The 60,500-nt window shown below is 32.3% G+C and overlaps 5 protein-coding genes across 13 annotated transcripts; 2 read left to right on the forward strand and 3 right to left on the reverse strand.

Annotated features, from left to right (window-relative positions):
• Positions 1-3,421: 3,421 nt before the first annotated feature.
• Positions 3,422-6,799, forward strand: Phax (phosphorylated adaptor for RNA export). 3 transcript variants are annotated; one of them, XM_089085264.1, is made up of 6 exons: positions 3,422-3,567; positions 3,749-4,181; positions 4,274-4,413; positions 5,063-5,678; positions 6,010-6,285; positions 6,384-6,799. In XM_089085264.1, exons 3-6 carry the CDS (start codon positions 4,363-4,365, stop codon positions 6,647-6,649), a joined length of 1,209 nt encoding a protein of 402 aa, XP_088941390.1. In that variant the 5' UTR covers positions 3,422-3,567; positions 3,749-4,181; positions 4,274-4,362; the 3' UTR covers positions 6,650-6,799. The 3 variants fall into 3 exon arrangements, with proteins under 3 accessions (XP_088941390.1, XP_088941389.1, XP_088941391.1); XM_089085263.1 differs by having other exon boundaries at positions 3,749-4,134; XM_089085265.1 differs by lacking the exon at positions 4,274-4,413 and having other exon boundaries at positions 3,749-4,134.
• Positions 6,800-11,018: 4,219 nt separating this feature from the next.
• LOC105434311 (solute carrier family 41 member 1) lies at positions 11,019-31,268 on the reverse strand. 5 transcript variants are annotated; one of them, XM_089085261.1, is made up of 9 exons: positions 30,995-31,268; positions 29,846-30,408; positions 19,396-19,807; positions 18,133-18,523; positions 17,820-17,999; positions 15,554-15,993; positions 14,503-14,723; positions 14,082-14,418; positions 11,019-13,797 (listed from the first exon to the last, which is right to left on the reverse strand). In XM_089085261.1, exons 3-8 carry the CDS (start codon positions 19,488-19,490, stop codon positions 14,087-14,089), a joined length of 1,659 nt encoding a protein of 552 aa, XP_088941387.1. In that variant the 5' UTR covers positions 19,491-19,807; positions 29,846-30,408; positions 30,995-31,268; the 3' UTR covers positions 11,019-13,797; positions 14,082-14,086. The 5 variants fall into 5 exon arrangements, with proteins under 5 accessions (XP_088941387.1, XP_088941386.1, XP_088941388.1 ...); XM_089085260.1 differs by having other exon boundaries at positions 30,708-31,268; XM_089085262.1 differs by lacking the exons at positions 29,846-30,408; positions 30,995-31,268 and adding an exon at positions 22,151-22,472.
• Positions 31,269-33,560: 2,292 nt separating this feature from the next.
• Positions 33,561-40,750, reverse strand: LOC105434312 (solute carrier family 41 member 1-like). 3 transcript variants are annotated; one of them, XM_011649999.3, is made up of 7 exons: positions 40,653-40,750; positions 35,539-35,968; positions 34,860-35,331; positions 34,630-34,777; positions 34,346-34,548; positions 34,120-34,268; positions 33,561-34,027 (listed from the first exon to the last, which is right to left on the reverse strand). In XM_011649999.3, the coding sequence occupies exons 2-7, from the start codon at positions 35,929-35,931 to the stop codon at positions 33,842-33,844; spliced, it is 1,551 nt and encodes a 516-aa protein (XP_011648301.2). In that variant the 5' UTR covers positions 35,932-35,968; positions 40,653-40,750; the 3' UTR covers positions 33,561-33,841. The 3 variants fall into 3 exon arrangements, 2 of the variants coding, with proteins under 2 accessions (XP_011648301.2, XP_011648300.2); XM_011649998.3 differs by lacking the exon at positions 40,653-40,750 and adding an exon at positions 37,828-38,049; XR_016141362.1 differs by lacking the exon at positions 40,653-40,750 and adding an exon at positions 37,828-38,052 and having other exon boundaries at positions 33,887-34,027; positions 34,120-34,284.
• Positions 40,751-40,788: 38 nt separating this feature from the next.
• On the forward strand, positions 40,789-43,497 carry LOC105434314 (uncharacterized). Its single transcript, XM_011650002.3, has 2 exons — positions 40,789-41,059; positions 41,696-43,497. Exon 2 carries the CDS (start codon positions 41,703-41,705, stop codon positions 43,203-43,205), a length of 1,503 nt encoding a protein of 500 aa, XP_011648304.2. The 5' UTR covers positions 40,789-41,059; positions 41,696-41,702; the 3' UTR covers positions 43,206-43,497.
• Positions 43,498-43,898: 401 nt separating this feature from the next.
• LOC105434315 (alkaline phosphatase 4) lies at positions 43,899-53,141 on the reverse strand. Its single transcript, XM_011650004.3, has 8 exons — positions 52,708-53,141; positions 50,331-50,430; positions 49,238-49,458; positions 48,585-48,777; positions 46,710-46,876; positions 46,074-46,385; positions 45,270-45,693; positions 43,899-45,049 (listed from the first exon to the last, which is right to left on the reverse strand). The coding sequence occupies exons 2-8, from the start codon at positions 50,413-50,415 to the stop codon at positions 44,811-44,813; spliced, it is 1,641 nt and encodes a 546-aa protein (XP_011648306.1). The 5' UTR covers positions 50,416-50,430; positions 52,708-53,141; the 3' UTR covers positions 43,899-44,810.
• Between the last annotated feature and the right edge of the window lie 7,359 nt (positions 53,142-60,500).

Genomic DNA, 60,500 nt, shown 5'->3' on the forward strand with positions numbered 1-60,500 from the left:
CTATGGTACATTTAGGCGGTGTCTACTATGAGACTTTAAGGCTGATTTTTCATGCTGACGCTCGACGCTTATTTTTAGCGTCAAACTAGATCACGTGATCAAAATTAAACAGAATAGTAAAATCTAAATGGTCATTTTTGACTACGTGATCTAGTTGACGCTAAAATGAGAGTCGATCGTCAGCATGAAAAATCAGCCTAAAACGTAAGACTTAAGCGGCGTCTACAACGAGATTTTAAGACGTAAGACTTAAGAAATTGGCCAGTCATAAGTGTCGGTCCACAATAAGTAATTTAAGCTTTAAGACGTAAGAAATTGACTAATTATAATCGAATATGAAAAGAATAATCGACTATGATTGGTCAATTTCTTACGGCTTAAAGATTAAATACTTATTGTGGACCGACACTAATCGATTTATAGAAGAATAATCGATTGTGGCCAATTTCTTAAGTCTTACGTCTTAAAGTCTCATTGTAGACGCCGCTTTAGTGTCGGTTCACAATAGATGATTTAAGAAGTAAGAAATTGACCCATCATAATCGAATATAAGAAAAATAATTGACCAGATTGTCATTGTCATCCTGTAATAATCTTCATCTTTCTGCGAATATTGGACGCATCCACATTCTATACAAGCTTTTTCCTGTTGTCGTTACCATCAGCTTCCATATTCCAAACAATTTTAAAATATTATATCGTCTAATTTTCTGTTGTTGAGATTGTTTCATCTTCTTCCACTTTTGCTTCATCGCTTCCATATTATTAATAATAATAAGGTCAAGGTCCATAATGACTTCTAAATACATTCTCGCAGATTAGGTTCACATCTATTTGACTTGTTCGTATACACACTTGTACATAAAGCCTCGGTTCCCTATGAAGCGTACTTTTCCAGATACGCAGATTACAAAAACCAATCACAAATTAATTTAGCATTTCTGTTAGAGAGTACAACAGAAATCCTAATCAGTAATTGGTTGTATTAATTACGCATTTCTCGAAATTCCGCGAAATACGCTCTATGTGAAAGAAGGCTTTCAGAATGTCCTAACGTGTTTTAATAAAATACTAGAATATACAAATTACGCTTACGCAAGTTACGGCATGTAGATGGCACCTCAGAGTGATCATGGACGCGTTTTAGCTGTACTCTTATCACATAAGTAAAGATGGGCAGTTGTGTCCATAGGATGACACCCGATTGGTCGATTAAATAAAAAAATTTTTGATAGGTGGAAAAATCCTTATCCTCATTAGAAAATTCCTAGGCATCGGCTGATGTGAGAAAAAATGACGGAATTAAAACGCTTCAAAATCGAGTTCCTGATAGCCAGACTCTTACTAAAGGATCTCTACTTGAGAGTGGTCATGGACGCGTTTTAGCTGTATCCTTATTTGCATAGGTAATGTGTATGTTTTGTGATTCTTTTCCGTGCTAGACGCAAGAGTGATAAAGAGGGGCGATATGGACACTGGCACGTCCCGTTTGACTACGTTGGACACAGTCACTTACAATGACCGATGTCTAGAGATTTTCTACTGGATCGACCAATCAAATAATTTTATTTTAAATTAACCAATCGGCAACGTGTCCGATTGGACTTCACCCGTATACTGTGACGTAAGATTGTTAAGGATAAGAAATAAAAATAATTTATTTAAGTAGGTTCTTATATGCCTTACAGCCAGGAGCGTCTCATTTGATCACGTTGCGATTGATCACAGCCACTCACAGCGGCCGGTTCTTAGAGGTTTTTCTCTGTTCAAACGTTATGAGTGGCTGGTGGTCAATTGTAACGTGGTCAAACGGGCCCCTTACAGCCGGATGGCGCCCGATTGCCCACGTTGCCGATTGGCCAATTTAAAATAAAATTATTTGATTGGTTGTAGAAAATCTCCAGATCACTGGGAGTGGCTGTGTCCAATTGCAATGTGATCAAACGGGACGCTTCCCTTATAGCCTTATATTATGTCATTGTAGACTAGACTTTATGAAATGAAGGAATATACATAATCTCAAAAAAATTTACGAAACATATATCGATTCGAATATTATTCAGATAGATTCTATTTTTCATAGATTGTGACACAATTCTTTTTCTTTAATAAAATCTTAATAAAATTATTTTTAAATTGTAACGTAGATTTGTAACGTATGTCTTTAAATCGAATGCTAAAAGATAGTGATTGATCACTCAACTTGAATATTAAAAGCAATATTATTTTGTGCTTTTAATATTCAAAATAAGTAATTTCTAGTATTATATTAGCCAGTAATTACATTTTTGTAACAATGATGTAACATATAATCAATAAGTGCAAAATGATATTTTTACTATTGGATGAACAAGGAGGAAAATTAAATAAATTAAATAAAGTTTAACAGTTTATTTTAATTTATTTTATTGCACTATACATTATCATTGACTTACTGTTATAATATTTATGTTTAATAATTCTTTTTTATTAGATATCCTTAATCCATAAACTGCAAATTTGTTTGCTATTTTTAAATATATTTAAATTATGACATTGCAAGATGTGACTATTACTTAAAATATTAAGAAACTTGTTAACTAAAAACTCATTATTGCGAATAGATTTTTGAATATTTTTTGAATATATATTTCAGTTTTTTAAATATTTTGAATGTTTGATTATTAACAAAAAATAAAGTGTTATCTTTGTAACTTCTTAATCGTATTAATTTTGCATGTCGTGAAAAATTTCGATTTGTAGAACCTACACTATTAATACATTGCTCACAAAGTTGTGTATTTTTTTTAACTTGTTATTATGTAACCAGCGATACTAATAACCAATAACTAAACTAAAGCGATATAAAACGCTATTTTCTATATAATTTCTATATAATTTAATTTTTTTACTTTTTGAGATACTTTATGACATATCAACATTTGACTGAGTAGGAAATTCCAAGAATAGTTTACATTCCTGAGAATGATTACAATGCTTTGATTTATTTCGGCAATTACATCCAAAAAACCTTGTAGAATATATAATTTCTCCTTGCTTTTTTCTTTTTATATATTATAATAAAAATAAAAGAAAAAAACGCCGAAAACAAACTCAACAATCGCTAGATTCTATGATCTATGTCACATGACATTAATACATTATTAGAGAAAAAATAGCGGACCAATCAAAACGTTTCAAAATTGAAATATTGAAAAGATATGTGATGGATTCTTATTAGTGTTGGTCCACAATAAGTGATTTAAGCTTTAAGAAGTAAGAAATTGACCAATTATAATCGAATATGAAAAGAATAATCGATTATGATTGGTCAATTTCTTACGACTTAAAGATTAAATACTTATTGTGGACCGACACTAAAGATCAGGCTTTTCTCTTCGCAATGCGAGATAAACTTAAAGATAGAGTGAATTCCCACTGTGCGCGTCACGCGTCGTGTCATCCATTGCGTTACAACGCGACGCGAGGTAAATTTAAAGATAGTGTCGTTCTTATTCACATTAAATGCGTCGCTGCCGCTGCATCGCCGCAAATCAACGTAACACATGAGCGAGCACTAATATCAAAGTAAAATCGTATATAAACATAACCTCTCTATCTCTGTATATATATATATTAATTTGTGCGAAATAAATATCTTAAGATTGGAAGCATCCTTAAAAATGTGTATATATATATATATATATATATTTACATATACAAATATATTATTTTAATTCAAGTGTATTTCTTTAATTTGTGTTTTTAGAATTATAAATGTGCGCGATTTGGGATCTATTTTCTCCTTCTTGTTGGGAATCTTTTTGTCTCTAAAATATCGAGCAACTCAGTGTCGTTCCACAATAGGTGATTTAAGCTTTAAGAAGTAAAAAATTGACCAATTATAATCGAATATGAAAAGAATACTCGCGCGGCAAATGATACAATAAAATGAGATGTTTTGATTGGTCAATTCGCGACGCGACGGATGACGCGCGCGTGACGCGCTCAGTGGGGATTCACTCTTATGTAGAAATATATGCTCCGGCCCTAATTTTGATCATTTGAGAGCTTGATTCAGTTTGGTTTTTGGCTTGGTCGAACTAACCAATAACCAAAAAAAGTTAATTATGCAGTTCATAAAAGGCAGACGGGGTAAGAAATGAAAATTTTGCATTGCCTCAGAAGAATTAAATAAAAATGTATGATTAAAACACTGTGTTAGACTAATCTATCGTCGCGAGAGAAAAGTTCTGAGGAAGCAATTTTGTTTTTTTTTTCATATTATTTAAAGCATAGATTCTTGGATTTTGTGCCCGCATACGACAAGACGGTTTTTCTTTATAAGAAAAAAAAAAGAAAGAAAAGTAAATATTCGGAAAAATGGAAGCTGAGCCATTAGAGCTGGAGGATGGCGAGATTGTCGACGATGAGGTTAGATACTGCGTATTTTATTTGTACTTCATATAAATCTATTAAATATAAACTTTTTTATTATATGTGTATAAATTGAATAAATTATATTATTTTTTAAATTGTCGATATGAAAATAATCAGGTTGCATTATTTATTTATTTTTGAGTAATCTTTTTCATCATGTGTAGGATCTGAATGTACTACATCTCGACACAAAATTTACTCAAATGTAAAACAATATAAAGAAAAGCCAGTTGCAATGTATTGACAAAATATTTGTAATTTTTATTCTTTCGTATTTATTTATATAATTTGAAATGTCCTATACAGTTTCTAACAATCTTATATGAGTAAAGGTGAAAAAAATTTTAATATTTACTAGCATATTTTTAATGTCTAAGTTAAACAGTAAAAAAGTAAATAAAATACTATATATTGTTCTAACTATAATGTAAATTACCAATGTCAACAAATTATGCTTATTATGAAGAGTGGAAAGGGAAGGGCTTAAGCTTTTTAAATTTTTATAGAGTCAGTTTTGGATAAAAGGGAAAATAAATATCTTTGATTATATGGCTCTTTAAGCTATATTTTTGTAAATTATTACATATAGCATATATTTTGGAATCAATATTTTTAATTTATTTTTATTTTATTTTTATTATAGCCCAGTGATATCTTTGGAACTTATAAAATTTTACAAAGACCTTATGTGAAGCAGACACCTGTTACAGACATATATACTAAAATGAGATATAGTGATGAATCTGATGAATCTGCAGATTCTGAAAGTGATTCTGACTCAGATTCTACACAGATTAATACTAAAAAACCTAAACTTAAGTTGAAAAAGAATAAACATCTCTGGAAAGACTTGAAAACCAAAAATGATAAGTACAAAGTATGGTGTACACAAATGCAGGAAGAATCTTTGACCGAAGACTTGACATCATGTGGTGTTACAAAAAAGTTGTATCAAGAACGTAGTGTTGAAAGTTATAATTTTACTTTACGATATACAGGGAATGGCAAGCAATCACATAATAATAATAGTTCTGACGAAGAAAAGGATGTTGAACATAGATTAACTAATAAAAGAACAAACTCGGATAGACGGGATGTGAAACTTAGATTAGGAAAAAGAAAAAATTTAATGGATTTGGACAATCAAAAAGGTTCCATTAGAATAATAGCAGATTTATCTACAACTGTGGATTCAACAGATGCTGACGTTGCCACCGACATAACGAATAAACTGAGTGAAAAAAAAGCACTTCTAATAAGTAAGAATATATATTTCAGAAAGTTTTTCAAATCATTATAAATTTTAATAAATATTTAGTAATTGAATATGGCTTTTTAAGTAGAACTATAGAATTACAGAAGAATTCTCTAGAGAAATGACAAATTTAACTTTTGTTAAAAGTATAAAAGATTCTTATTTTAATTTGATCATGACTATTATATAATGATAGATTAATTAATTGTATGTTTTAAATGATTAAAATATAAGAAATATTTTCTTTTCATTATTTTATCTTTGTATAAATGCTAATTATAAATTTCTATACATATAAATCCATGATTTATAACGTACTATTTTATATATTGTAGGGCGTGTAGTGGACATAATTGGCAAACAAAAAGCCATTGATTTTTTCCAAAAAACGAAAGAGATCGAAGAAGATGGTGGAATGTTAATTATGAATGGATCTCGTAGAAGAACTGCTGGTGGAGTATACTTTTGGTTGATAAAAAATGATGAACATATCCCTCAAGAAAAAATAAGGGAAATATTTTTTTACGATCAAAAAGAGAGCAGTGAACAGAGAAAAAAAGTTGGCAATTCAGAAAGACAAAAAACGCAAGAACTAAGGAGAAGCTTTGAAGGTAATTCATTCTTCATTATAACATTCAATTTAAGTAAGATATAAATTTTCTTTTGAAAGAAAATGTTTTGATGCAAATATCTTTTTAAAAAATTACAGATGGATCCGAAAAGGATTTACCAGCTTTATTAACAAGAGCGGAACTCTCGACAAGACAAATTGCAGAGGAGGCAAGATTGCGACGTGGCGAAGGCATGGATAGAATGCCAGTAGATTCTGATCGTACAGTATCAAATCCGCCACCTAGTCCTGTAACGGATGATCCTGATCATTCCGAACATCCACTGATACAGAGACATGTTCAAGATTATACTGATGATTTTCTTGATATCGGAGTAGATATAGATAGTATGGAAGTATTATAAAAGATTACATCTTTAATTTGCACATACCTCTATAATAACTTGTACAAATGCTTGTAATCAGTCGCACGAATAATACATATATATATAATTTGTATAAGTTGTATATTTATCATGTTCATAAATGACAAATAGACTGAAATTAGTGTTTAAGACGCGTTTGATTTTTATTTAATATTTTTATGTGTATATGCAACATTACATTTTTGTTCAGAGTAATTCATTTCTTCATATAGCTAGTTTATCCATCATCAATTAGCTTTAGCGGTTGATTAAATTTAGGAATTGTTAATTGCAAAACTTGAAATTAATCGTATTATTTTGTTTTTTAGCCTATCTTTCGCAATTGATAATTTTTGTGCGTGCGTGCGTGCGTGTTTGTAAATATGAATTATATATTAGGGAATTATATATTAGGATTTTATATTTGTTTTAATATCGTATAAAGATAATATTAAGACTTGATTCTCTCGCGACGCGACATGTGTTGTGTGACGTCAGAGTCAGGATTCTGTATCCACCGACAACTGTGGTGTCATTAATTAACGACAGCCAGTGGCAAGAACGATCTTGGAAAAAAGCGCGGCCCATCATTGGCTGTGTGGCGTTGGTGAGGAGCGTTGTCCACGATGTGTTGAATTTGATGACGGAAAAAGATGTTGGCCGCGGTGAGATTCGAACCTAGATCCTCAAGTGTCACTTGGCGCGCTACCACTGCGCTGAGCGGGGGACCGCCACAGCTGTCGTTAGTTAACAATATCAATAGTTGTCGGTAAGCAAGTGCAGAATCCCGGTCCAGAGACGAGAAATGACATGTAAAGTTTCTTGCGTCGTATAGCTTTATCTTGTACTTTTCCTTTAAAACATGATATTTTCGTATTCTTAAAACTTATGAAAAATACCAGAAAGTAAGATATCTGTCCAATAAATCACGTAAAAGTGTAAAATAATTTTTGAAATAATGATTATTGTTCAGCTATCAGAAATAACTAGATCTAGTAATCTGGTAATTTTATATATATATATATATATATATATATATATATATATGAAATATATAGACCAAGCTAGAGACACTATAATCAGAGATTGATCACGAAAAGGCAACTTTTGATTGGTCCGCTATCTTTTGGCTATTTCCACTTATTTTCAAACACACATTAACATTAACTACATTAATCTTAAATTGTAATATTATAATTTAAAATCATAAGCATTTTAAAGATAATACAATGTGTATATTTATAAAACTTTATTTTACATAATTATATTACCAATTTATTAATATATATATATATATATATATATATATATATATCCTTTAATTTTAACCATTTTAAACTTATTTATTTATTTTTTTTCGTTATTTATCTTTTTCAACACAAGAGTAAAAATTAATATAATACTATTATACTACTGTTACACTATAATATTTTTAACTTTTTGATACACAATTGTCAAAACGATCCTCTGTGAAATCAATGACAGCTATTTATAAAGTTAGCGCAACGAAAGAATCCATCGCGGAAAAGCGTCAACAATAAAGTTTGAGGAAATTTCGAGAGATGCAAGTCGATATCATGCCTTTTTTTAGAAAGTATTATTATACATATTTATTATTATTATAAACAAACTTTATTACAATATAAAATAAAATTTAAGTAAAAAATAAACATCTCTCATTTTTTATATTGATTTATCACAATTAATTAATTTATGACTATATTTTGCAATTTTAGTATCTCTATTATTTAATAATATATTATCACGCTTTCCACGTGCTTAATACACACATGCACAATATGCTATTGGTTAGAATGAGATGATATATATTTCTTTCTTTCTCGTAGGATTTAGCCAAAACATGGCGGATCAGAGTCTCTGATTGGCAGATCAGAGTCATGGCCAGTCTCTGATTATAGTGTCTCTAAACCGAGCAAAGCTGCCACTTTAGACAAAGGCGGTTCGATATATAGGGGGGCATTCCAGGGCACTCGTCTGACATTGATTCATTTCGGGTAGACTCGGTAACATTCAGTTTATTTATGTTTTGTGCTCCATTTGAGTAGTGGTAAATAAAAGTTTGAAGAAATTAGTTTGAAGTAAAAATGTATTAAAATAATAATGAGTTTTTGCGTTGTATATAATTGTAAAAATCGATAATAAAAAAATATGGAACAGCTAGAGATGAAAAATATTACAAATAAAAAAATCTCGTTTCATTTGTAAGTATTGGTATAGATAAATATAGGTTGTGTGGATTAAAAATCTGTAATATTTAAATTAATTTATTACTTGATATACATACACACACATATGTACATCAAGTAATAAATTAATTTAAATATTACAAATTTTTAATCCATATAACCTATATAATTATAATATTTATTTAGCTGTTCCATATTTTTTTATTATCGATTTATTATTTTTACAATTGTAACGCAAAAACTCATTACTATTTTAATATATTTTTACTTCAAACGATTATCTATATATATATATATATATATATATATATATATATATAAAATAAAGAGAAAAGATAAAACATATTCCCACTTTAAAAATTATCATTTTAGTTTATTTACTACTTAAATATTTAAATTTATAAATAAAGTTTGATTAAATTGCATTGCTGTATTTTAAGATGTGTCAAACATAAAAGGAATATGTAGAATATATTTCATTTTAAAATAATTATTTACAATAATCTAAATATCAAAGTGCACACTAGCGGAAGATTTAAATATAAATATAATATAAATGACAGGAACTCCTGTGATGATGGAAACAATTACAATTATAGAGACAATTATACTATTCGTTTAAATGTCAGAAGCATCTACTTTGACCAAATTTGTTATTAATCTTTTGCCCAATTACATCATTTTCAATGAACAATATAGAATGCAATAAAATTGTAGAATTTGTAATTAATAAGTTAAATATGTTGCGAATCAAAGTATTTTATAATTAAATATTTCTCGAAAAATTTGCAAAATCAAGAACAAAATGTATGAAAAAGTTTGCATTAAATAAAAGGGATATGCTCCAAAAAATAATTTTTAACAATGTAATTTATTTCAATAACAATATAAATATTCAATGTAAAATTATAAGTCTTCGGATATTTCATTATTTTTACACTTAGGCCTACCTGTATTTAAATGCCAAGGCCATCGAACTCTCAGAAATACTGCGTTTGACTTCCAATATGGACAGAATTCAAATGAAGATTGATCATTTAAATATTCAGTATAAAAATTATTTTATAAAATTTTGCATGTATTGTTTATGTTACAGTATCAATGTTGAACTTATTTAGATTTGAAGAATGTCAAACTATCGGAAATATATTGATTTTCGATGTGGACAGGATTTGAACGATAGATAATGGATTTTACACGATATCTCGCTCTTCTAAAAGATTTGATCATTTCTAGTATCTTTCCAAACGTGATGAAAGATTGCGATTTATATCTATATAATAAATTTTTCATGTAATATATTGAAACATTTTATAATAAATTAAATATTTCTAAAAAAAATTGCAAAATCGAAAGCAAAGTGCTTGCAGATTTCTGTGTTAAATCAATAAAATATATCCTGAAAATTATTTTTTAACAGTTTTTCTTATATTTCAACACCTATCTATTTTTTCGCGAGATAAACATCGCGCTCATATAAAAGTAAGGCAAGAGGGACATTTTTTGTGTACATTTTATTGTACATATTTTACAAAATAACAATTCGGTGAGATCTATGTCAAAAATATTTTTCTCGATTACTATACCGTTTGACCATTTCGTGTTTAACAGTTAATGATTTCAGATGGACATTGTAATTATCGCTCGCTTATCATTGTATTACGCTTCCTCGTCGTAGAATTCGTGTTTTATACCATGTAATTGACTATAGATATCGTTAAATATAATCTACGAAGTCGACCAGTAACAATGCATATATTTCTTTTTTATTTTAATATTTTAAAACATAGATTTAACGTATATATAGACAGGAACATTATCTCCGAAGTATACTGTTCGATTTCTCTGTACAAATATTCCTTAGTTATATTGTTCACCAAAAATACAATAGTATCTCATCGTATATAAAATATTTTTTTTCTTCTGCCGTTTGCAATTATTGTCTATATCTTCATCATTCTAACTAACGGAACAAATATTATGTAGGGCTCTGAATGAAGTTTAAACGACTATATTTCTTTAGTTTATATCATTCATATTATAGATGAAGGTTTGCAATTTGCAATCCGCGGCGGCAATCAAATGGCAACTTTTCCTTTGCGATATCGTTTTCTATAAAAGTTTTACAAGTAACGAGAGAATAAAATGGTTTAAAATATATATATCGTCTTTTGAACTTTTATTTGCAAAAATTGGTTTTGTACAGGGAATCTTATATATTCCAGCAACTTTTTTCATATAAAATATTTTACACATCCGTCCTCAGATTGTATATTTATTGTCTGTGTATTTATAGCACATTTTTTCATAATACAATTATTATTTATTGTTTGTGTGTCCGAACTAATAAAATAAAAAAAAGGGTATTCTGTTTTTTGTATAAAATAAAGTATAAATAACGTTCGCTATATGGCGCTACAAACAATGAAAGTTTTTGAAGTATTTGATTGCATAATAAAACGTGTCTCCCCAAGAAAGAATTTATATTTGAAATTTTTTAGGAGCGTGTTTTTCTTGTTTCTCTTGCTTCATTTTACTTGATCTCATTTCGCATCAACAAAACTCATAAAGCGACGAATATGATTCAACGGTAAACCCCAGATACATTCATGCACTGTTAAATCACGTAACTGCAACGCGTCGTATCATGATTATTTTTCTTTTTCTTTTTACGTCTAAATGTACATCTAAATGTACTGTGCTATCTTAATCGGATCCACTTTGAACGCAGTTCGCAAAAAAGACACACGTACCGAAGAAGCGCGTGCGAAATTATTCTTTCTGCGGGGAATCGGAATATCTGCCATGTCTCTTTAACTTTGATTTCAGGCAATTCCAGGCCATAAAAGCGATAATACTGAACATGTGTCGGCCGAAAGGCGATGTCGATTTGGATATGAATCCCCATCACGAAGACTAAATATTAGTCTTCGACACGGTATCTATAATATACGTAGCGTACGTAAAATACGTACTTCATACAGTAATATGTACACGGAAATATAACGACGCCTCTACGTTTTTCTTCTCCCTTCCTCTTTTTTACGGAATATTTTAATTTAGAATACTATACAGCGTACCGTTCACATAAGCTGTATAGTAACCGACGCATTTGTGCGTCGTGCGAAATTAATCTCAACCAAGTATCGCTATAAATATTAAAATCTCTCTGAACACAAAAGCGTGTTGTACTACGTGTTATAATCATGTCAGATTGCAAATTAAATCGTTCACACAATGTTGGAGATAATCGTCGACGGGACGATCTCAACTTGTAAATGCACGTTTCAGCTTTCAAATGCTGTCTCCCCTTTCAAAGCGATGCTACTCCATGCATAGTTTCACCAAGGTTCATCCTTGTACTTTTCGCGTAAATTTCCGAATCGAATAATGCTACCTCGAGAAGGTTTGATATTTTGATATTTAAATAAAATTAATCTTTTAACAACTGATATACCAACAGACACCAAGCTGCAGTCATCACGTTTATATTGTGCAATTTCAATTTTTCTCTGCAAAATCTTCAGAAATTGCTTGAAAAATATTCGCTAAGTGTTAGATAGTAAATGCTAGTAAATCATTCTGTCACACGAGATTCTGCTGCTTTTCGTACTCACGATATCTCACGTCATAGGCTCGATTTTTAACTCTTAGTTTAACTCTTAGTCCGCTAATGCATTCTATCAGAACCGAAAGACGTTCTGTGTACCATTAATGAATAATTCAGAAGATAAAAAATTTTTGAATTTGTCACTTGCGTAAGGAAGACAAAATTCTGATTAAATGCACCGCGAGAGTTAAGATAGGATTTTACGCGATGAATATTTCAAGCTCGAGTAAATCTCCAAGAGCTTCTCCAAAACTTCCAAAAATAGGTCGTGTGGCAGCTTCTAAATATCTATCTAAATTTCGTCGTATACGAAGGCAACTATTCGAAGACACATACGCGTTGGTACGACTACACGTGTGTTATTTGTACGCGTGCTCCGTGGAAGAATCAGAGTTCTCACTGAACCTGAAGATGAACAAACTACAGAACTACGGAGCTCTACATTAAATTGCTATCGCATTTTTCGCGATAATTTAATATGCAACGTCATAAATTATTCTAATTGCCCATGGAAGATAATCCATGGAAGATAATCGACAATCTCCAGTTTCGCCAGTTTTCTAATTCTTAATATATTGATAAATTATTTTCTAAAATCTTGACATTATTAAATTTTGAGACTAGCAAATTTTAGGCTTTGAGTTATGCGCTCGAGACATATTTCGTCAAATATATATTATCGAGAAATCCGCAAAAATAATCGCCATGCATTTACTTAGTAATATATTGTTAATTATATGCTTCTGTCGCTCATTCTTGAAGAAATTAATTTTTAAACTTTAGACTTGAATTCCGAAGATAAGATTTGTTCCGTATTTGTGAAAATACAATCGTAATTTCGTCTTTCTAGGCGACGAATTAATTTGCCATTTGTGCTATCGCACGACTCCACATCTTCTGATATATTAGCTAATGAGCATAATAGCTAATAAAACCTGAGTACATGTCTGCTCGATTTGACAAGGTACTAACGATCAACCACCTGTATCCTGCGTTCATAAAAAGATCATAAATTATTGAGATATTTGTATCAATAGAATCGCGCCTATCAAGAATAATTCGAGCGATTTTCACAAAGTACGAACGACAATATCTTGTCATTTAATTAATTCTTAGTGCAGGATATAAGTGGTGAATTATTAATGTTTTGCCAAGTATGGTACCGTTATGACCGCCCATCCGTGGAATTCTTCAGCGGACTGACAAACTGATGATTTGGATTTGGTAAATACTTTCAGACGACCACAGCCTCGTAGGAATGCCCTTTCGATCCGACAGTTCTAAGTTATGCGTTCCGCCCGTTGTCGAAGAACGCTATAATTTGCGAGTTTCTGCAAAGAAAAACGCATCGTGTTGTATCGCTCGAGCATCCGTAATTTATTTCATTGTTGAAACAATGAACCATTATTTCAAACGTTATAACTAAAAGTTCAAAGAAATGAAATAAAAATTAATTAAATAAAAATTTTGTCACCATATGAGAATTTTCCTGGCATAGGTTTGTTATAATAAAATTAATATCATAATCCTTTTAAAAAAGACTGATGCATAATAATTTACGTGTAGTACGTAAATTAATATATCAAAATTATAATCGTATAAGAATTAATCTTACTATAGTCAAGGCGTATCGAAATCTTGATCTCCGACTAGGTAGAGAAATTGGAAGGCAATCGCCAGCAGGCTGATCCCAAGCAAGTCACCCATTGCAGTCAGATATGGGATCGCTGAATTGTCAGGATCTATCTTGCGTTTCCACATCCAATGAATCATTATGTAGGCGATATAAAGGAGCGCCGCAACCTGCAGCATCGCCGCGCAGAGATAAACAAAGACGAAGAGCGGCGTCATCGACGTGTTGCCGTCTTTCATATAATTGATCAGATAAATGAAGATAATGTGTCCCGGTATTACCATCGTCATCAGGACTCTTGTAGTTCTGGCGTGCATACCTGAAGAGAGACGAGGCAATGATAAAAAAAAATTTCGATAATTATGGAAGTCTTAATTATTTATCAAAGAATAAAGGAGAACACCTTTCCCAAAAAAATTAGCAATTGGAGTAATAAAGATGACAGGGTGTGTGTGGCCCGGTGGAATCAGAAGCGTGCCAAGTTCGGCCTGTTTATGAAGAGCTGTTGATATTCTGCTAGCCTGAACAGCTACCAAATTTCCACCGACGCCGTTAATGACTGGCTGGAATACTGTAAGGTTCTCGAAGCGCGACACCATAAATTCCAATATGAGACCGCCGCAACTAAAGAAAATTTTGTATTTATAAATTATCCTTTATCTCACTCAAAATGAGATATAACAAGAGTATTTAATAAAAAATCTTTGATAATTAATCGTTGCCAAGCTTTAAGACTGATATATAAGAAATGACTGATATAGATATATATATATATATATATATATAAGAAATTGTATAATTTTATAATTTACTGATAATAAAATTATTCATTTTTAATTCAATATGAAAGAAACTTAAATAAGAAGCATAATTTGATTGTAATTTAAAAATTCTTATTTATTATTATTTTTTAAATTGTGGATTAGTTTTTATAATAAAAAAATTAAACGTGGAATTACATCAATTCGCAAAATAGAATTGATGTTTGAAAACACCTTTACTACCGTGCAATGTGCCGTGCTTAAGCGCACGAATTTCGGGCAATTCAATTGGTAAACTTTAATGTCCAAATCAACGTAGATTAACTTCTCAATTTATTCAATTTATTCTTCATCTTTTTCTAGTTTTAAGCATTAGAAAAAGATGAAGAGCAAGTAAATCAAGATTAAAGTATTATAAATCTATGTTGATAAAATCGGGTATAAATCTTTCTCATTTAAAAACTATTGTAGCTTCGACATTTTGATATTAGAATTTTCGTCTCAAAATGATCTCAGAAATCTGCTATTAACGGGTGTCATGCGAAGTCTGGGACATCCTCTGTGTGTGTGTGTGTGTGTGTGTGTGTGTGTGTGTGTGTGTGCGCGCGCGCGCGCGCGCGCGCGCGTGTATGTATGTATATGTGGATATATGTATGTATATACGGATATATATGTGGAATATTCTTTCATTACCTGCTGATCAACATGGCCACCATGACCGGCGTCCAGCCAAAGTAGAGCACATCGTTGGTGTATTTGTTTTTCTTGGCGATCCACACCCAGAGAGGCGTCACAAGAACATAACAAGCTATGACGAGGGGTGCCACCCAGTCCTGTTTGTCTATGCATTCATAGAGTATGGTGGCGATCCAAGAGAGAAGCGCCAGCGACGTGATATCCCCGAGACTGGCGGCTATCGGTGTGGCTACGTTGTCTGGATTGATATGGCAATGACGAGAGAAGACGATGACGCCCGCGGTAATAAGGCCCAAAACGAAGGAAGCGAGGGAAGCGGTAACCAGACTGCTGGCGCACAACAGATAGGCATGGTCCAAAGAGACCGTACCATTACGGAAGGCACCCATTACGATCGCCACTACGGAACCCAAGAAGCCCACAACTATCGCTTGACACTATGCACACGATTAAGATAATTCTTATTTTATATCTGAATAATAAGATCTTCGGATAAGAGAATTTGATGAGACTTGAAAGAAATAGATCTCTAAGCTTGCTTATTTTTTTAAATAACATACTCAAAAGAATGTTGAAAATTGCGAGTTTTTACTCCATCCGGAAAAAAACAGTTTGGTTGGCTGTAAAATTTTATTCCAAAACGAACGAATCAAAAGTTTCGATTGAAATTATTAGATTTCTATTTAAATTAATCAGAAGTCTTGTTAGTTTAAACTAAATTCTGATAACTTCAACCGAAATTTCTGATTCGTTCATTTGAAAACAGAATTTTATAGCCAACCAAACTATTTTTTTCCGTATCGGCAAAGAAAATCGTTTTCCAACTAATTTTAACAAAAATTTAATTCAACTTAGTAAGTTTAATTTATAAAATTGTTTAATTTGTAAGATTTCCGATACTGGAAAAATAAAAAAGTGTTTTTCGAACATTCATATGTACAATTAGCAGAAATATATACAATTGGCATCTTTTTTCTAAATTTTATACGGCAATTTTAATTTGAAAATATATTTCATAATTCGCGCGCATTGAAAATCCATCAACATCGTTTGATTGCAATGATATTTTATATATTTGAAGAATCTTCTTTAATTTTATATGAAAACTTGGAACATTAGTTGATTCTATACAGATACCAGATTATTAAAACGTACATGTCATTTGTCCTATGGTGTGTCTCGTGAGGAGTAACCAGTTCGTATTCGCGTATGTACGAGAGATCATACGACAAACAAAAGTCGAGTTTCCGAAGGCCGTCGTCTATCATCATCGTCGTCAGTGTTGAACACATAATAAAATAAAATTGTGGTGCCAACGATAAGACGATGTAGCGGAGCGTGCGAAGCTTAATTCGTTAAATCGGCTTGGAGAAACGTTATTCGCTTTCCCAGAATTGTGCCGTCGGCTTGTTTCACAATTAATTGCTAACTACAGGTCAAATTGCTACACATAGACGCGATATTCTCTGTAAATTTTCCGTACCATTTTCCGAATGTATCGATAATAACAATTTTAATGTCGACAGATAGTAACGGTTTATTCGTGGATTTACGACACTCTCATTAATCAATATTAGTTGTCGGAAAGGTTTTCATCATTGGAAATTCATCAAATTGAACTTGAATCTAAAAGACATGTATTCGCGGGTATATTTATGCTGGATGATAAGGATGCTAGATGATAAGGAGCCAGGTGATTAATAGCGCAGAAGTTTTCCGCGCATTGCGTCGCATAGTTGTTAAGCGAGACGTAGTAAACGCGTGTTCTTCGGAGAAAATGAGAAGTCGAGCAGATCAGCTGAGAAGAGAAATTCCAAAGAAAAAATACACAAAACGAGCCAATATGCGTTTTGCAATGTATTCGAACGGAATTAAGTTAGGAGTCCCTCGTATGACAAACGTATGGCAAATATCGGTGCTTAATTGTGGAACATCTAGTTAGAACCAGTTTCGCGAAGGTAAACTCCCACAGCTAAAGGAGCGAGAGGAGCGTCCGCGGAGCAGCGAAGGCGTTTTGCTTTAAAACTTTATGCGTACCAAAATAACTGTCATTGTGCTGTCTTCGACAATCCCTTATTTTTATTTTGTACGACTTTATACTTTCAAAACTTGCGAAATAACCAACGTTACACTCGGATACATTTAAGTCGATTACCGCGAGAAAATAACGTGAATCAATGTCAATTGCAGAAAATGCGATAAAATTAGCTAATTAGAAAAATTAGCTTTTCAGTTTCCGATTGAATCAATCGGTTGCTCTTACTTGTATTAAGACGAGATTTCCGATGATCATGTGCCATTGTTCTTTCGGCATGTCCATATGTCCGAGATTTGCTTGAGTAGAAAGACGAGATGCTAGAGTCATTTCTAAATTACCCTTCAACCCTAGAAGTGCCGGTACCAAAATCATGAGCTCATTGACTTTCTCGAAGACTACCCAGTGCTATAAAGAGAATATAAAAATTAAGTTAATAGAGTATTTAAAATTTTTATCAAAATTATTTATTATTAATATTATTAATTTGAAGTCAATTTTCCTCGATTTATCACGATAAACGTATAAATTCTGTGCATACTTGAACGAGATCGAGGACTAATCCAGCGCCTACCATGCCCAGACCAGCGATGAGAAACGGTATAAAGACTTGAATGGTGATCGCCAGGTATGACTCGAGTGGCTCATCTTCATCGGTCACACCATAAATCTTGCTCTCGGCGACGACGTCCGGTAGTCGGCCACCGTCGACGCCCTCATCAAAGATGGTTACCTCGAGGCAGTCTTCAGTGGTGTGTCCACCGGTAGTGGAATTCGCCGCGGTGGCCTGTCCATTGGTGGTTGCGGTGGTAGTAGTAGTGGTGATAGTTGTAGTATCCTTTGACTCGGAAGCAGTCCGCGAGCGGCCATCAGTCGGTGTCATCCTGTGGGAGTTCTGTTTCTCCGGAAGCAAGGGCTCCTTACATTGCTCACTGTACCGACAGAAAGGAGAATATCATTATATTTTCTTCAGCACAGATATTTTACAACAAAGAATCTCATCAATCCTTAGTTATGGTCGTCAATGGGAATTGTTGCGAATTGTTACAGTTTATCAATATCTTGAAACAAAATTATCAGACGTCATTTTGTATTTTACTAACGGAACGATGGAACGTTATATTGCGTTTACAGATTATTCGTCTTTTTTAAATTTACAGATTTACTCAAATTACAATATGAGAATCAATTAATATAATCAATTAATATATAACTGATATAATGTAAATCTTAAAATAATGCTTAGTAAAGTTTTTCTATGAACCATACATAATTTAATAATATTTATTATTTAATAATATTAATATTTATTGATATCTACAAATAGATTTCAATCTAAAAAATAGATTTCAATTTGAGAAATTTGTCGCAATCATTGCATTTCTAATTAAAGAATTAAGATCAAGCGATTGTTATGATCGGTGCATAAAAAGATCGATATCTCCTTTTAATTTTACGAAATGAAAAAAAAAAAATAAAAAAGAACATCTGAATTAAATGATGCAAGATAAATTAAATGATGCAAGATAAATCGATGCCGGATAAACGAGAAGCATGTTCCGTTCGTGGGCGATCGATCGTCGTAAATCCATGATTAATTACGATTATTATACAATTTTTTTTATTCACGACCCCATGTCAAACATTGTCACGCTTGCTGCTCCTCGATTTTTGAGTATTCGACGCCAACTCACGTGTTTTTGTCTTAGCATTTTGATTTTGTTATTTTTTTGTAATTCAGACATCGAAAACTTTTCGCACAATACTTTTCATATATACTTTTCGCATATACTTTTCAACATACTTTTCGAACTTGACGCCGATATTGGCAGTCTGGAACGGCTGTGGCTTGTCGGGCGGTACTCGTACCGGATGTTGATGCACCTGGCCCTCTATCATCTTCCTACTGAGGACTGCGTGATACTCGCTGCCGCGAATATACAACCATTCTCCTTTGAGAATGATAAGACTCGCGCCGCCGCCGACGACGACGATAGTTATATTTCAGGACACAAATAACGTAAATTACGTAATTATGCCACGGAAAGAGTTGCTAGCTCTCTCTCTCTCTCTCTCTCTCTCTCTCTCTCTCTCTCTCTCTTCTGTCTTTTTCGTTGATTAGATTCGCTCAGGAATGATGGTTAATCACAACGAAAATCAAAATTTGAATTATCCAACGATTGAAGAAAGGTAAACCTCTTCCTTTCTGAAGACCACTGTCAAATAATCGTCATGTTAAACTAATTGTGCGATTAGTAGTACACGTGAAATACAAATTAATCAGAGTTCCTTAGAGTTGTTTTAGAGATTGAAAGAAATCTTAAGACTTGAAAGCTCTCACTCAAAATATCCATAGTGATATCATATTATATTAGTGTTAATTTCTTAAAAAATTCGAAAAAAAATTGATATTTTCAGAACGCACGTAATTAATTCCACGATATATTGAAATTGATATTTATCAAATAATTTTCTGCAGACAGATTGTTTGAGACACGAATTTTACATCACTCTGAAAATTTACCGCGGAGCGTTTTTGATCAATGTAAATTAAATTTAACCAGATAATTGATTTCTTAATTTTCGAATCATACTTGAGAAATCTCATGAAACGATATCGTGAAACATACGTATCGTCATATGTCTGGAGGCACTTTGATTACGTGGTTCCGCGATTTTGCATCGCGTTTATGAGTACTTATCGTGTGTATCATGCAAATAGTAGTCGCGAATAGAGGCGTTTTATACATACTATGTGTATCTCTAATTAGCACGTAATACGCTCAATTTCCTCTCGCTTAAGTTCCGCATTTCGCAAGGAATTGCGATAATCTGTTTAGTGGTAATCTGTATCCCGGTAGTGCACGTGTGTGCACCATTATATAATTAAAGTAATTTGCGTGGATGACGACTATATGTTAATAAGTCATTTGCGACGTCACAATCTATTTAATTGTTATCTTGTCTTGTCTTATCTCGCCGCAAGTGGCGATCGACGTAAACGGATTTTTTTTTACATAAAAACATGAGATTTTCGACTTTATCATTTGCATGCGGTCGATATCGCACTTCGATATCGTTGCACAGCGAAATACGTCATGACGATAACAATGTTCAATCGTGCGGTGACCTTACGCGCGGAAATTGAAATTACGAGAACGACTCGATTAAGACCAAATTTCACGACCATTCGATCAAGCAACATTGCTTTCGTAATCTTAATTGTAATATCGATACTTTGAGACAATGTCAATTTTTACACACACACACACACACACACACACACGCGCGCGCGCGCGCGCGCGCGCGCGCGCACGCACACACATACACATGTTACGTATGTTACAGCTCGAAAGAAAAAAATTTCCACATGCTATATTACTATATCTGTATAATAAACAAATTGTATATAAAATTGCTCTCTTCTTGTTTTATCTAATTCCTGTTTATTTTCTATTATTTTGTGATTTAAACATTAGAAATTCGCAGGTTTTCTTAATTTCATTTAATCAGCATTTTTTGCAAAATTTAATGATATTTCATTTTCTCTTGTCATAATATAAAGATTATGAAAGTAGATTCAATCGCGACAATTGAGATATAGACCGTTGGTTGATCGATAAAGATCAATGTCGAGTAGGGAAAGTAGACCACAATCGCATTTAATATTCATTGTCTGATTAGCTGCACCTTCACGTCATGCATCAATCAACTACTGGATCTGAAAAGTACATTGCATCGTACGAATTACATGAGTTCTCGTGACCTTAACCTACGCGACGCGCGATCAAGTCGCTTCGTCGGAGAGCCTCGACGGAGCGCTCGGTTATCTGCATTTCGCGTCCTTCATCTCGGTCCTGTCGCGATTTCCCGAATCATTGGCGAACAGGTAGCGGCCGACATGCGGCGCAAACAATGCGGTCTCGAAAATGTAAGTTCCACGATCTTCGCACGTAAATTCTCGCAATGTTTCTCCGACTGGGTTCTCTTTCTCTTTTCGCAATTCCAGAAGAAATCTTCCAAAGATATTGACGAAATTTCAGTGTCTGAAATAACGATTATCATGGATGTGAATCTCGCCTCGTGTCGAATCGGATCCAGCATCGTGCATACACGAAGTGACGCCCTAAAAAAACTGTGATTCCATCTGCGGAATGTCAAAGACTTTGATTCACATGACTTAATTCATTTTTCTAATACTTAAAGAAATTAATCGAAATCTTCTTATCCTTTTCAACTTTGATGTATTTATTTTTTCAATTAATCTTCTTAAACTGTCCTATCCGATCATTTTCACTATCATTTTTATATTCTTGAGTTTCATCCGCGCAAAATTTTATTTGTACTTTGCGTCAGTTATTACGACTTGCTCATGACTTAAAACTCTTAACGATACGCGAGAATCGATCCGAACCGACTGAACGCCAGTCTTCGGAAACTTTTTCGCTAAATAAAACGCGAGTAGCAAGGTTTCTTTCTAAAATAAACCGTGCTTCCTTGTCGGAATAGACAAAATTTCAACTCCAAATGGCTGCTCCGCATCTCTCGCTCGCACGTACCTGGATCCTCAGGCGTGGTTCCAGACGAATGTTCCTAACGTTTCCTACGAGATTCCACCTTCAGTCCAGGTTGTTGATCGCCGGCTTCGTGGCCCGGTGATCGGTTCTTTGGCGCGAGATCAGCCTACGTCCAGCATCTGATGGTGATCACCCGGTGGCCTGGTGCGAGGCCGTTTCATTCTACGGTTACATCGCGACTGATCGCGATCGCGCATCGTGCTCGCATGCATGCATGCCTTCTTAAAACTAGTTTGGGAATACACGAGCTTCTCTGTCTGTGTGAGTCGGAGTGGCACGCCGCCGGAGGGAGCAGGCGCACGTTTATCGATCCACTCCGACTCCCCCCCCCCCCCTCTCCCGTCACAGACTGTCTGCAAACTCCTTGCGGCTGCACCGCCATTCCGACTCACTTGCGCGTCAATGGCGAGTCACCCCTCGCTCGAGAATTTCTCTGGAACGATCCGGAAGGGTTTCCTTTTTTCAATTTTGTTGTGACGTCACTCGTGCTAACCTATTGTCATCTCGATTACGTCATTATATGGTTCAAATCGTGCTGTCCGTGTTATCCATTGATTTTGCCGCGAGTGTTCCATCAACGTTTCCTGTCATTTCCAAGAATCGAAGAAAACCACCCTAGTGTTTCATATCTTGTTTCTCTTCGGAATTCCCTATCGCGAATAGTTGGCGTCATCGTTTCAATTGCATTCGATGCATTGTACTGTATATTATCTATAATTTTGCAAAATCTATCCATGCTTAACGTTGCTTAATAATTTGGAAGATTTGTTTTTACGTTTAAAAGAATCTAAATGAATGATATTGATCTTTCATAGTGTTCTTACAAAATAAAATCGTTAATGCGTCTATTTTTTAATCAGATCTTTCGAATTTGAAGTTCGTAGAGGGATATAATTTTTTTAAATGTCTGTAATATATAAGTAATCAATGTCTCATAATCTTGTGACATCAAACACATGGCACTTGTATAAATATCGATTACGTCATCAATCAACAGCTGATGCATACCGAAGCTTCTAGTTCATTCATGGATTTACGGCGTATTACGTGAGATCGTTGCATAACTATTTCAGTACAATTTTCGTGTTTAATTGCTTTTATGCGCTATAATTCGATGATAGCAATAATTTACCTCAACAACAATATTCTGCCAATTTTCATTTTGTATGTGGACATCATTAAAGCCAGACATAATTACGTCAATCTGGTTATCGATTACGCATATTCTACAGATTACAAAGCACGAAACTCTTTATCCTCTATTACAGAACCCTTTGTACAAGTGATTAATATACATAAGCTTCTTTCTCTCAATCCATTTTACTTCCACACCTATAAGTTACAATTTGTCTAATTCAAGTTACATATTTTTAAATATGCATATATTATTTGCAAGAAATTACAATTGTAATATTACATTTAAGAATTATTATTCTAATGTGTGTTAGAGAAGCCACTTATATCAAGACTTAAGCATACAAGAACACATAAATGAGAAATCGAGAATTATCTTTAAGCTACGAGTAATAGCTTGTATTGGCAACGCTTTCTTCAGCGATTTCCGCCAACGCAACAAAATTAATATCAATTTCATTTAAATTTACTTGATATTCTTCCGGACAATAAAGATAGCCCGTCAAATACGTTTTTGCCAATAAATCTCCTTAGTCCGAGTTCTACATTAAAATTGTTTTTATTAATCGTTGAATTTAGTATGTTTTATATTTTTATTCTGCTTTGAGACATTATAAAGTTCCAGCTACGTTACATGTCTATTTTTCTTTTAAATTCAATTTTCCATGCGCAGTATCACGTATTATTAAAATAACATTAGTTTACTTGTCGGCCGTGAATATGGGAAAAAAATATAATTATATCGATTCATTGCACGATAATCCATATAAATGAGCTGGGAAGTCGAAGTAAACCTTCGATTAAATTATTCTACGAGATGATGCAATAAATTCAATAAAATTACATTAAAAAAGATATATGCGTTTGTAAATTCTAAATTAATTCATCATTTGTTTCTAAAAGGAGTAGATTACTCTTTTAACTTATAAACGCGCAGATTTTTTTTATGTGAATTTCATCATCGAATTTATTGTCTATCATCTTGCCTCATCAAGGTAGTCCGATCATGATAATTAAACTAAAATTATTTTTCATTATACGGTCATTATACAGCTCCATGAAGGCGCAAGAATTACAATCTCTATCGATTTGTGCGCTGTATCTCATTCAGTAGTAATCCTTATTTAGAGTGGAGCAGAAAAATTTGCTCATAACAGTCAGTCGGTTAATGACGCGCGAATTCAGTGGCCCGTCTATGATCGAATCCTGTATAGAAGCGGAGTTGTAACATTCGTAACGATCGTTTGTGACACAGTAATTTATATTCTGGTAACTTGAGGATTAAGTCACACATTCGTGTAGTCCCGTTTTTCTAACGATTGCTCTGCTAAAACGCATGTATATTTCTTGTCTTACATGCAATTGACGTCGGAAACGCGCGGAATTCGACATCGCAAATAAGAACACGAGAAGATTCGTTAGAACCAATTAATATTAATCAATCATTGTCAAATTATTAAATTGTAAGCAATGGAGATTTTTGGAGAGTTTTAGAGAAACAAGAGTTGGTATATCACAGAAATAATAATAATGAAAAGTCAGACTGTCGAAGGAAATTTACATTTCCAATTGAAATTCAAGTTTTACTTGAGATTCGACACAATATGTTAATTACATCGTTCTAAATAATATCTACCTACGATGAAAACGGCAGGTGTCAAAAGCTCGGTCTTTAAAAAAAGTATCGTATTTCGATAACGATACTTTTAACGACGCGCGTCTGTTTACAATTCGCACCTTGATGAATAACAGTCAGTTAATCTGCGTGAAACATGACGGCTCGACGTGTTTATACGTCTAATTAAACGGGTTTCACAGCTAACGCGTGCGTTGTGGATATTGAAGAATAGTAAAAAGCTTGCAGAATACTACTCACTTGAACCGCCAACTCGTGATCGCTCTGATCAACAAAGCGAAGAGGTCCATCGTCGAAATCTAGCGATTGACACGATCGTCACAACACCGTTAATGATACAATTATTCTTTGAGATCGTCTTATGAGCTCGATCAAGTTTCTTTCTTGTGATCAGATCTCAATGATAGATGTGCGGTATCCTTTTCAATATCATATTACAAGAAATTTATTTTACAAAAATGAAAAAACACGTCCATTCGGTGAGATCGTGAATATTCCTCGCGATTCTTCTTGATCGCGCGCGAAATTCGTAGTCAAATCGATAGAACATCCCGATGTTTTATTAAACGACATACTGGACAATCGCTTTTCCACGCGTTCCGTTCGTAAGTACGGAACGATTCGAGCCCGATAATTTATGTCCGTCGGCCGACGAGCCGATAATGCGGCAAGGGCAGTGCGAACGTTGTTAATGACAGTTTTACGATGCATTGCGCCCGTTCGTTTGCACGTTATCGGTGACTTTATTACACGCTCGTCGTATAACTTCAAGCAACGATAACTGTTCAAATAATTCTTTTCTGTTCCCAAGCTTATATCATGGTGGAGTAAGGTGTACTAATTTTATGGTGTACTATTTTACGTATATACATTTAAATATGTCTATGTACAATTAAAAAATATTTTCGAATTGGAATTAAACATATATTTTTCAGCTTTCTTAAAACTTTAATTTTAATTCAACTCCATCAATTCATCTCCGAGGCAACAATATGTGGTTTTAATGTTAGCTTAACATTTTATTGGAGTCAATTTGCATAGTTGATCCAATTAGTTTTAATTTATTTCTATCCTATCTAAAGAGTTCAATTTTAATCATTTATAACACAAAAATTTTCTATATCTTTATAAAGAAATTTTTTTAGATATTTCCTTTAAATAAATTAATAAATTTTCCCATTTCCTGCAATTTTTCTTAATCTTTCTTTCTTTAAATTAATTAAAATATCTAAGAAGAAAAAGGAGAAAATGATAAAATATTTAAAAAAGTTTGTTTGACATTCTCTGTTCGTCATCCGGTATTTCAAGTTTCCACAACTTTTTCATATGTACATTTTTCATATGAACCCAAATCCTTTTTCATAGCATAGATCCTGATTTATATCGGCTAGATATATTATTAGACATATTATTATCTCGGGCGCGCGCGCGCGCGCGCGTGTGTGTGTGTGTGTGTGTGTGTGTGTGTGTCTGGCTAGTAATATTATCTGTTTATATACGCGTCTTTCGTGGTTCCTTTTAAAGCAATGATTATGTAAGGTCCGCTCTTGACTCGGCAAAGGTCGACATTGAAACCGGACTTGAATGAACTGTGTAACTGGAACGCATTCAAATACGCGACGATTTCCTCAGCAATTTCAATAAAACAGCGTATACCCACGTGTAATTTAGTCGCGAGAATAATTTTGCCGTAGTTAGATAAAGATGTGAGATTTTACCGACACCTGATCTCTTGTCAGATCTATATGTCACTCACTTCTCACTTCAAAAAACTAGCATGGCTGCGGTAGTCTCACACATTTGCAATTATAATTTGTCATTTCCTTCATTTATCTAATTTCATTAATTTGATGCAAGTACATCGAAATACATCGTAGAAAAGAATAAGAAAGTTGTGCTATATATTACTACATAAATTGTTATATCAAATACAAATATACATTTGATAAGGTTGTCATCTTCAAGTATCTGTTTTAAGAATTGCTGGATAATTGCTTAAGAATTGCTAATCGATGTAATCAATTGATATTTTCTTGCAAGTGGATTATATAACATAAACAAATAATTTTAAATGCAAGAAGACAGAGAAAAAATAAAAACTTTATAATATAAACAACATAATATATCTTTAAAAGAAAATCAAGCTGTAATATCTGAGCGTGCAGTCTGAATAAGTGACGATGAATGTTAAATGCCAAGTATTGTATATCATTAATGTACTCTTTGTGATAGGCTTATCCCTAACAACATATGATATTCAAATATTCTATGCTTCGTGTTGAATGTATTATAAATATTTAGCATACTAAGAACATTTTTATAACATTTCTCTGTATGTATCATTTCTCGTATATTTTTTAGGACACACTCAAAACATAGAAATTAATAGCGAATTCGATTAGATGCACCGGTAAATTGAAAATGTCTTAAAAATATTTTTTAAATGCTTAAAGATGTGTTTTAAATAAAAGATTCTACAGATATCCTTGGGTCATACTACAAGATGTTTTGTAAATTATAAATAAAAAAAGTGGGACATAGAAATTTATATACAGTTCCTATGTACAATATATCCTTGTATTTCGAATATTTTAGGAATATGTAAAATATTTTTGCGACAACTTTTAAACATTCTCAGAATTTACATGTGTTATTAAGGATATGATTTAATTGACATACTAATTCATTGAACTTGACTGTCCCCCAAGTACCGATGAAGCGCGTATATCTTTTTCAATTAAGCTCTCTCACGAGAGAATAATTTCAAATGATTTGCCCATCCTGATTGATTGGTCACATGCCCATTTATCTAATTTATTACTTTGTATTTGTTCTAGTAAATTGCATTTCCATGTCACTCCAAATTTCTTGATAGAAATATTATATATCAATCAAAATATTATATCAATGATCTGATAAATTACAATTAATTGAAAGAATAATTTAAATTATAAAACAATTTTTAAATTAAGATTTGTTGAGCTAGAAAAATTAACGAATATTAAAATATTACATTGTGCGTTATTACAATTCAAATTCGGTTATGTATTGAAAATTGTAGTATACCATATATTATATGTATATATAAATACTACTGAGTAGTAGTACTTATTTATTTAGTTAATAAGTACTCGTCACTCTCGTAAAATAATGAATTTTTGTAATCTACGAAAAAATGCTTAAAGATAGGATGGATACTTTGGAGAATTCATGAAACTTTTAACTTACGCTTCTAACTTATGAGATTTCCAATTGTACATTTGATAATTCAACGAATCGCGCCGATATTGAACTCTCTTGTTATATGCATTATATTCTTTTATTGTCTCTACGTTTCACCACCCACGTATCATAAACACGTTGGCGGGCAACAATAAGAGCATCGCCGAGAGAGTATTACGCAAGCGCTACCTTACACTTGCTTCTTCAATTACGGACCCTTATACCTTATATCATATAAATGGTTGTGGTGCTACAGTCGGATACACAAATAAAAACGAGATCGGAGAATAAAATCATCGTGTTGATTCGCTTTTGTTATTCTCGTAAGATTTCCATCGGTTTTCTGACAATAGAATAAATAGTAATAAATAATAATAAATAAAAAGTTCAAGTCAAACAAATAATAAGATGTAAATTTTTCAATATTAATATTTCATTTAAAGGTTAAAATTGCAAAATTAATAAGTTCAATGTTTTATAAATGAATCTCTCTAATCGATGGAATTCGCCTTGCACTCGCGTTCTCCAATTGCGAGATGTCTCTCGGTGGTATGATTCTTGGGTGGTGTGATATATCACGGCACGATCGCGTTGACTAATCTGATAACAGATTAAACAGATGCGCGTTTATCTACCGCTTGTTTGTAAGATACTCGCGACCAGTTTACGCAAAATGTTATCGCTCGCAACTCGCAACGAGAGAAGTTCTCCTCCGCGCAATGGACCACACGCGAGTGATTCGGCGCAGTTGGTACTCCCAAGTCGTCTCCAAGTCGTGATATTTTTACATGCTCTCTTGGCTTCTCATTCTCACTGTATACCGTGCTAAGAAACTAAATTAATTCCCACTTGTCCACCATTCACGATTACTCATATCAAAACGTGACGTTGCGCGATTTTAGTTTTTTTTTTATTAACATCTATAATTGTTATTATCGCTGTACATATTAAAGCTGAAACAACTGTATAAGCATATATTTTATTTTCCGAAATTACAATGAATTTTCTAACTTTCAATTATATGCTACTGATTTATTAGTAAAAACAAGAGATTTTTGCGCGGTTCTCCGATCTCATCGGAGATTACTTCTTGCTTTATTTCATGCTTGCTGATTTTATTTCTCATCTGTAATTTCGTCTGACTGATTATTAATGTCTGACTTTTTCTATTTGCTAGAATAAAGATTAGAAATTTTGAAAGTGTCAAGAAATATTATTACATCTTGTACCAGTGAATGTTGTAACACTTTTCAACTTCGAACACTATACGATTAGGCGGCTTCAAAAATTTTTTATTTTCTTTCATTATCATCTTTAAATCGGTTTATCGGCATCAAAATACGGGTGAGATACTTTCCCAGATTTCCAATTCTATTTTACATCGCGACGCTTTTTCGCCGCCGAGATCCGCAAACCGTTCTCCGGGCGACGCGAGCGCCTAAGCGCTTCCGTAACATATTCGCAGATTGATAAATTACTCCACGTGTTTAAGTTCGACCATGACGAGCAATAACTTAACATACGCTCTGATACCTCATCTCTCCTGGTGTATCTTATCGTACCGGTCGTCTCGCTCACTCGTTCGCTCGCGAGTCGCGCGATTATACTATTTTCGTCGCCGGATGGGAATCGCATCCGAGATTCTATGAGAATTCGCAGGTGCAATTCTTTGTCGTTATACTTACACGTTGGTCAGCTGTGCCAAATGATGATGATGATGCGTTCGTTCATAGTCCTGGCCGAGGAAGATCTCGCGGTATTGCTCAGCATTTCGGCAATCGCGCACATGAGATCACTGAGATTCGATTTCCGCACGTTGGTTCATGAGAAGAGACATCGCACAGCAAATCTTTCTCTCGTCAATTTACTTATCGCGCACACTTTCTCTGTTTTATTCGTTCTAAATCTAGATGACTCACTCTTTTTACATGCGCGACCAATTTTAGAAAAGAAATTCTCCGTACGTTCCAACGAGATTGGAATGCAGATAACATATAAATTAGCGAGCAGTGAAGTAATCAGTTATGAATCAAAAATCCGGCGCAGACAAACGCTACAAGCGGAAAGGAAGCTCTAGGTGATAAAAATTCGGATAAACGGAACTGTTTCTCGATTAGGCGATATTTTATAATATCGATATTTCTCACTAGAATTGTTATCACGCGCGTTGATTATTTCATACTCCTTATCGGTCGTCTCCTGGTGCTATCACCCAATGGAAATTTTTCCAGAGTGATCACACAGTGGTCTAAAATTAGGAAGAAATAAAAGAGAGAAAGGAAACGATAGATCGCGGCGAAAGGTATCGCGCTAGGACTGAAACTGACTTAATTTCAGAGAGTTCAGGAATAGAGCAACCCCCATCAACTATAATTCAGCGATTATAAAAGTAGCTCAGGGTCGAATTAAAAGATATGTCTGTATCCAGCTACGCTTCTTCGTGACCCCTTTCTAGATTGGAAAAACGAGCGCACGCATCTAGGCTTTGCATGGGGAAAGAGGGAAAAAAAAGAAAAAAAAAAAAGTAAAAATCCTTCTCATTCTCACTCCATAGCTAAGTCCAGCCAAGTTGTATCTCTCGCATTGCAGTTTAATTCTATTTTTTGGTCTTTAATGGCGCGAGCAAAAGGTTTCTTCTTTTTATTTTTTGCGGATTGTTTTAATTCACAGATGCAATCACCGAAAGTTAAAGTTTCCTTTTACATTTGTAATATTCCGAACGATATTAAGAATCAAATATATCGGAATTAGAACGATTCCGAGAGCCCTGAACAGTGCACGACCTTCAGGTCGGAGTAATCGCGGTCTTTTCGCGGCCACTCGCTATCCCTTACGACGCATGACGACGCACGATGGCAGATAAGATCTGAGAGAGAGATGCACCGCGTACGTCGGGGACGGCGTGATAGTTGGCACTGACAGATCCAACTATTTCATTCACAGTCGTCGTCGCCGTCGAGTTTGATCGCGCGAGTCGTCGTCGTCGTCGGGCTTGACCGCGCGAATCGCCGCCGCCGTCGCACGGTGTGTGTGTGTGCGTGCGCGCGTGCGTGCGTGCGTGTGTGTGCGTGCGCGCGTGCGTATACGCATTTTCCGTGCACGTGCACGAGCGAACACGGCGACGAGAATGAATGAATCGACGCGCACATACTATGAAGAAGCGGCACCGCGCGATTACGGTGTAGGTGGTTATGAGCGAGAATGAGCGGGAGGATGTGCGACGGGGCTTTAAACGAACATGACCGAGAAGACGGCCTCCTGTACGTCGCAGCCGGTGCACGCGTACTTCTCTCATGTGTGAATTGGAAAAGCTTTAAAGGCCACATCCCTACGAAAAAATCGCGAAAGCATGCTCGCTGCTTGGAGGCCGAGATATCCTTAACGAAAAGAAATGACGACGTTATGTGTAAAATTGTCGAATTGTAGTATAATACAACTATTCCATTTATTTTTTATATGCTTAAGATGAATAATAATATAATGCGGTAGTTGTTCATTGAGACTTATTCTCTCGTACAAACGTAACAAATCGTTGCTAGAAACTTGTTACTATATACTGTTTGTATACTTTGGACTTCCAAATACCGTTGTAGGCACTGAGAAATGTTAACAAAAATTAATATTTCAGTAAATTTTGAAGAAATCAACTTATCTCGATGATATATTTGCCAGTAAAACATTATTAATAACTCATTGTAGAATATTCTGTATATTATATTCTCGATTATTAATGTTGCGAAATTAAACAAACAAATTGCTTATATCTGTTATTTAATTTCAAAATAAAACTGTTTAATATAATACTATAATGAAAGAATCATTTTTATTTTCTTCTTTGTAACATTTAACTATCGTATATATTATATTTGTATACAATTTTTTTTTTCATTAAATATACTCCCATTAATTAATGCGCGCGCGTGTCTGTGTGTGCGTGTGTTGTGCGTGTGTGTGTTTGTATCTTTAGTATAAAATACTGTACCATTTATTCTCTTTTTCATATATCTTTCCGAGCAATAAAGTATTAGATGCTGTGTTCTATTACAAACGCAAAATGATTATAAATAAATCTCTTTTTTGCTTTTTTTAAATACGAAATTAACAAGAAAATAATTCTATACAATATATAAATTCTAAAAGTAATCCTGAAGTAAAAGAATTATTTTTTTACGATACATTCAAAATAGTGGAGAGATATCAAAATATTTAAATGTGAATAATTTATAAATATACACGCAATATATTAATATTTTATAATTATATTATTTTATTTTAAATTACTTAATATCTTTCATATATTTGTATTTTATCTTTTGTATATCTCTTTTTCCAATAAAACATTAAACAAGAATAAACGTCTTTTGATGTTACACAGGCTATCAGAATTATCAGGATAATACATTTGTATAAGAGGTTAACGCATATTAAATTCAACTTAAATTTTGTAATTTTCTAAAATAAGTTGTTTTCTATTTATTTTTTAATTTAATCCTTGAAATTTCAATTTGCAATTTACTTCAACCTGATTCGTTTTACATCTTGTAAAGAAAAATATAAATTAGATTTAGTTTAATGATTTAATATAATTAGTCTGATTTCCTAATATAGCTAATTTTTTAAAGATTTTGGAAGACATATATTTCACTCTCGCTTAATTATTTATTTTAGAAAGAGATATAAATTTATATAATTACAAATATTTTGAATTTATTTGAAATAAAATAATGTAATTTTTTATATGTACATGCAGAGAGAGAGAGAGAGAGAGAGAGAGAGAGAGAGAGAGAGAGAGAGAGAGAGAGAGAGAGAGAGAGAGAGAGAGAGAGAGAGAGAGAATAAAAAATAATTTATATATTTGCAATTTATATACTTAGGCTTTTTTTCAAACTATAATTAATTGAAAAAATATTTGGAGTAAAAAAGAGAGAATCTTCATCTTTCATTTTAACGATATAATTAAGAAACATTTTGTATAAAATTTCCTTTAGATAATTATATAAAAAATATTAAAATTTTTATTTGTGATATTTAAATGCTCAACGTTTTTATATGTATATATAAATGTGTATATAATATATATACCTGTTGCATACTTTATACAATAAAACTAAATTTAAATATAGATATTTTACAATTGATATGACGAAGCTTAAGAAAATATCTAATGTGATGGCAATATACTTTCGATTAAAGTATAAAATGATATATATATATATATATATATATATATATATATATATATATATATAAATGATATATATAATGATATATGTATGTATATATACTGGCCTATATTTACTGGCACTGTGATTCAATTTAATTATAAATTTTATATTTATAATTACATGATGTATCACATAATTATCGATAAAATGAAATTAATATTGGGCAAATACTGTATTTCTTTTTTTTGCATTTAGAATACCTTAACGGATATATGCTTAATTTAATTTGTACTCTTAACATATTCTTTTCATATAAAGAGATGTCAAATAGAGTTTTCGAAAATAAAAGTCGCTACAATGTGATAGTGATAATCACTGATAATCTCGAAATCTCACAATTGATATTATGCATCGCAATTTGCTAATTTAAATTAGACTTCCGATCTTTCAAAATCATTCCAAAGTTTACAATCTGTGCATTATAAAAGATTCAGAGCATTCTATAAACTTTACCAATCAATCTCCTACATCAGAGTCGCCGTCGCCTATGGCATAAAGGATATGGAAGGCAATTCCAAGCAAGGCAGTTCCTATAAGATCACCTGCCGCTGTCAAGTATGGTATTGCGGAACTGTCTGGATCCATACCTCTTGTCCACATCCAAACAACCATTAATTGCGCAATATATAATAACAGAATTACCTAAAAATTAAGCGGGACAAATTTAATTAATATTTCTTTTTTAATTTTCAGGTTGTATCACATTAATTGATACAAATTAATATGTGATGTACCTGCATCATTGCAGCGATTAAATATATTGTAATAAATATTGGTGTAAACGAAGTATGTCCCGCCTGAAGATAACTAATAGTATAACTAAAAATCAAGTGTCCTGGTATTACCATCATTAGCAATACTCTGGCTGTTCTCGCGTGTCCTCCTATAATATAAAAATTCTTTTTCAAATTTATAATAAAAGTGTTATATCTTGTATATAAATGTCTGTAGCAAACTCACCTTTAGCAAAGAACGCATGGAAAGGACTAATACAAATGTTAAGAGTTCCTTGAACACCTATATGACAATCTTTATGTAGAGACGTTGATATTCTACTAGCCTGGACGGCGACCAAGTTTCCCCCAACGCCATTAATTACTAATTGAAAAACCGCTATGCCTTTGTAGCTCGATATGGTGTAATCCAAAATTAATCCACCGAGACTGAAATCAATGTTATTCGTTAATTCACATGTTTATTTGATGAATTTTTATCAAATATATAAAAAGAAGTATTTATATTACCTGCTAATTAACATCGCGGATATCACAGGCGTCCAGCCATAATCCAATACTTCTTTAGTAAATGGATTTCTAGCTGCTATATAACCCCAAACAGGAGTTACAAATATACAAAATGCTATCAATGTTGGGGCTACCCATGGGGCATAACCTGAAGAAACATTCATTCCTGTCGATTTCTGTTCTATTAAAATATAATAAACACAAAAAATAAATCAATTTTTCATTTATACCTATCGCGTTGTACAATAAAGAAGCGATCCAGGATAAAAGAGCTAAAGTAGTTAAATCCCCTAAGGAGGCCGCGATTGGGGTAGCTACGTTGTCAGGATTGATGTTCATTCGTCGTGACAGCAATATGACTGCGACCATCACGAGGCCTAACAGAAAACTGGCTACGGAAGCGGTGACCAAAGCACTGGCGCATAACAAGAGTCCGTGATGTATATCGAAGTGAGCTTCCGGGACCCAACCCAGAATCACGGCCGCCAAAGACGCCAGAAGACCCACTACCATAGCCTGACATTGGATTAGGGCTAAATTTCCAACGATCAATGTCCATTGCTGCTTTTTCGTATCCATTTGTCCTAAATTAGCCTGAGTCGACAATCTGGAGGCCAATGTCATCTCCAGATTTCCTTTCAATCCCAATAGCGCAGGAACTAATATATATACTTCGGATACCACCTGATATACTGGCCAATGCTAAAATTTAATGTTTCGCTATAAGATCAGGATATTACATCATTCCTAAATTCATGTTAGAACGATATAAGCTCATGATTTTAATTTTTAATATAGATGTAATAAAAAAGTTGACGGAGAAAATCAAATTGCTACTAAATATGCTTTATTTATCTCCTTTTTCAAAATATATTACAGTTTTGATATTTCAAAATCAATTTTCAATACCTGTACTACGTCTAACAGTAAGCTAGCGGCAACCATGCCAAAGCCGGCAAGTAGAAAAGGTATGAACATCTGGATGGATATAGACCAGACGCTTTCATCGTCTGCATTTTCCGTCTCGTTCCTTTGGTCCTTTTTACCGATGCTAAATACGACGTTCTCACTGTTCACCGGCGACGGAATCAGTCGCTGTATATCGCCCCTCTCGTTTTCATCGCTCTCATCCTCAGAATTGATTTCCAATTCCATATTATTAACCTCGGCAATGTTGGAAATGAATAGCTCATCACTGCCCAATCCCACCATTTTGTTTGGTGATGGGCTGCTCTTCTCTAATTTTCTATGACGGAGTTTATTATGTCCGTAATGATCTTCTTGTACCTTCGCATGGCTCATCCTCGATGGCTTTTCCTTTGCAGATCACCGATGAATACTGTGATTCAAAAGGAAACGTTGAAAAAAGCTCCGATGACAAATTTTTGAACAAACTTTTATCTTTCGCGCACATTTGATATTTGATTTCTAAATTGCATATTATCAATATACCAAAATAATTAAAAGAATAAATTAGATAAAATAATAATTAGAAAAAAAATTCCTTTGAAATTAATTTATCATGATAAGAAAAAATCAGTTTGTGATGCATTGTCTGTTATAGAGTATTTCTATAGTTTAGAAACGTTAATGAGACTCATAGAGAAATATATAAAACTTATATATTTATTAGAATGCGATTAACTATTAACGATTAATATTGATGTCACAAGGGAAGTTGCAGATTTGTGCGATGATTACTGATTACTTCGTGGAGCTTGTATCGGAATTTGTAAAAAATGCATTTTTCCCGTGACATTGATAGTGTTGTTATCTAAGATTCGTAACGACGTGAACGTGTAAAGCCACATAGGCGACATACGTTTCGTAACGCGTGTTCTAATCTGTTTTTAGAATTGGTTCTAATTTAGATCTATGATTTTACAAGCTTCTAATGCTCTCATTTCTTTCTATTTTACCAGATTATAATTTCGTATATCGCATATGCAATATCAAGACAAGAATCTTGATTATACCACGTGCGCAAAATATTATTGCAAATTAATTTAATGCTATTGTAACAACTCCAAATGAAATGACATTACGTTTATAATACATTTCCGTGTTTTGCTGTAATAACATATTATACATAATTTACTGTATAATCTTTATAAATAATTTGCAAATTTTTTTGTCGATTGAAGAGCAGATAAAGTAAATAAAACTCTAAATTTAATTAATTTCTTAAAAAACTACTCAAAGTTGCACTTATCCCTTAAATCTCCATGAGAAATAATTTTTCGACACCTCAAAATTATATAAAAATAATTGGAAATAATTTATAAATAATAATATAAAAATATTTATAAAATAAAAATGATAATATAACATAGACCGCGTTTGACGAACTTTTATATCATGCAAGATATGTTTCTTACGCGTAACATTATTGAGGTTTTGCATATATTCATATAATTATGTTTATCTCACAACAGACACAACAGTTTCAACAAAATGTTATTTTTCGTAAATTGACAATCATAAACAGAAGTAAAATTATGTTCACTGTTATTATTAAATATTTCTCATCGATGAATTTTATTTTTTTTTTTTAAGTACGAATGTTTATTATTAAATACATCATGAAGAAAATACAACCGCGTATCAAATGGATACGTAAACAAATTGCCTGGAAATAAAATAATTCGTAAAAACAAGCAATTGATTTTCGAGCAATATTACAATATTTCGTAGACCATGTTTAATTAATTTTAAAATGTCCAATTATATCTTATAATTTCATCGTTTAATTTTATCTAATATTTCGTTAAAATTTTAAATTATACAATGTTTTTTATTGCGATGTCTTTTTTCATCCATTACTAACACATTGAAACTGATGGCAGTTCTATTTGTTTCCACAAATGAAGAGATTCCTTCAGTTTTTAACGTTTTAAATAATTTAAAAAAAATTTTCCATACTGTAACTCAATTTATTTCTATCGTATTGAAATGTTCTCTTTTCTGCTCCGAAATGTTCACATGACATGGATGTCTCATAACGTATGTGTAACAGAATCTCAAAAATCGCAGGATACGCACGGAAAATTTCATCAGAGAAATATCAGAACCCGCCATATAATGTCAAAACAACTTGTAAAAAAGAATTTTTATGTTTGAACAAAATAGCGGAGTTTTCTTTTCGCTTGCGCGAGTGTCTGACAGCCCGATCGCCATAACCTCGAAAACGCCACGTACCTCGGATGCACCTTCCTTCGCGTACTGATCCATCGGCCAATCATAAGCGCAATTCCCGCGCGCAATGCTCAGGATAATCACGAAATCCTCGAGAAGAAATGAAAAGAGCTTCGTCGACTTTCTGAATAATCGAATCACACCGATGATACGCGCGAATTATCGCGAATTACACCCCGTATCCCGTATCGCGTATCTACACGCAGTGTAGCTCGATGAGTGCAGAGTTCATGTAAGCGCGATACTATCGAATCGCTATATATATATTCTCGAACGGCGGCCCGCGCCGAAAGTCATTGCCGCGCATTTCTTCGTTGGACATTGCGTCAATTTCGCGCAAACGGAACTTGTCTTTTTTAATTCTCCCAAACTCGTTTTGACAAAAGGTAAATGCTCTCTGTGGATCGAACATCGGGACAAAGCGACAAGATGCAGGTGAACAGAATAACGTAGGCAATTGGTACGGATAGATAATTTGCGGTTTGACTCCGTATGTTATACATTAAGAGATAACATGCGTATTAAATTCTGGAAATGTCGTATAATATGATTGCGACGAGCTGAATTTCTATGCACTCGAAAAATTCTTTCGCGAGTGCATAGATGATGAACGAATGATTAAATGAACAAAAATAATAATAATATTCTGATGTTGCCCATACTAAATATACTTTGCATGATGCGCTTAAATCGGTTTATTTCTCGCTTATTTCTCGAATAAGAACCATTCTTGTTTATTATATTCGTATTGAAATCGTAATGACTTTAAGTTAAGAATTAAAATATTAAATACAAAATTTTTACATAATACATATGCGTATATATAATCGTATAATTATTAAAAATTATTTGAATATAAATTTTTAAAAATTATTATTTATTCTTACTTAAAGTTAACAACAATTTTAAATTCAAATGAGAATTTGAATTTAAGTGTACTTTTTTTATATTATATACATTAGCAATTTGTAAATGCTACACATTTTTAAATCCAATTATTATATCTTCTTGCAATAATTATTCTTTTGAAAACATAATTTAATATGACACAAAATATTTTATAATTATCTATGTAAATTAAAATATTTCTCGATTTATGTTACATACACATACACAAGCACGCGCATTAATTAAAGAAAAAAATTTTAAATTGTAGATATAAAATATTTTACTTTTACTTATAATTTAATATATATATATATATATAATTTAATATATATATATATATATATATATATATATATATAGGGTGTCCCAGACTTACCGTGACACGCGTTAAGGCAGATTCCTGAGATCATTTCGAGAAAGTCTAATATCAAAATGTCGTGGCTACAATAGTTTTCAATTTATAAGGGTTTAAAGTTGACTAATCAAATTGTCTGAAATTCACGCGCTCAGGCATGGCACATTGCACAGTGGTAAAAGTGTTTTCAAACATCAATTCTGCAAATTGATGTAATTCCATGTTCATTGTTGCAATTGTTTCCTATTTTTACCTTTTTATGCGTGTGCTATTAATTAATTATGGGAATAATAACAACATAATAAAAAATGTATGGAAATGCAATCCGCATCGAACTGTCACAGATGTCATATGTAATAAGTCATAAATGACAACATTCGCGTGGTACAAATTAATAACAATTAATAAATAATATTTTTTTATTTATTTTGTATTTATTTCCAGATATTATTTTACATATAATAAAATAAATGGTGTGTCATTAGGAAAAACGTGATCAAACATTATAATAAATCTGTAATTTAAATAATAATAATTAATTTAGTATTAATAATAATAAAATATAAAATCATAATTTTACAAATTATAAAAAAATATTATTTATTAACTGTTATTAATTTGTACCACGCGAATGTTATCATTTATGACATATTACATATGACAGCTATGACAGTTCGATGCATATTGCATTTCCACACATAATATATAACACTAGATATTACAAACGCGCGCTGCGCGCGCGCCATTTATCTTTTTCGTCACAAGAGTAAAAATTAATATAATACTATTATACTACTGTTATACTATAATATTTTTAACTTCTTGATACACAAATTGTCAAAACGACCCTTGCTGTGAGATCAATACAATGACAGCTATTCACAAAGTTAATGCAGCGAGAGAACCAATCAGCATCGCGGAAAAACGTCAACAATAAACTTCGAGAATTTCGAGAGATGCGAGTATCGATTTAACATGCCTTTTTTAGAAAAGATTATATATATATATATATATATATAAAATACATATATGTATACACACACACACACACACACACACACACACACACACACACACACACACACACACACACACACACACATACAAACATAAAATAATATATATATATATATACAGGGTGTCCCACAACTATGAGGACTATTTTTGTGTGTAGATAGAGCGGGCTAAACTGAATAGAAAAGTTCTCTACTATTTTGCAATTTTCGCAATAGTTAACGTTATTAATTATTTGCGAGTTTTATATATATATATATATATATATATATATACATACGTGTAATCATAATTATTTATCGTATTAAATCTCTTATTATCATTTCCGCGACATGTGCGCTTTGCATGTCGAAAGCAATAGAATAAATTTGCATTTGCGACGTTTCGTCATATCTTCTATAACTCTTCTATAATTAATAATAGTTTATGTACATAGGGCATATAGCACGGACTTATCTTAATTCATAGCATATACAAGCTTCATGTCAATTATTCATGTCAGATGTACTAAATGTGTTATGTTTACAAATTGAGATGTCAAAGTTATATTACCGTTTATAATATTAGTTACCGTATCGATTTCTTCGAAAGATGCCACACTTTCTTTTTCTCGAGACAGTCGCTCGTGTTCAACTATTTGTCCTCGAATATCTCATTGCCAGTATGTAGTGCTTGAAATACCTTGTGCCTGGGCGACTAGGCATAGTGCCCATTGAGGTACTCGAGGCCCTGATAATACTTCACGATGCCTTGAACAGTTGAAGCGTCTCTGTGCTCTTCAAGAGCCGAGGGAAAATCAAATTGCGACAGAGGTGAATCGCTTCTCTAAGTCACAAAGAAAACTATCGAAATCATCGGTAAAATAATCGGTAAAATACGCTGCACAGTGTATATTGCACGCAACGCTTGTATTGTATATACAATTTTTGAGGATTTAAAAATTGTGGTTTACGTAAGAAAAGTAAAAAATTTGTAGAGGTAAGTATCTAAATGTTTAATAATTCGATTTATCTATTACGCCAATTATTATTTGATTGCGATTTATTTCATTAACATGTGCGAAGGGCAGTGATATTAGTAATGCATTTGAAATACATTTGAAATTGCAAATGAATGTCTCGTTGCGATAATAATGTAATATATAATTGAATACGATATGCTAAATCGAGAGATAATTGTCTTCTCTTTTCAATAAATATAGAATAGGTCATTAAATGCAAGTAAAGAGCTCCTGTCGTGGTCGGATTTAATTATTAGCGTTTATAGTATACCTGGTTTGTTAATTACAGTACGTGTGACCTCCGTGTTGTAATATTCTAAAATAATGATTTACATGTATTCTTTGACGGGATGCTATTATGTAATCAATCATATTCGTGCTTGAAACTCTAAAATACTCGTATGCGTAACACCGGTATATTATATAATTCTCAATAGCTCTCAAATAAATACAAGTATTTTTATTTAAGAAATTTTTTTGTATTATTTCATATACAATTTAAAACATAGTATCATTGTAAATAAAATTGTGCTTGCTTAATCAAAACAAATTAATTCTATTTGTTTATTATAAAAATCTACGTTTGTTGTATTTATTTTACTTTGTTATTTCAGTTTTTTGATGATGGGTCGTAGAAAAAAAAATCCGAAAAAAATCTCAAGCATTACTCAAGAAATTTGCCAGAATAAGATAGCAGAAAAATCAAAGTTGGATGAAAAAGAAATGAAGAAAAGAGAAGAAAATCTTTTCATTGTTGAAACCGCGATTGACATTTACTCGCGTTTGAAATTGCCATTGGTGTATTCGATGCATCATCGGCCGACAGACGACAGCGATGAAGAAGAAGACACTGTTGAGTTAAACTTTTGGCCACGTCGTGTCTTCGTGTCAAACTTATGTCTGATCTGCATGGAACGGTCAGATGAGATCTGCGAGTCTTGTGGTATGGTTTCTTATTGCTCCATAAAACACAAGAAGCAGGATCGATTAAAACATCGCGATCTATGCAAAGTTCTCACCGAAGTCTGTACGATTGGAGGTGGCTTGTCGCTCTTATCGGAACTCACTGCAGACGATTATCGCGTTTATCGGCTGAAACTGATCGACATCGTGCAATGTCACTTGAATAGACCTCTTCAGCTTTGGGAAAAGGAGATCCTTCTTTATCCTCGCGTTTGTTGCAAGTGCCGTTGCTTTTCGATGACTTTGAAATGTTGCGCGACATGTGGAATCGGCTTATTTTGTGAAAATCACAATGACGGACACGAAGAATGTCGAGAGTTTCAAGTGTTTTGTAGGATGCTGTTCATGCAACACGAAAATGGTTATGTAGATCCTGAATTACCGGATATCTTCCGGAAAGAACCGTTTCATTTATCGAGTAATTTTGATCAATTAATGGTACAGCTTTACAGTCGCTCGACATATTATTGTAACATGGATTGTTATACATATTGTACTCTGTCTCATATATCAACCATTCCATTGACAGCTTTATATTCCATGCAAGTTTCTTGTCAGAGCTGGGAAACTATTGATACTTTCGTAATTCATATAATAGGTGCTGAATTTCAATTCGAATGTATAAATTTGCATGTGTGGGAAAAGCTGTTTCTGCATCTTCTTTCAAATTTAAAGTATCTCAAATTGATGTTCGTTGGGCCAGAATTACATCTGCCGTCATCAGTACCATTGGATCTGTTGGCTGCTGTAAAACTCTGTTCATTTTGCAAATCATCCCGTCGACGAATAAATGTTTCATTTCATCCTGGAAAACTTTATCATGATTTTTGTCATTCTAAACAGTTTATAAAACCTCATCTTATATGTCTCTTTAACCCGGGTCTTTATCGGGAAACTGGTTTTGAGGGTAAAGACACATGGCCGGAAACAATACGAGAATTCTGTAAAACAAAAGTTCCCATTTGTGTGACGTCTTACACGAAACAGGAAATTCCTCAAGAAATGACAAGAATAAAATCGATCGCCGAGGTGGAAACGATTTTGGAGCCACAAAGAAATCCATTTGCCTCGATCAAGCCCGACAGAAATTTTGTCAGCGATGATACAGCGCCACTGATCTATAAAAATTATTATTTTGCTATTGTTAAAGGAAAATCATAAATTTGAAAGGAATTTTTTTCTTGGAAATTATTTTGCATTCAGTTTTTGAAGAATTTAAGAATTTTTTCTAAATTTTTTTATGTTTATATCTATACCTCTCTTAATTATTAACTTAATTATTACTGATATTTTGTACGTAAACGTATAAAAAATTTCTAAAAGGATTGTTATACGTAAAGTCAAAATTAGTGAGTTGCCAAATTTAATGTATGTATATTGTAAATACAATCATTTTTGTTATCACATTACAATCGCTGAACTTCAAATAAATCATGTTATTACTTATAATAAATCTAAGTAATTTATTGTCTTACTTATATATTTATATAATTATTATGATATAAAACTTATAAACAACATAATGAGGAACTTTATTCCAACCATAATTATATTATAATTTACACATAATTGTTTGAGGTATCAGGTTGGAAGATGTGTTATTATTTTATAACGAAATATATCGCGATGTGATATATATATATATATATATATATATACATAATATATATTTATATTTATTTTATATGTATATAAGCAACATGTCAAAGTACAAATATAAAAAAAAACTTTTATTTTTCTTATATATCTTAAAAAACGCGATTTTTTTTATAACAGTTATTCTGCATTTTTTTTAATCTCCTATAGGTTTTGTAAAATTTCACTGTAGGAAAAATTATAATATTAGACAGAATCTCATTCGTAATAATTCAACAATATTATTTCTGTTCTAAACATTAGATTGTATATTAGATCATGGACATTTAGCCATTAGACGCACTTTTCTATTATATTATATTGTTACGTCCGCGGCGGTCACTGATACTCTCACTAAACGCGCGTTCCGCGAGGAAGCCGCGCTCGGCAATAAACAACGCCGTTTAGTAAAATATGTAATCTTTATTCAAATTAATCAACAACAACAATTTTGCAGACACACGTCTGTACGCCACGAGTCATCGCGCCGTAACTTCTTCGTAAACAACAACCGTTGCCCCGCTTCGCTTCTATTCCAAACGGCGACTCGACTCCACTCGGCCGCAGAAGACTCGCGCGGGCATAACAATATATTATTTCAAAATATTATAAATGTATATTAATATACAAATAAGTTTCTTCATAATTAAAAATAAATCCGTCATCATTGTTCTAATAAGCAAAAAAGATGATCATGTTACTCATATTAAAATGAAATTCATGATCTATCATCAATGATAATCTATCATCATTCTAATCAGAATTATTTGAGTTCTAAATATCGTTATATAATAAGTGAAATTACAGAAAATAATACATAATCAAAATGTAATTTACATTGCCTGTGCAATGTAAATTACAAAAAAAGTCGTATACGATATTTGCAACACACAACTTATTTAGTCACAACTTATTAAAGTCCAACTTATTAAAAAACTGCAAGTTTGCAAAAGAAAGCACGTTGCATTATACTATTCATATATCAAAATTTGCAATTAGAGAATTTCCTCAGTAGAGGCAGAATAAAACTTATTAAATAAATATTATTTTTCTACTTGTATATTATTAATTTCACGAGATAAAATCTTTTTATGGTGCAATCATAATTTATTTGGTTATAAAAAGAAAATGTCACAGTCGCAGTATAAAAATTGTCGTAAACAGGAAGGTTATTACAGCCGCGAGCGATATAACGTTTCGTCCCGCTGAATTTGTCTTGCCGTTTTGTGGTGCCAAATTAACTTCGTAAAAGTAACGATGATAAGCGCTGTCACAATGAGACGGCCAGTCTTTGAAGCATGCCGCATACGCCACGGCATGAGCAATGTAATTCTGTTCAAAAGTACCTCGGAACAAGTGCGAATAGGGGCCTGCAAAAGATATCATTTTTTTTCATTATTTCCCAAATTTGTTATTCACAAAAATAAGCTAATATGTAAGTGAAAATGTAATTTCATATTAATTCGTTTCATCTGCAAAAACAAAATACATTTCTTGATATCGTACATATATAGAATAAAGCTTTTTTTTAACTTTTTAGTTTCAAGCAAAAATAAAATATAAAGTTTATTAGGAAATAATGGTTTTTACCAATAGCATAAACCCCGACATCTTCTCCACCGTGAGTCTCATCCTTGAGATATTTGCCGGCAAAATGCATATAGAAGGGATCGTTGCGGGTCGGATCCTCTTCGACTTTTCTCCAGGTCTCGTTGACGTTGTGGCTGTCATTTCTTCGATGATAATAGAATCCTGGACCGTTAGCGTAGGAGAGCGTCTCGTAGGGTGTCAAATCAGCGCTTCTGTTGCCGAAACCGAGGATATCATTGCCTCTATTGGGATATCCGTTTAATGTAAACGAATGCGAATGATCGGCTGTAACGATGATTAATGTTTCCTCTATGTTTAACAGTCGTAAAGCCACTTTGACTGCCTCCTCAAGTTCGTACAACTCACGTAATGCCAATTTCGCCCAATTATTATGATGAGCTGTATCGATCTTGCCACTTTCGACCTGAAAAGTTAAAAGCTAATTAAAAAAGAGAAAAATTGCCAGATCGATTAATATTACAATTCGGTATCATTCTCTGCAATACTTTGAAAATAGAACAGGATCATGACGCTTGGATATAAAATCATATGCTCAAGTAACATGACCTCGACATGTATCCGGGAAGATAGAACTTAGGAATAAATGACTAGAACATATTACACGAAAATGATCATTAACATGCAATTTGCATAAGAATCACATTAGTGTCGATTCAGATCCCTTAATGTGTTCGATTTTTTTCATTAATGTCATTTTAATATTCATGTAAGCGTATCGGATAATACTCTTTTCGCGTAACAATATAATTTACGTTCAGTACAAATTCAATGACAATTACTAACCATCAGTAAGAATCCATTTTTGTTCTTTTTGAGCAATCTTATGGCTTGCATCGTCATATTCGCCAGTGAAGGTATCTCAGGGCTCTTTACAGCGTGGAAAGGCATATGATTAGGCGAGAAAACACCAAGAATGTGTGATGTATTACTTATATCAATGGACATGAGATCTTGCGTATTATTGACGGCCCTTCCCTTGGGATGTTTCGCTTGCCATTCCTCTACTAAGTTTCTGCCATCAGAGCGTAAGCAGGATTGGGGATCAATCGGTTCTACGTTCATGCCCATGTATTGTGCTCCGCCACCCAAGATAACCTTTCAAAAGGTTCAGAAAAGTTAAATTTAATAACATTGGATTATTTTGAATCCAAAATGAGATGTCGCGTCTCTAAAAAAGATATTATAAAGTAAAGCAAATTTAATAAGCAATAGATGTATTGTATATTTGACATTGTAAAGAGATATTTTTATTTATGATTGTAAAGATTATTTTCTTTAGCGGTACTATAATAATTTCTTCTTTATTATATTTCATTGTGTTTTATCTATTATTATTAACATTATTTCTCTTTGTTATCAAATTGCTAGATTTGGAATTACATTGATTTATAAATGCGAAGGTGTGCAATGATAAATTACCTTGAATTGATTTCCTGGTTCATCCTCAATAAGCTGTCTCGCGATGTCTTTAGCGCAAAGTCGCTGTTTCTTTGGAATTGCGCTATCGCACTCCCAATCTCGATGATTGATATGTGCGTAAAGTCCCGCGGGAGTAGCATGGGTGATGCGGGTGTTGGTGACATATCCTGTCAGTTAATACATATATAAATTATTTCTAAAATTTGTCTACTAAATATGACAATGATTATAATCGAAATTTTAATAATATTTCAAAGGTTAGAATTTTAAATAAAATATAGTATATATACAATACGTATGTTACATTATTAACCCTCCCCTCGAATAAGATATTCTAGTATCTTGATGCGCAAATATTGTTGATTTCTTGCGCGCATTGCAATGCATTACACTAACTAAGTGTAACAAAGAAAGAAGTAACAAAGAAACGATCATGAAGGCAAAGGCCAACTTACAGTGGGAAACGAACGTCTTAAATACTAATACTAATACTAATCAGCGAGTCATCGTAAAAAGTTTCCATTATTTTGCCAAAGTAGAAATCAGTCACGGTCGATCGATTGTCAGCGACACGGTAGAAGGTCGACGTACGATCTCCTCGTTTATTGAGCATACTTTCACTATGCATGACTTCAACGAGGTCCGAGCACGCTCAACACGAACACTTAATGTTAATGAAATAGCCGATCACGCGTGACACGTGTTCTCCACGGAATTGATACAATCTCGCGTGTATTATGTGGGTGCGATATTCATACGTTTGAATACGATTTCTAAAACTTCTTAATAGTTTAAAATGTTAAAAAAAAAAAATCTAGCTTCCTCGACTCAGATTTGATAAGTTATGCAAAATAAATGCAAAATAAAGCTTTTGTTTGGAAAATGTTTAATTATGAAAATAACAAAAATAAATATTAAACTTTATTAAAAATATAGTTTATATATTTAAAATTTTTTATTGTGATATTAGCTTAGAAATATTAATAATACTTTTTTATAATTTATATTTGTTAATCCAATATAAATTGTAATTAAATACGAGATATGCAAAATTAAATCATATTTTGTAAAATTACTACATTCGCAATTTTTATTTTATATAAATATATAAAATAAAATATAAATTATATAAGTATGGGCAAGAAAAAAATTTATTAAATTATTAAAAAAAATCATTGAAATTATACTTTGAATTTATAGACAATATGATAATACGTACAATTGAATTTAATCGCATAAACTTGCTAGATATCAATAAAAACTTGATAAATTCATTATCTCACTCAATGTCGCATCGTGTAGAAAAATTTGCTTAGTCAACAGTTTAATCCGATCGATTACAATCGGTGATGCATGAGACTTTTTAATCTGTTTCTTCTGTTTCTTCGATTTCTTCGGTTTTCAAGAATATGAGATATTTAAATCTGAAGTGCAAATTTATGTCAAGGTTTAACCTCGTCGTGTTGTGTAAGTTATGGATTACGTTTCCTATTCAAAATTTATTAACCGAACGAAGTTTCAAATGAAAATTAACGACAGCCTATTATCACGGTCGAATTCTTAGTTCGAGATTTCACTCCTAGTGGAAAGTTGCTTGTAATTCGATGTTGTGATTAAACGAAATGTTTAATCATAACAACTTCCTCTCTTAAAACAGTTTCCTTATGGCTTTAATAATTGTGAGCTAATGGAGCGGTGCTTCTCTATACTGTCATAATTATGGAATGTATTAATTTGGCTTTTTGTTAATATTATATCTCATAATTGACTATAAATGTTCAATGTAACCATTAAATATAAATTATTATTTAACTAACACACGAAAAATTGAAATAAATTTCTAAAAATATGATGTTCAAAGATCAAGACTCTTACCAGTATCCATGCCGGATTGTTGTGCCCAATCGGCTACCGTAGTCAATTTGCTAAGTTCATTGATTTCCTTGTCGCACTTATTATATTGGGCTCTTGCGTCCAATCCAATAAGTCTGTACTTGGTTTTTACACCAGAAAATATAGCAGTAGCCGTTCCCGCGGAATCCGGCACTTGCTTGTCTACATTGTAAGTCTAGAAATGCATTTACAACAGTTAAATAAATTATTTGTATTTAATGCATAATCTAATAACAATCTTGATAACAATCTAAGGCAATAATCTTTTATGCATTGTTAATATCATTGATCTAATTAGCTAAATTTTATCAAACACGAAATTCTGTCGATATGTTACAATTAATATTACGTCATTGTTTCCGATGTATAATAAATACGTTAATTGCATCGTTTACATGGATGCATAACATAAGTGGACGAATTTTCGCATTTGACGAGCGATCAGAAGATCAACGAGGATAATTGTAACGCAAGCATCACATTTATCGTATTTTCTCTATTTGACGATAGACGTGGCGTCCTTATCAAAGGCGCGGAATTAAGCGGCTTAACGTGACGGGATTTCCCAACATCGTTGCGCCTTACGAGACTACCGTTGAGATTGAAAGCGCGATCAATCCAATTTCAATGTCTACCTTGGCGAGACCGGTGTAGGGGAACTTCTCAAACGCGAGTTGATATTCTTCACCCGTTTGACCGTTGAGCTGACCTATATAAATTCGGCCGGCCGTGATGCTGGATAGGCCCATACCGTCACCGATGAAGATGATCACGTTTTTGGCACGATTTTCATTCTTCTGTTGCGCAAGGATTCTATGCAAGGTCTCTTGGCCGGACTTCAGCCAGAAGGACATATCTGATGAGAGATCAGGATTTCGCTTTGTTGCCAAAGAATATCGATTGTTTATGATAAAACGGAAATAAAATTAAATTGAAAATTGAGTTTAAAGAAATATTGAAAACATTTTTGAGGGACATTTAAAAAGAAACCTAATAAAAGAGAACACTATGCCATATATTAAATGATATTTTAAAAATGTTAATATAGTCACATTTTCCAGATGTGACAAAATAAAAAAATATTTAATTAATCAAGATTAATGATATTGAGCAATGTGTATAGACTAAGTTTTCGACATTATATATATATATATATATATAATATATATATATAATATATATATATATATATATATATATATTTATCTATTATATTTTCTAAATATCGGAATATAAAATTTACAAATCAAGATAATTGTTCCATTATTTAATGGACAATTGTGTATTGATTAAAGCTATTTTATGAAATATAGTTTAACGTTGATAACTTGTTTTTATATACATTTATAAACAGCCAGTTATCTAACAGAACAATATCGATGCGTAAAAATTTTAGACATACCCAGACATATAGTATCAACAATGATTGATAAAGGAACTTTGCACCATGATTATTTTATCAATTCTCTACGATAAGACAAATTTTACGTAAATTTGATTTAAACAATAAAAACAATCTGCTGTCTTCCGATGATCTATTAACGAATGATATGTGTCACATGTTTGAGAATTCTTTATATAATAAAATTTATAATGTACAATATTATAATTATAAAAAATCATAAAACGTGAAATCTTAAATTTATATTTAGCGCTTATTTAAAAAATTTAGGATCTAAATTGAATGGTTGTTAATTATTATATAATATAAAAATTATATAAGCAAACCTTCGTAATCTGTGGATCCTTTACGTAGCGCTTCAGAATCTTGAAGAATTGCCACGATGCAAAGTAATAAGATGCAGCGCTTCATTGTGAATGTTTTTCTCTGTAATATAGTAAATAAAAAATCTTTTATTATTAAAGTTACGACATTCTCAATAAATTTTTTATTTAAATTTTATCTAATTAATTTATTGAAAAATATAATTGATTTAATCATAGTCTTCTTTTTTATATTGTATTTATTTATATTGTTTATTTGTGTTTTGTTTTAGTAATCTTAACTATTGAATGTATATTCTATTTTCCACTCAGTATTATTTAAAACTTTTTATCTTAAATTATTTATTATATTGAACATTTTGCAACGCAAAGAATAACGTAAACGTGTATCTGTTTAAAATTCGCTTTATTTTTTTAAAAATTTTGAAATTTATTTAATTTTTATTTTGAAACTAATTTAAAAGCAAATTTTTTGCAAAAGATGTAATTTAAACAAATTTTATACTTTTCATGTAATTATTATTTCTTCAGTTTTTTATATCTTCAGTTTTTTAAATATTTCTCCACATGATTATATAAATGATTTATTATTAATAAAACTATTAAATTAAATAAGATGTAAACTTAAATATATGTGCATAAAATGCATAAACTGTGCATAATTATACATTAGTTTGCTTTTCAAGGAAAATTGTTATCAGCTCTATTTTATTGCGTCACTAGTATTTTCTCACAAACATATGACATAACATTTTTATCTAGATTTAAATCATTGCGAGAATAATTTGTTTTGTTTCATCTTTTAATTTCTACATTATTTTAAATTCACTTGAGATTATTATAATTTGCATGAAATTTATAGAATTCTAGTTATAATTAGCTATAATTTTATATATATTTTAATGTAGAGTATATTGAGTATATTTAATGTAGAGTATATTATAAGATCTTATATACATATATATTCTAATTGCTCTTTTATATTTTTTATTAGATATCATAAAATAAAATTATATACGTTTTTATATGTTTTTTACATACATTACATACATATACATGCACATATACTATATATATATATATATATATATATATATATATATATATATATATAGAGTAGAGAAATCTAAATAATAAATTTTAAATTATCTAAAAATGAACTTTACATTATTTGATATTTGTTATATAACATTCTTTTTTTATTAATTTTATTTCTTCTTATTTTCACAATTGCGTGATATTAATACTGCAATCAGCATAAATCAGTTAGTTTAAAATAGTTCACTCGACGCAATCAGCTGTTCCTAATTTGACATGCTATTAGCTTTGCATTAAACGATCATCATATGTGACAAAGGGGAAATGTAGGGATCAGTCATCAAACTAATAAAATTATTATAATGTCAAAATGTATCCTACTTATATTGAGTTCGATTGACTTGTGATTCTTCTTGCATATTTAATATTTTTTCCATGTGTATATGAGTATTCGCAAAAAAATTTACGTATGATTCGTTTTGTATTTTTTTTTTCTATTTCCATTTTGCATTTTGTTTTGAAATAAAGCAACTATTGTATAACTTTATAGTTTTTTCTTTATAGTCTTTATTATTGTAGATCCTCTTTGAAAATTGTTTGGTTACGAAAGGATGTAATTGGATATAATTATACATAGTGACTCGTTACATGGTTATTTTTATCTTATATGCGACATTTCGAAGAATATAGAGAATAATGTATTTATTACAAATTGAAAAAAAAAGATATTTAAAGTACATTTGATTAGTAAATAGATGTGTTAATGTGTATTAATGCATTTATAAATCTATAAATCTAATTAAATCGTATGTGTGTATATATATATATATATATATATATTTATTAATATTTATATGTCATGTGCACAGTAATACTAAGATATTATTTGATAATAATCATAATCTTTTCCGCATTTATAGTTGCGTTATTTCTTTTTTTTAATTTAGAATGTTTAAGCTAGATTAAATTTTACTGAAATAGAAATAAAATTATATCAAATGATAATTTATTCTTTTATTATTCTTCTAATTTGCTATATAAACAATATATTAATGCTGTATTATTATCTAATCCGTGAAGAATAATTTCCAAGTTTCCAATTATTTGTTTCTATCAGATCTATTGCAAGATTAATTGACAATTTTTCATGTCGTTGAACGATACGTGATATATATTGACAATATTAACGTATGCATACAAACGAGGTCGCTCGCCGACCTAGTTCTTATCTCACTTCTCAGCATTTAAATTGATTGTTCAAATCTTCTTGCGTATTCCTCGCGCACCTCAAGGTACAGCTTCAATCTTGTATATAGCAAACGTAATAATTAGTTATACTTACCTCAAGTATCGAGGAGGAATCTGAGATATGGCGTGGCACCACGATGATGTCAATTCGAGAGGATCTGTCGATATGTCAATTCAATGATGTCTCGATGCGCGACTTGAAGCGTGACATCCTCGGAAATGAAGCACACGGCACTGCGAGCCGCGTCCTTTAAATTGCGTCGCGTAATCACCTTGTCGCTTCTCCAGTTGATCGGTCGCTGATAGTACCCGTGGTAAAAGCCACTTGTGACCACCTGACTTCTTTCCGCGCGAAGTGGCCAGAAAGCGCGAGTTTAAAGCTAATGTAGAGGTGCCGGAGCGTGCCCGTCAATGAGCCAGCTTTGTCACTTTATATAGCGTTTCAAAGGCCGTAGCGGATTGTGTGGCACGAGGTGGCGAAGCGTGCAAGGGACACTGGCTACACGGATTCTACGTGCGGAAAAGAAGAGAGAGAGGAGTTCCCCCTCGTATACAATATTAATCCGACCGTAATTGACTGGTTCCCTGCCATTTTGTCTTATGTTCGCATTATGGATTTATTCGTATGTCCCCGCAAAGCGTAAGGCACCTCACCAGAGGACAGAGGAGAGTCTCGTGGTGATATAAATTGAAAAGAAGTTGCTGCTATCTTTTCATTTGTATCACAATTCGTATTATTAATGTACACACACACACACACACACACACACACACACACACACACACACACACACACACATTATATATATATATATAAAATGTGTGTGTGTGTATACACTATATATATATATATATATATATATATATATATATATATATATATATATATATATATAGTGTATATGTATAAGAAGCTTATGAATTTTCATTTCATGTACAATTATTTAAAATCTGAAAAATATTATTTATCTTTTCAGTATTTTTAAGTTCAAAATTGAATCTTAATCATGTAATCATTTACTAAAAAATTTAGTATTAAAATTAAAATAATATAAATGTTTAAATGTAATAAATGTTGCAATTTAAAAAAATAGAATGTCAATCTATAATATTATTTTTTAATTTTTTAAATTCTATATTATAATAATATTCTAATAGTAATCTGTAATTTTTAAATATCCAATCTTTAAGTATTTTTTCCAAGAAATGTTGCCTTATAAGTAATGTCCATTGAATAATAATACGTTTTACGAAATGCGTAATATTGTTGCATAATACTGTCGTTGCACATTAAACATTGATTCAAATCTGATTTATCGCATCTATTTCTGATCGTATTTCCTCAAATAAATTATCATTTATCTTATGTGTATAAATGATTTTTCCAATTTTCCTCCAATTCTTTTCATATACTGTTGACATATTCATTAAAATTTATATTATATTTAAATATTTATGGCATGTGTATGTATGTATGTTAATAAAAATATCTTAACATAATGACAAAATTTAGATATTGTGTAAGAAAATTTTTTATATATATATATTTTTTATTTTTCTAGTAGCATTTTACCTTTTGTTGTTATTAATAAGATGTAACATCCATTTCATTATTTTTCTATATTTGAAGTAGATAAAATAAGCACGTCTTTTGTACGTCGAATTTATTAATTTTTTAAATTTGAAATAACAGAGTCCAAGATCATTCCATTATATTTTAAAGCGAGATGATCGGTGCTTCTTGATATGATATGTGATTCTTTTTGAATGTTGATAATAATATCAATTTCTGATTTCTGTCTTAATCATTTAACAATTTAATTGATTAAAGATTAGTAACACATACAATTTTATTCTGTTTCAAAAATATTGATACGAACAGTTATATCAAAGTTGATATAACGCAATTGATTATTGATATTCTTATGTCACGCTTTTAGTGAATGTAAATGTACTTCTTGTATGCTTTCATATTAATTCCATATCGTATAGATGATAAATTATGATACAAAAAGTATTTACCGATTTATAAAATTAAATCATAAAAATGTTGTATTATCTTATCGATTATCTTAACGATGTATCGCTATGTTTGATACTTATATTATTTTAATTATTAAAAAGAATTCAAAATAGAATTCAAATCTTTATTCTCATATTTCTCATCTATTATTTATGCGAAATTATTTAATTATTATTTATGCGAAAATGATAAATTTTCTTGTATACTTGTTTCGCTGCAACTGTACATAAAAATTATTGTCGCGTCTACACATTTATCATGCGGTAATTGTTTGATACAAAATACGCGTAATTAATATTAAATTGCGTTGCAATGATTAAAGATGATTAAAGAAAGAGAAACGTTAATGCGTAAAGCTGCGATTTATTTTCACGAGTTAATTATAATCAGGTTAATAGTAATATAATTGATATTGATAATAGTAATTTGAGATAATTGTTCCGAAGGTTGTACATTATTATTGAAGAATTGATCGTCGGAGATCTTTCTTCTAATCGTGTATTTAAAATTTTAAATACTCAGTACATATTTCTCATGAAACATACAAACATTAGAATAGTGAATAGTTACAATGACGTCATATATTTCTCTCTTAAGGGAAAACAAATGAAGGAAAATCAAGAAAAATAAAAAATAAGAAAAAATAAATAATCAAATTTTCATCTAAAAGATCTTGCTAATCAAAAATATATCAGAGTTTTGATTAAGATGCTTTTACGATGTTTTGAGATAGGCATCGGGATTGTTGGCAATGTGTACGCCGATTGACGTATGTTTTTTAGAAATTGTGCAACAATTTGCGGTTTTACGAGATAAAGCCTTGCGTGCAAACATTTATTAGCGTCTTACAAGATCGAGTAGCGTCAGATATTATATTTACGGTACTTTAAGGAAAATAGAAGTACAAAACTTCATCATCCAATCACAAGCTCATGATCAACCTCGAACCCCCGGAGGTGTGACTCGAGGCTCATGTATCACGATTGGTTGCAATTATTGACACGTGCGACAGGTAAGTCTTGTCTGCGATTCGTGCGTGTTCCTCGAGCGTGAATCGTGCGAGCGGAGCACGTGATAATGCGGTGAAACACGTTTCCACGATAATGCCACCGTGATCGGCGACTGATTATCATGACTACGATTATCATGATATCACGATTTCTACTCATTATTGCAATAAAAAAGAATGACGTATTGCGTGTCTGTTAATCTGATCGCTACTAGATATGTATTATTTGTACAATTTACAGGCCGATATTCATATCATACCGTTTAGTGCGTTCTTATTTTAAGACCACTTCAAATAATGTCTTATGACATTGATATGGTTTTGCGATTGATTTATAACATTTTAAATTTCTACCTATTTAAGATCGTTTTAAATGTAGGAACAGATTATGAATATCGACTTTAAAGAATATTGAGCGCAAAGTTCGCTTGATAGTTGCGAGACCGTTTTTAGAATTCTAAATTTCGAGACTAATAATTTAAGTCAATTCTTCACTTTAGGAATTATTTTTTGCATTTTATTATAATAAAAATCCTATATAAATTCTATACGAAAAAATAATTGTATTGAAAAGTTTTGATTAATTATATTTAATTTTATTCTCTTTCTTTATTGTGTTGTGAATTGAATAATTTTGAAAATCTTCAAATTTAAACATTTTTTCCTCTCCGTTTTGCAAAGAATTGATTTGATTTGAAATTGTATTAATAAAAAGAAATCAAGATTCGTCTTATATGGTGTTGAAAAGAGCAAACATTAATTTATATTATGTTAACAAGGTGACATGAATAATCATCGTATCGTTTCATCAGTTATTTTCGTAGTTCAAAATATCTTATGCAATATACATATATATATACTTGAAACATATTTTACTATCATTAAAATTCAGTGTCAAAAGAGTAAAAGTAAAAGAATAATCTTTTTTATTACCATATTCGTATAAGAAAGCAATAAAATGTAATAAAAAGTATAATATAAATAAAATGAATATTAAAATAAGTTTTGTTTCTGAATATCGCGGAAATTCCAAGACTTCTTATTTGTAGTGTGAATACGTTAATATAAGTAGCCTTAACAAAGTAGCACAAAGTAAGAAGAGAGACATATTTATAGCGATTTTATCTTCAAGAGATTGAAAATATTTAAAGATTAAAATTGCGACTACTCTTATACTTATATTAAAAAAGTGTTGTTCGATTAAGAAAGAATTATTTTTGTGCAATAAAATAAAAAATCTATAATAAAAGTTTAAAGTAACTATTTTATCTGTATCTGATAACAAGAGTTAGATAACAGTAGACGATAAGAGAATATCTACTTATAATCAGGAAGAAATTTATCTCACTAGCCGATAACAAAGAAATCTATATTCCTAATGAAATCGCATTTAAATAATTTTATGGAAAGAAAAAGCAATTAAAAAATAGAAATAAATTCGATCGATTAAATTTGGAGAACATGTTAATTATATTGTTATAGATATATAAATAAATATATGCGAATATATATGCGAATAACAATTAGATCTTAATAGATATCATAAATACAATACATACATTGAAAATGCGATATTTATAAAAAAGATTTTGCACATATAATTTCAGATTCTAATTGTGCTGAACATTGGATCTCTATTTAATGTTAGTTATTCTACAGATTATGTGTTACTTGATATCCCTTTTTATTCACTTCGTTTATATTCGAATATCTCGTGTCAAGTGAAGTAGATTTCTCCCAGATATAGGCGGTTATGCAACAGCTTCTTCTCGATGCTCGCGGTATGCTTAGACTAGCGACCAAACCATATACTCAACCATGTAGATCCGCTGTAATAACGGCTGCGAACGGAGGCGAAGTCGTACACTGAGAAATGCACGAGGAGGTCGTTGTCCGTTTACGGGATGGACTGCATAACAGTCGGGTGTGATGCGCTACTCGGCTACGGCATTATGCAGGAATCTCGGTGACGCGGAGCCAGGATACCGGGATATCCACGGGGATCGTGGATCCACGTGAAGATGCGAGATGCGAGATACGAGATGTCTCGTCTCTGGCATTCACGGCGAGATCTCGTTATCAAATACTTTTCAAGCCAGCGGCGCGGTGCGATTCACAGTGACAGTCATAAACGCACGATACGATTTTTCATTTGCAACCAAGAACCGAGAGAACGAATTGTTTCGAATCTCTATCGTAAAAAAATATATCTTCTATCGGTCGAAACAACGAAATTATGTATTCGCTCCATTTCAAGTGCATTATATCAAGTGTAAACGCATTTACATGAATCTTCTTAAATCTTTTTCTCGTTTCCGCTTTTGAGTTTTGAATTTTGAATAGTAATTGGATAACTTGGATTTTCCTATCGTATACTTATAACTTATAAATTATAAATTTGTAGAAACTTTAGATGACAGTATTTTTATAATTTAGTTTTAGTTTAGCTCAATAATGAGATGTTTAACAGAAGATAAAAGAAATGTATAGGAATAGTGGGGAATTGCAAGGTTTTTAGTTAGATCTTTCAAAAACGTCAAATAGAAAAGTTGGATGCAATAATTTCTACTTAGTTTTTACTTTATGCATGAATACGATCATTACTCGTGGAGAGAGTTGCGGAATCTAAAGTTGTCGTTCGCGATGCAAAATATGAGAAACGCGTGAGAGCATCGCGGTTCGATTTCCATCGAAAAATAGTCGAGTCGTTTCGCGCGATGCGATCATTCATTCGGAAGTTCGTGTTTCGTTGAAGCTGGTCGGCGTCGGTGCTCCATATGCATTTCGCGGTGCCAATTAGATCCACAGCGTAGATCTGTGTAAAACTGCACGCGGCATAGGCGACCGAGCGTTAATTGCAAAAGCAAACAATTGTTTTGCGCAAGGTGAGCCTGCCGTGTGCCGTCGCGTTGTGCTGCAAGCGCGTAGATATTCTACCGACAACTTAGTTTCGCGCGCTTCGCGCATATGTCACAGACGCGCACATTCACACACGTGACACGCACACTGCATTGCGAAATGCCAACGTAGATCTGACCGCGTAAAAGGCGCGAAAAACCACGTCACGAAACTTTTACGTTGAATCTCGAACGTCTCTCTCTCTCTCTCGTTCTGCACACGCTTTGAATAAGTGCACGCGTCGAGAGGATTCCCGTCGCATCCGTAAAGAAGCTAATGAAGCTGCCGCTGAGTGTGTATTTACGCGTGAATTCAAGTTCTTTAAATATTTAAATTAGGACGCGGCGCGTTAAATAGGATTTCTATTTGCCAGACAAATTTGGTTTGCGTGGATCAACTGATAGAAATATTTAAAATCAGATTATGATCGCGCGATTACAGTTGTTCAGATAATTAATCATCAAGAGAAAAGAATTTCTTCGATCTTTCAAATGTACATCAGGGACAAAGCGAAGCGATTTGGAGATCGTTAAAGAAAAAAGAGAAATATTTGCAACTGTTCTATTATATCGCTATTCTATAATTGAAAAAATCAAACTAATTTTAATTTTAATACATATGATAAAAAATGTCACGTTTTTCTAGTTACCAGATTATCGCGATACCATTCCATGATCAAGAGTATTAAGATAAAGCTATGGATGATTTTCTTTCGCAAACTTCTCGCAACTACGAATCCATGATAAGGAATATTGTTTCATCCGCGAAGGAAGGGTCCAATGGACGGATACCGAGGGATATATCTTGCGCACGCTGATAAGAAACTTTGGAACTTCTCTCACCGAAGTCGTCGAAAGATTAGAGTACAACTCACTTCAAGTCTCTGGCGAGTAGCTTTCATAAATCTTATATTTGAATATTCTTCGTTTAATATCTTTCATGAAATGTCGTTTAGGAAAATGAAGCATTGTAAGTATTTAGAGTGGCTGGAAAACACAATTTTTCTCATGACTCAATAAAAAGAATTCAAAAGTTGTTTGAAAAATTGTATTTAAGATATCTTGAGGATTAATACTCGAAATTTTGTGTTTTAGCGAATTCTGCTTGAGATAAATTGCAAAGAAAGATCTTGTTGTTTCTTTTTATAACTTTAAAACGATTCTAAAGCATAGGTGCGAATCTGTAGGACCATCCTGTGTTTCGCTTTACTACTTAGAAAGTAGAACGAGGCTGTTTTCGCCCAAAGTATAATGTGTGTCTCATGTTACGGCGTCTTATTCGTAATTAAGTCACCGCCCTTTTCTCTCTCTCTCTCTCTCTCTCTCTCTCTCTCTCTCTCTCTTCTTCTCCGTCTCTCGCGGCTACCCGTCTTCGCACAGTTATACGCTGGACCAACATCTCGGGTCCTGTGGGACCTCCGAGTTCCTGCTTGCACGCGCGAGTACGTGCACGCATACACTCGCGAGGGCGAGTTACAGGCGTACGTACACAGGCTACGTAATGGGGAATATGCAAACTTGGGACGCAAACGCGAAGTAAACATGGACCGTAAACTGCCGTGTTAATTTCAAGGCCGGTCTTGGAAAGCTAGAACCGAGATGCTCGCTGTTTTAATTAACCACAGACCAGAGCACCGTCGCTGTGATATCATGATTAAGAATTATGACGCGTACTGAAAGCCGCATGTACGCGTGCGATTAGCGCTGTTCTTTCCATCAAATGCTACATGTCTCGTTTCACAAAATGAGATTGCGACTGTATCGATCAAAAGTTATGATGCATGTTAGCTCTTTCCTCCGTCATCATTCTTTGTGCGATATAATGACGAAACGCAACTAGTGGAAATTCAGAAAATTGCAATTTCCAAATATCCTGTGTTTTTTATATACGACAAAATATGGATTATTAACACGAAAGTATTAAATTAATTTTGTATATATATATATATATATATATA

Source organism: Pogonomyrmex barbatus, unplaced genomic scaffold, assembly GCF_055798465.1.
Source record: "Pogonomyrmex barbatus isolate J1 unplaced genomic scaffold, ASM5579846v1 scaffold1, whole genome shotgun sequence".
NCBI classification, from domain to species: domain Eukaryota; kingdom Metazoa; phylum Arthropoda; class Insecta; order Hymenoptera; family Formicidae; genus Pogonomyrmex; species Pogonomyrmex barbatus.

Excerpts from the sequence above, each read along its gene's own strand:
- Phax (XM_089085264.1), top strand. The coding sequence starts at position 4,363 with ATGGAAGCTGAGCCATTAGAGCTGGAGGATGGCGAGATTGTCGACGAT. Across the intron at positions 5,679-6,009 it reads AAAAAAAGCACTTCTAATAA|GGCGTGTAGTGGACATAATT; the intron begins GTAAGAATATAT and ends TATATATTGTAG. Across the intron at positions 6,286-6,383 it reads ACTAAGGAGAAGCTTTGAAG|ATGGATCCGAAAAGGATTTA; the intron begins GTAATTCATTCT and ends AAAAAATTACAG.
- LOC105434311 (XM_089085261.1), bottom strand. The coding sequence starts at position 19,490 with ATGATAGAGGGCCAGGTGCATCAACATCCGGTACGAGTACCGCCCGAC. Across the intron at positions 18,524-19,395 it reads ATCGGCGTCAAGTTCGAAAA|TGAGCAATGTAAGGAGCCCT; the intron begins GTATGTTGAAAA and ends CTGTCGGTACAG. Across the intron at positions 15,994-17,819 it reads GAAATCTCGTCTTAATACAA|TGTCAAGCGATAGTTGTGGG; the intron begins GTAAGAGCAACC and ends TCGTGTGCATAG.
- LOC105434312 (XM_011649999.3), bottom strand. The coding sequence starts at position 35,931 with ATGAGCCATGCGAAGGTACAAGAAGATCATTACGGACATAATAAACTC. Across the intron at positions 34,778-34,859 it reads TTTATTGTACAACGCGATAG|GTTATGCCCCATGGGTAGCC; the intron begins GTATAAATGAAA and ends ATGTTTCTTCAG. Across the intron at positions 34,549-34,629 it reads TCCGCGATGTTAATTAGCAG|TCTCGGTGGATTAATTTTGG; the intron begins GTAATATAAATA and ends CATTGATTTCAG.
- LOC105434314 (XM_011650002.3), top strand. The coding sequence starts at position 41,703 with ATGATGGGTCGTAGAAAAAAAAATCCGAAAAAAATCTCAAGCATTACT.
- LOC105434315 (XM_011650004.3), bottom strand. The coding sequence starts at position 50,415 with ATGAAGCGCTGCATCTTATTACTTTGCATCGTGGCAATTCTTCAAGAT. Across the intron at positions 46,877-48,584 it reads ACAATCCGGCATGGATACTG|GATATGTCACCAACACCCGC; the intron begins GTAAGAGTCTTG and ends ATTAACTGACAG. Across the intron at positions 45,050-45,269 it reads TGTCGGGGTTTATGCTATTG|GCCCCTATTCGCACTTGTTC; the intron begins GTAAAAACCATT and ends TATCTTTTGCAG.